General features: G+C 39.5%; 5 protein-coding genes across 7 annotated transcripts; 4 read left to right on the forward strand and 1 right to left on the reverse strand.

The window, feature by feature from the left end:
- The first annotated feature begins 264 nt into the window (after positions 1-264).
- LOC122671716 (disease resistance protein RPV1-like) lies at positions 265-23,395 on the forward strand. Its single transcript, XM_043869101.1, has 6 exons — positions 265-815; positions 3,412-4,504; positions 5,752-6,150; positions 7,256-8,857; positions 9,033-9,640; positions 23,284-23,395. Exons 1-5 carry the CDS (start codon positions 316-318, stop codon positions 9,534-9,536), a joined length of 4,098 nt encoding a protein of 1,365 aa, XP_043725036.1. The 5' UTR covers positions 265-315; the 3' UTR covers positions 9,537-9,640; positions 23,284-23,395.
- LOC122671717 (disease resistance protein RPV1-like) lies at positions 11,554-23,208 on the forward strand. Its single transcript, XM_043869102.1, has 5 exons — positions 11,554-12,082; positions 12,962-14,054; positions 15,252-15,650; positions 20,898-22,508; positions 22,687-23,208. The coding sequence occupies exons 1-5, from the start codon at positions 11,610-11,612 to the stop codon at positions 23,188-23,190; spliced, it is 4,080 nt and encodes a 1,359-aa protein (XP_043725037.1). The 5' UTR covers positions 11,554-11,609; the 3' UTR covers positions 23,191-23,208.
- A 2,883-nt stretch (positions 23,396-26,278) lies between the features above and the next one.
- LOC122672007 (disease resistance protein RPV1-like) lies at positions 26,279-36,669 on the forward strand. Its single transcript, XM_043869515.1, has 4 exons — positions 26,279-26,404; positions 26,436-26,908; positions 30,388-31,495; positions 36,199-36,669. Exons 2-4 carry the CDS (start codon positions 26,448-26,450, stop codon positions 36,667-36,669), a joined length of 2,040 nt encoding a protein of 679 aa, XP_043725450.1. The 5' UTR covers positions 26,279-26,404; positions 26,436-26,447.
- A 730-nt stretch (positions 36,670-37,399) lies between these two features.
- LOC122671718 (disease resistance protein RPV1-like) lies at positions 37,400-39,763 on the forward strand. The gene is made up of 2 exons (XM_043869103.1): positions 37,400-39,017; positions 39,189-39,763. The coding sequence occupies exons 1-2, from the start codon at positions 37,419-37,421 to the stop codon at positions 39,699-39,701; spliced, it is 2,112 nt and encodes a 703-aa protein (XP_043725038.1). The 5' UTR covers positions 37,400-37,418; the 3' UTR covers positions 39,702-39,763.
- Positions 39,764-41,778: 2,015 nt separating this feature from the next.
- Positions 41,779-47,596, reverse strand: LOC122638255 (5-formyltetrahydrofolate cyclo-ligase, mitochondrial). 3 transcript variants are annotated; one of them, XM_043831126.1, is made up of 7 exons: positions 47,296-47,596; positions 46,146-46,286; positions 44,694-44,858; positions 42,807-42,848; positions 42,621-42,666; positions 42,083-42,153; positions 41,779-42,013 (listed from the first exon to the last, which is right to left on the reverse strand). In XM_043831126.1, exons 1-7 carry the CDS (start codon positions 47,561-47,563, stop codon positions 41,880-41,882), a joined length of 867 nt encoding a protein of 288 aa, XP_043687061.1. In that variant the 5' UTR covers positions 47,564-47,596; the 3' UTR covers positions 41,779-41,879. The 3 variants fall into 3 exon arrangements, with proteins under 3 accessions (XP_043687061.1, XP_043687060.1, XP_043687062.1); XM_043831125.1 differs by having other exon boundaries at positions 44,694-44,870; XM_043831127.1 differs by lacking the exon at positions 44,694-44,858.
- Positions 47,597-60,876: the final 13,280 nt, after the last annotated feature.

A 60,876-nucleotide genomic window follows, 5' to 3' on the forward strand; every position in this document is an offset into this window, starting at 1 on the left:
AATCAATCGTGAGTCTCACGGAAAATTATCGCTCCTCACTTGGCGTCAATCGTACTACAATAGGGACGTGGCCTACCTACTCCTCAGTCACGGCCTTCGTCTCTTTCTTCAGATCGTCTTAGGCGTTCCTCTGAGGCAGCCGACCATTGCAAGGGAAAGAATCCATAGTATCCCAGATAGCCTTTGGCATTCCTCTGTGAGAACCGACTGCTGCACGGGAGAGAACCCATGGTGACTGCAATCCACAGTGGCTACATCAAATTCCCGTTCTAATTGATGTAAGCAGACTAAAGAGAGAAGTATCAGAGCGAGGAAATGGTGGAGGAGAGCCAAGAAGAATATCTACCATCACTTGTCTTTAGATGGGACGTTTTTCTGAGTTTCAGAGGCGCAGATACTCGCCATAACTTTACTGACAGCTTATACAAAGAGCTCGAACTCAACAATATACGGACCTTTATCGACGATGAGGGTTTGGAGGGAGGAGAGTCAGGAGACGATCTTTCCCCGAGCCTGTCGACGGCGATCAAGGAATCGGCGTCATACATCGCAGTTATTTCGGAGAACTATGCGTCATCGAGGGAGTCAGGCTCGTCGAGGTGGTGTCTGGAAGAACTCGCACAGATTTTGGAAACCAAGCGTCGGTTGCTTCCGGTGTTCTACAAAGTAGATCCTTCTGACGTTCGTAGGCAGAAGGGCCCCTTTGAAGATGACTTCTTATGCCACGAGCGACGTCATGGGGAGGAAAAGGTCCGGAGATGGAGATGCGCTATGGAAGAAGCTGGGGGCAAGAAGGGTTGGGATTCCAGTACCTGGTATTCTCCTTGCTTTCTTTCTCCCTCCCCAGTCCCCCCCCCCCCCCCAACCTCGCCTGTGCCTTTTTTTTGTTTTTGTTTTTGTTTTTGGTTTTTTATTTTTAATTTTTTTTTTTTTTTTTTTATCATTTTTGGCTCGTAGTTCTGTGGGATTACGCGCGCATTTTGTTTGTATCTGTAGTATCATCATCAAACATTTGTTACATTTAAATTTTAAATACAAACCTGTTATCATCATCATTGTATTTAAATGTAAAGATGATTGACTCACCTTATTCTGGATTAAAATCCTCTCCAAATCCTTGATCGCCGAGTGCGATGCAGTTCAGGGTTGAGAGGTTGACACGTGGATTGGGCTCCTCTCCTTGTAGGGCATTGCCCAATGAGTGTCCAATGAGACATCCAACGGCTGGGCTGTGCCACACACATCCCGGCGTGTGCCCAGTCAGCCATCGGGATCTTTGCACCACAACACAACCGTTGGATGCCTCATTGGGCATTCATTGGGTGATGCCCTCCAAGGAGAGAAGCTGAACCCTCGATACGTGACAGATGCAACATCCAACTGTCTGAATTTGATTGAGTCAGTTTTTTTTTTCCTCGTCTTCTCAAGCTCGGCACCATTGGATGTCACGCCTGCCAGGTGTCGAGCTCTTAGTCTCGAACTGCACCGCACTGCACTTTTAGGGAATTGGAGAGGATTTTTTCCCCCTTATTTAAGCAATGGCTATGTTATCAAGGCGGTTTCGTCCAACATTGTTTGTATTGCCAATATAGATGGGGCTTGAGAGCTAGCCATGGCATGGGGTGGTGCTTAATGACATTTTTTGAACTAAATTGTAACGAGTATGATTTTTCGGGGGTATCATGTCTCCTCCTGGGAATCCCTAAAGAGCATAAAAGTTACCTTGTAGGAGAGTGACAGGTTGTCAAAGAGTGTTGCCTTTGGTTGTCTGCCCCTACTTTAGTCCCCTAGGGCCCATTATCCTGCTACACACTTCCTTGGTGATCCCCTTTAGAGAGCTAGGCTGTAATGTTTTGCTTAAGTTAATGAAAGTGTTATGATTTCCTTCTATTTGCATGTCTTTGTTTTGCTTCCCTTCTTTCTCTTTTGTGGCATGTTTAGGCTTACTCCTAGCCACCGTGTGCTAGCGAGTGTCGCACAGACACCCAATTGAGTAATTCTGTGACAATGCGGGGCGCAAGGTCTGAGGAGAGCTGATGTAGTGAGCGCACTCCATGGCTTGGAATAGAGGTTTATTCCCACGTGAGTCCTTGGGGTTATAACTTGAAAGGGCCTCTCCACTTTGAAACTTAGGTCTCTATCACAACCATAAATATAGGTATTAGTAGTGGTGTCTGAATCGTTCTTGATTGATACCGATCCGACGTAATTTCAAAACTGATCCACTTTTTGGCCAAAGCACCTAATCCATATCGGGCTGGCAATACTGATACTTAGAACCATGACCATACCTTCCCCTTCCAACATTTTGTTTATACTTCATTCTTCTCTTCCCACTAGGTTCCCCTCCTGGTGTAAAATGCCTCAAGATTAGTATCCGTGATGTAGATCACAAGTCCATATGCACCCACAAGAAACAAGCCCCAAAACCAGCCCAACAAGGTTGTGGATTCGACTGTTGTGAGAGGCAGCCTGGTATGATGATGTGGCAAGTTTCTGTTGGTTCGATGGCGCATCACCTAAGGCAGCCTCAGCCCAGAGAGACGCATGAAGAAGAAAAGAGACCAAGATAGAAATTTAAAAAAAAGAAGGAAATATTGTTCACATGAACAGTATCCGAGTTATTGTTCACGTGAACAATGATTTGGAGCGGATATGGACAGACTAGTGGAGACTGGCTACAACTTGAAGACTTTATTTAGTTTTTATTTTTATTATGCCTAGTTTCTAATTCAGTCATTATTGTGTTTCTAATTTTGTTCCTTGCATGTTGGCTGAACTATAAAGCCTAGTTTTTATTTTCATTAGGTTTCAATTTTTTTTTAAAAGTTGCTATTTCTTTTAAGAGTTTTCATTTCTTAAGTTTCTAATTTTGTAAGCTGGCCTATTCCATTAAATAGGCAGCTCCTCTTGTAATAGAAACAGAATTGGAGAATAGAATTTGTGGCCTAGCTTGCCATCGATTATGGGAGAAATTTCATGTTTCAACAGTTGGGATAGCTGTGAGTGAGAGTCCCAGACTGAGAGAGCCATTCCCCTACCTCCTTTCTCTTCTATATCCGTTTCTTATTCTTCTTCTTATCCTTTTATGTTCTTCTTCATATGTAATAGAAAAGTAGCAATAAAAAAAAGAGTTGCAGTTTTTAATTTGTTCTTTTCGTTGTATCAATCCTGGCTGCAATAGATCTCCCGCTGGTTTCCCTGGTTCGAGGTCGACTTTTGCATTAATCCGTGTTTATAACTTTAAGAGTGTTAAATACTGATATTAAACCTTTCCTTTCTCCACAGTGAAGTGAGGAAGCATGTAAAACTGTACCATCACAGGGGCAGAAAACAACTGCACGATATTGTATTTAATTTCCTTTCATTTACTGTCATTTCCATTAACTACGTGCTGATGTTAATTGACAGGAAGGAGGACATACAGTTGATTCGAGACATTGTTAAGAAGGTATTGCCTAAAGTGAATAACAGCCCCCTGGGTGTGGCTAAATATCCGGTTGGTATCAATTTGCGTGTAGCAGAGATAGTGGGGCTGTTAGACATGAAATCCCATGATGTCCGAGTTGTTGGATTACATGGAATGGGTGGGGTTGGCAAGACCACCCTAGCTAAGGCTGTTTACAATCGGATTGCTGCTCACTTTAACTATCGCTACTTTGTTCCAAATATTAGAGATGCTTCGAGAACACATAATGGTTTGGTTTCCCTTAAACAGAAACTTAACCATGAACTTAATAAAGAGTACAGTGGAGGTGAGGTTGTTACAGGAGTGAATAATATTTCTGAGAAGCGAGTCCTTATTGTTCTTGATGATGTTGATGATGTAGAGCAACTTCATGCTCTAGTTGGTAACAGTGGTAGGGTTTATAGTGGATGTAGGATCATTATCACCACAAGAAATAAAAGAGTTCTAAGTGAAGACTTTGCGAACTTTGTCTATGAGGTGAAAGAATTAAGCTCCTCTGAGTCGCTTCAACTCTTCAGTTATCATGCATTTGGAAGAGGAAAACCGGCGGAAAATTTCTTGCATCTCTCTAATCAAATTGTATCCCTCACAGGAAGACTACCTTTGGCTTTAGAAGTATTTGGTGCTTCAATGTTCAATAAGAAAAAGGAGGAGGAGTGGGAAGCCGCACTGGAGAAGTTGAGAAATATTCAACCAGCTAATGTTCAAGAAGTGTTGAAGATAAGTTATGATGCGCTAGACGAAGAAGAGAGATGTATATTCCTTGACACTGCATGTTTCTTTGTCTCAAATGGTATGGAGATAGAAAGTGCTATTGATATATTTAAGGGTTGTGGTTTCAATGCCGAGGAGACAATCAAAGACCTCAAAGAAAAATCTCTTATTAAGATTTTGGATGACAATACCTTATGGATGCACGATCAACTTAGAGATATGGGACAGGCAATAGTTCGACAAGAAGACCTTACAAATCCCGGAAAGCGTAGTAGATTGTGGGATCATGATGATGTAATGGCTGTTCTGGATTCTGAAAAGGTATGCATGATAACACCTTTTTTTTCTTATCTTGTGTTGACAAAATCCTCTATTGAAACTTCAGTAAAGAAGCTGAACCAATCAGGGTCTGATTAAACTACCAAGCAAACATATGACAAGGGTATTTGGGCTGCTACATAAGCCAAAGGAGGATGGTTAGCAATCATGTGACAATCAAAATATACCCTTATTTCCTGGACTGGCTTCCTTATAGTTTGTATAGAGTTCATTCTCAACATGATAAATTTTTTATTAGCTTTCACCATTGCACTCCCAGTTTTTAAACTTTACCAAGACCTATAAAATTTCAAAGGGAAATCCACCATCATCCCTAGAAATTTCATTGAGCATTTTATACTGTTATGATTGCTGAGACCACTTATATAACTTTCCCAATATTGTTATCAAAGCATTCCGAGGAGAGTAACACTGTGCTATCAATTGGTTGAATTTGGAAACAAATCTCTCAAAAGATGTGTTTATCCTTGATCTAAGTCCTGATTCCATCATAACTAGTCTCAGAGGAAACATCCTCTGCTTCTGTAGCTGATCAATGAACTAATGCTGTTTATGTTAGGTGGGCGTTTATGTAAAAGATATGAACATAAAACAGTTCTTGCTAGTTATATAACCACTTGACATTTGTGAAGGTGGTTTAGCAGCTAACTCATGTGTCTCATAACTGTTTCAGAAGTAAGGACCCAGAATTCCTTTGTTTTTTATTTGAAAATACCCCTCAGAGGCAGATTTATCTAACACAGAGGTTAATATTTGACAGAAGTAATTGGACTATTAATATACAATGAAAAAAAGCAAGATGAACTTAGATGGTAAGTGGAAAACATGCAATTAGGTAGAAATTTTTGGGATCCTTCCTAACTCAAATAAATTAATTGTTGTCTTCTATTTTTGGTTGCTCAACTACCCTCCACCCTCAAATCCTTTCCCCTATTTCATTTGGACGTTGTTGCCAGTAGCTGACCCTAGCCATTACTTGTTACTGATAACAGTCTCTGTCCTCCTCGATAATTAGTTGACGGCGAGCATTCTAGTGCTTTCATTTAGCCAGGTGATGAGCCTTGTGGATGTGGTTGTAGATAAGCTTGCTGTACAAGCTGTAGATAGCCGATAGCATGCCTTTGATTGTGTGGACCCATCTAAGAGAATTTACTTTTTTTCATCTTCTCTTCCCATGGCCAATATTTCTGTTAAGTTTTCTGAAGCTTTTCTTATATGGTTGACTTTAGGGTACAGGAGTGATTCAAGGCATCATCCTTGACTTTGGAGATATTTCAGAATCTAAAAAACTTGCTAAGATCAGCAACCCAACATATTCCATTATTTCATGCTTGAAGGAAATCCTTGAGAACATTCTTGATTTTAATCGACAGAAAGAGAAAGAGACCAAGCTGTGCACTGTGCCATTTCAACCAATGGTTAATCTGAGACTGCTTCAAATCAATCATGCGAAATTGGAGGGAACCTTTAAACATTTTCCTCCTGATCTGAAATGGCTACAATGGAAAGGATGTCCTTTGGAAGTTCTTCCTTCTGACTTTTGTCTTTGGAAACTTGCTGTCCTCGATCTTTCCAAGAGCAAGATCAAACAAGTATGGAATCAAAGACCATGGTGGGGCCGGTACCAGGTAAGTTTCACTAATCAAATCAAACATTGGTTCTTAAATTTCATTGTTTATAGTGCTGTTATTAGAGTTTACTGCTTTTGAGGAGCATGGTTGCACTAGTGAACCTGATAGGTGAACACAAATGCTACAAAACATGCAAAAAAATAATAATAATAATAATGAGGTTGACAGCTCCTCTGTCGCCTCTTCTGATGAGATCCTGGTAACTATGCCTCGTGTAGTTAGTGTGGATTCAGGTTAGGAAATTCCAGCCTTCCTCTTCTCCCTACCTCAACATGGTTTCAACAGCAAGACAGAGGCACCATATTAGGTTCTCCCCGCATTATCTGCAATCAACAGATTGGAAACTTGATGTTGTGTTTCCCAGTTCATATTGTTAACTTTTTTTTTTTTGTGGTTGTTTTTGCATGTTTCATTGGGGTCATCCTCTTTTGCTAGCCTGTTTGGTTGTTGTGTTGTTCTTTTCTTCTTCTTCTAATATATTTTTTCATTCACAACCCAAAAAAAAAAAAAAAGTCTGTTCCCACTCAGAGTTGGGAAAATGCACAGTAATGTCTAGAGTATCGGTACACATGTATGGACATACACGGGGTGTGTGTGAATACAATCTGGAGTAGTTGATTGAATTAAATATTTTAAATTTGACATGTGGTTAATCTAGACCATGTCCTCTTTATCCAATGGTTGGAATGGACATGTCATCTATCGATATGGCAGCATAGATGCCTTGTGGCATTTGGAAAAATAGCAATAATTCACCTATTTTTTTAATATGCTGGGTTTTGCTTGGTGTAACCAAGCACCAGTTACCCTTACCATGTAATAAGGGAATTTTTTGGTATTCTAAATTGTGAGACTGATATCAGGTCATAATGAATTTTGTCTTTTCCTTGGTGACAATTTGGTGTACACCAGGATTCTGTTGCAGAGATTATTCTCTTTTTTTTTATTTGTTTCCTCTGGGAGCTACTTTATGTTGATCCGATTGCACTGTCTTGCTGGTTTGCTTGGTTTCCTTTGTCAATTCTTCCCACTGTACATATCTGTCTTGCGTCAAGCTTGTTATTTCTTCTCTTACAGCAGAAGATTTTGTTATATTGAACAGATGACTGAGGAGCTTCAGGTTCTGAATCTCTATGGTTGCTATAACTTAACTGCTACACCTGATTTCTCTGAGCACTCAAAATTGGTAAAACTTATTCTTGAAGGTTGTACTGAACTGAGACATATCCATAAATCGATTGGGTATCTTAGCAAGTTACGTCACTTTAACCTGAGGAGATGTGAGAATCTGGAGGTGTTTCCAAATGAAATTACCAGGTTGAGGAAGCTGGAAACCCTTATAGTCTCTAGTTGCTACAGGCTGACAAAATTACCCGATGACTGGAGGCCCATGAAGTCTTTAACTGAGCTTCTACTTGATAATACTGCCATAGTAAAACTACCTGATTCTATATTCCATCTTGAGAAAATTGAGAGGCTTGATCTCAAAGGATGCTTGTCATTGAAGCAACTACCCATCTCCATCGGAAAATTACCCTCTCTAAGAGAGCTTACTCTTGATGGTTCTGCTTTGGAAGAAATTCCTGAATCCATAGGATCATTGAAAAATCTCGAAATACTAAGTTTGGCGAGCTGTAAATCAATCACTGCAATTCCTGATTGCTTCCACAACCTGGCATCCCTACTGGAACTTTTTCTTAATGATATTTCAATCGAAGAACTGCCAGATTCCATTGGCTGTCTTTCCCATTTGGAGCACTTGTCAGTGAGTCGTTGCAGGTTCCTTAGCAAATTGCCTGCTTCCATTGGATTATTAGCATCTTTGGTTGAACTTCATCTGGATATGACACCAATCAAAGAACTGCCAAATCAGATTGGAGACTTGAACATGCTTCAGAAACTTATAATGATTGATTGTAAATTGCTTGCCTGTTTACCAAATTCAATTGGAAAGATGTCAAATCTAACCACTTTGATTCTACAAAATTGCATCTTAACAGAATTGCCAGAGTCCATATGTTTATTGGAGAAGCTTGAAGTTTTGAAAGTCAACAAGTGTAAACAACTCAGCCGACTTCCAGATTCAATTGGAAAACTAAGCAATCTGTGCCGGCTTCAAATGAAGGAAACTGCTGTAGCAGTACTCCCTGAAGATTTTGGGATGCTTTCAAACTTAAGGATGTTGAGAATGGCAAAAATGCCGTGTTATGAACGACCTCAAAATGTTGAAGCCCAAACAGAAGAAGGCCACCATAAGTCCATGGTTCTTCCTGCTTCTTTCTCAAATCTCTCTTTACTATATGAGTTTGATGCTTGTTACTGCAAAATATCTGGGGCAATTTCTGATGGCTTTGAGAATCTGTCATCATTACAGACCCTGAAACTAGGCCACAACAATATCTGCAGCCTTCCATCTAGCCTGATGGGGCTTTCTGTTCTCACAAAACTTTCTTTACCGTATTGTGCAGAGCTCAAATCTCTTCCTCCACTTCCTTCCAGTTTGGTTTGTGTGGATGTTACAAATTGCACTGCACTGGAAACTATTTCTGATCTATCAAACTTGGAGAGTTTAGAAGAGTTGTGCCTTGCAAATTGCCAGAAAGTAGTGGATATTCCAGGCGTTGAATGTTTGAAATCCTTAAGAAGGTTGTACATGAGTGGTTGCACCACATGTCATGCAGTCGTAAAGAGAAGTCTCTCCAAGGTAACTCTTTGTCATGGCTAACATTTCCAAATTATGTATTTCTGGCTGAGTCCAATCTTGTTCGACAACCTCAAAATAGTTAGGAATCATGTGTATGTTTGCGGGTCTCAAATGCATGTACATAAAAATCCATGGGCAAAAGGTTGTGCTTCTAATGAGATTTGTCCAATTGCAGGTTACTCTGAAGCAGATGCAATACTTGAGCACTCCAGGAAGTGAAATCCCAAGCTGGTTTGTTCCTGAAGTGCTGAGCTTTTCAAGCCTCAAGAACCGCAGGATCAAGGGTATAGTTATATGTGTTGTTATATCTCTTGACCAACAGATACAGAGACCGGATTCCCCTGGAATAGTGGACATTCGCGTAGAAATCCTTGATAACAGTCTCAGACAAAAGTTCTGTTCCACATTTTACTTGCCTGGAGTTCCAGAGACTAACGAAGATCAATTTTATTTCTGTCGGTATGCGGAATGGCATCCACTAGTTTTTTTCCTCCATGATGGCTATAAAATGCAGGTGACACGGCAGAACCCACCAATTTTTACAGGACTTGAACTGAAGAAGTATGGGATCCATCTAGTTTTTGAAGATGATGATGACTACAATGGTGATGAAGAATCATTGGATGAAACCCAACTCTCTCTTTCAGAGAAACTGGTGAAGTTTTTCAGCTCCTTGTAATTGGTTTAAAGCCTTGAGGTCGAATTCTTGTGAATTAGAGATGGAGCAATTGAAGCAGGAAATGGTACCCTCAAACCTTGGAAATCTTTCCTTCTCCTTCCCCTGTTCCTGTTGGCCATTGCTCTAATGTGCTTTCTATATTAGATTGTGTTGCTTTGTTTTCCCTCCACTATTCTTCTGAAAGGACCATACTGAATATTTAGTATTTAGCTAATGAGGCACATGGGGAATTAATGTTCTACCCTTTGGCTCGTACTAGGAATTTGACAACCAAACTTGCTGCAAATTTTCTAAGCGTCTCTAGTTCTTTAGAAGTTTAAAATTCTGCTTCATCTAATAAAATGTTTTACAATTATTATGAAAGACTAAAGTCCATCCAAAATTTCAACTGCTGACTTGGAAATTGATGAATGGGGATGTTACTACTAGGGGTGATTTGAAGCGTTTTCGGGGCTAGCATAGTCTAATATTTGGTATCCAACCGGTTTCGTGGTGTTGACTAAGAGTGGAGTGAGCTAGATCCAATGTTTGTAAGTGATTATTAGCGTAATATTGGATCATATTTAACACACCGTAATGGTGTAGACCTAAGGCATTAGAATTTGAAAAAATTTTAATTACAGAGAAAAAATACAGAAACTAATCATTATTTTTGCCATATTATGATGTTCTTTTCTTTATTTTTTTTTCACCTTCCAAACGTACTCTAAAGATGCAAACAAAGTTAAGTGAGGATGTAGAGACGTAAAGGAAGCCTGTCGATTTATGATGGACTGGATAGGGAATTGCAGGAGATGATTTTTCAGAAAAAGAGCCACTGAAAGAGAAACCATTCGATTTTGGATTCGGCAATATTGCCCACACTACACCCAATCTCAAATGTTCTCACATTTTAGTGTTCTAATAGGGGGTGGAAATGACCACCCTACCCCTACCCGAACACACTACCCAGGTGGGGTCCACCCCCTATTAGAGGGATTGGGGGAAATGGACTGGGTAGGGAATTGTAGGGGATAATTTTCTTGAAAACCAATGCGCTGGCTTGATTCTGGGAAATTTATCTGCTCCATTCCTGCCTGATCCATTTACCCAAGTCACTCTAATGGGGGATGGACCCCACCCAAGCTGTGTGTTTAGGCAGGGGGAGGGTGGTCATTTCTACCCTCTATTAGAACACTAAAATGTGAACATTTGAGATTGGGTGTAGTGTGGGTAATATTGCCGAATCCATCACAAATCGAATGTTTTCGCTTTCAGTGGCTCTTTTTTCTGAAAAATTATCTGTTGCAATTCCCAGCCCGATCCAAATTCCTAGTGCCTATAATAAGAGGGGGTGGATCCCAACCGGGCAAGAGTGGAATGGTTATTGTGCCCCATTGTTAGGAGAACTGGACCGGGTAGGGAATTGGAGAATGGATCAACTACACGTACCAACAGGTGAAATTACACCTCAAAGCTAATCACATTTTAATTTTGTTTCCATAAAAACCCCTCCTCCCCTTGTAAAATGGAATTTTTATCCTATGTAGTTACTGCACGGTGCAGTAACAGGAGTGGATAACGATTCTGTAAAACGTACATCTAAAAGCTAATCACTGCACATGGCATCTGTAGCCGCTGCCTGATGCAGCACTACACCGTGCAGTAACAAGAGAGGATAACGATTCTATAAAACGTACTTCTAAAAACTAATCACATTTTTATTTTGTTTCCATAAAAACCTTTCCTCCCCTTGTAAATGGCAAAATTACGTCAGGTAATTGGCTCACACATGTACGCTCACCTATTGGTACGTGGAGGAGAACCGAACTCGGGAATTGCAGGGGATAAAGATTTCCCTTTCTCTAGTTTCAATTTTCACTTCCTTTATGAGAGTCCATGAGTCTTCATGAGTCATAACTCCTCAGTCACGGCTATCGTGTCTTTCTTCAGAGCGTCTTTGGCTTTTCTCTGTGAAGCAACCGTCTACTGCAGGGGAGAGAATCCATAGTGTCTTTACTGTCTTTGAGCCAGACTAAATTCCCATTTTATTTGATGTAAGCAGAGTGAAGGGAGAAGTATCAGAGCGGGGAAATGGTGGAGGAGATCCAAGAAGAATATTTTCCATCACTCGTCTTCCGATGGGACGTGTTTCTGAGTTTCAGAGGCTTCGATACTCGCCATAACTTTACTAACAGCTTATACAAAGAGCTCGTACGGAACAACATCCGGACCTTTCTCGACGATGAGGGTATGGATGGAGGAGACGATCTTGCCCCGAGCCTGTCGGCGGCGATCAAGGAATCAGCGGCATACATCGCAATCATTTCGGTGAACTACGCGTCGTCGAGGTGGTGTCTGGAAGAACTCGCACAGATTTTGGAAAGCAAGCGTCGGTTGTTTCCGGTGTTCTACAAGGTGAATCGTTCTGACGTCCGCAGGCAGAAGGGCCCCTTTGAAGATCACTTCCTACACCACGAGCAACGTTATGGGAAAGAAAAGGTCCGTAAATGGAGAAGAGCTATGGAAGAAGCTGGGGGCAAGAAGGGTTGGGATTCCAGTACCTGGTATTCTCCTTACTTTCCTTTATCCTGCTTTCCGTTATCCTTCTCCAGTCTCCCCCACCCTTTCGTGTGCCTTTCATGTAATACTGTAATTGAGTAATCAAAACAGTACCACACATAATCGAAAGGATAGCCGTACACGTACATAATCCACCTCAAAGCTTATTTCCAATAAAATAAGCCCATTCTGGTGATTTAACTGCATCAACGTTTTTTCTTTTCATTTTTGGCTCGTGGTTTTGTGTGATTACGCGAGCATTAGACAATGTCAACCTGTTATATCATTAAAGCCGAGAGGGGGGGGGGGGGGAGGAGGAGTTGATGCAGTGAGCTTGCTCCATGGCCTAGAATGGTGAGTGCATGTGGTTGTTGAACACATAACCTTAGAAGGGCTTTCTTATATCTATGGCATCAGTGTCTGTATCGTTCTTGGCTGATACCGATTGAATGTAATTCAAAACTGATTCACTTTTTGGTTGATACACCCAATCCGGATTGGATGTAATTCAAAACTGGTTCACTTTTTGGTTGATGCACCCAATCCGTATCTGTATTGATTACACCTTCCCCTTCCAAGTTCATAATTCAGTATCCTCTTGCCACAGGGTTCCTCTCCTATTATAAAGTGCCCCAGGATTAATATCCATGCTTAGAAGAAACACATCTCCATTTGCAATTAAGACCGCTCGTTATTGGTTTGAATGCTGAACTACTTTTAAGAGTGTTATATACTGATATAAAATCTTTCCTTTCTCCACAGGAAGTTAGGATGCATGTAAAATTGTAACATCACATGGGCAGAATACCACTGCACCAAATTGTATTTGATTTCCTGTCATTTAATTTTATTTACATTAACTATGTGCTGATGTTAACTGACAGGAAGGAGGACTTACAGTTGATTCGAGACATAGTTAAGAAGATTTTGCCTAAAGTGAATAACAGTCCCCTGGGTGTGGCTAAATATCCTGTTGGTATCAATTTGCATGTATCAGAGCTAGTGGAGCTGTTAGACATGAAATCCAATGATGTCCGAGTTGTTGGATTTCATGGGATGGGCGGGGTTGGCAAGACCACCCTGGCTAAGGCTGTTTACAATCGGATTACTGTTCACTTTAACTGTCGCTGCTTCATTCCAAATGTTAGAGACGCTTCGAGAAAACATAATGGTTTGGTTTCCCTTAAAGAGAAACTTAATCATGAACTTAATAAAGAGCACAGTGGAGGTGAGGTTATTACAGCTATCAATAATATTTTTGAGAAGCGAGTTCTTATTGTTCTTGATGATGTAGATGATGTAGAGCAACTTCATGCTCTAGTTGGTAATAGTGGTTGGCTTTATAAAGGAAGTAGGATCATTATCACAACAAGAAATAAAGAAGTTCTAAGGGAGGAGTTTGTGAACTTTGTCTATGAGGTGAAAGAATTAAGTTCCTCTGAGTCACTTCAACTCTTCAGTTATCATGCATTTGGAAGAGGAACACCGGTGGAAAATTTCTTGCATCTCTCTGAGCAAATTGTATCCCTCACAGGAAGACTACCTTTGGCTTTAGAAGTATTTGGTGCTTCAATGTTCAATAGGAAAAAGGAGAAGGAGTGGGAAGCTGCACTGGAAAAGTTGAGAAATATTCAACCAGCTAATATTCAAGAAGTGTTAAAGATAAGTTACGATGGGCTAGATGAAGAAGCGAGATGTATATTCCTTGACATTGCATGTTTCTTTGTCTCAAAAGGTATGGAGATAGAAAGTGCTATTGATATATTTAAGGGCTGTGGTTTCAATGCTGAGGAGACAATCAAAGACCTCACAGAAAAATCTCTTATCAAGATTTTGGATGACAATACCTTGTGGATGCACGATCAACTTAGAGATATGGGACAGACAATAGCTCGACAAGAAGACTTTACAAATCCTGGTAAACGTAGTAGATTGTGGGATCGTGATGATGTAATGGCTGTTTTGGATTCTAAAAAGGTATGCATGATAACAATTTTTTTTTCTTAACTTGTGTTGACAAAATTCTCTATTGAAACTTCAGTAACAAAGATGAACCAATCAGGGTCTGATTAAACTACTAAGCAAAAATATGGCAAGGATATTTGGGCTGCCACAGTACTACAGAAGCCAAAGGAGGATGGTTAGCAATTATGTGATAATCAAAATATACACTTATCTCCTGGACGGGCTTCCCGATGGTTTTGTAAATAGTTCATTCTCAACATGATAAATTTTTAACTTAGCTTTCACCATCACCCCTAGAAACTTCATTGAGCATTCCAAACTGATATGATTGCTGAGACCACTTACGCAACTTTCCCAATATCGTTATTAGTGCATTCCGAGGGAGAGTAACACTGTGCCATCAATTGGCTGAATTTGGAACTACAAATCTCTCAAAGATGTGTCTTTCCTTGATCTAATTCCTGATTCCATCGTAAATATTGTCTCCGAGGAAACATCATCTGCTTCTGTAGCTGATCAATGAACCAATGATGTTTATGTTAGACGGGTGTTTATGTAAACAATATGAACATAAAACAGTCCTTGCTACTTATATAACCACTTGACATTTGTGTAGGTGGTTTAGCAGCTAACTCATGTGTCTCATACTGTTTCAGAAGTAACGACTGCAGAATTCCTTCTTTTTTTATTAGAAAATCCCTCAGAGGCGGATATTTGACAAAAGTAATTGGACTATTAATGTAAAATAATAATAATAAAAAAAAAAGCATAATGAGCTTAGAAGGTAACTGGAAAACATGCAAGCAGGTAGAAATTTTTGGGATCCCTCCTAACTCAAATAAATTAAATTGATGCCTTCTTCTATTTTTGGTTGCTCGGCTGCCCTCCACCCTCGAATCCTTCCCCCTATTTCATTACGACGTTGTTGCCACTTGGTGACCATAGCCATTACTTGTTATACTGATAACAATCTCTGTCCTCCATGATAATTAGTTGAAGGCAACATTCTAGTGCTTTCATTTAGCTAGGTGATGAGCCTTGTGGATGTGATTGTGCATAAGCTGGCTGTACAAGCTGAAGATAGGCGATAGCATGCATTTGATTGTGTGGACCCATCTAAAAGGATTTACTGTTTTTTAATCTTCTCTTACCATGGCCAATACTTCTGTTCTCAGTTTTCTGAAGTTTTTCTTGTATGATTGGTTTTAGGGTACAGGAGTTACTCAAGGCATCATCCTTGACTTTGGAGGTATTTCAGAATCTAGAGAACTTGCTAAGATCAGCAACCCAACATATTCCATTATTACATGCTTGAAGGCAATCCTTGAGAACATTCTTGATTTTAAACGACAGAAAGATAAAGAGGTCAAGCTGTGCACTGTACCATTTCAACCAATGGTTAACCTTAGACTGCTTCAGATCAATCATGTGAAATTGGAGGGATCCTTGAAACATTTCCCTCCTGATCTGAAATGGCTACAATGGAAAGGATGTCCTTTGGAAGTTCTTCCTTCTGACTTTTGTCCACGGAAACTTGCTGTCCTCGATCTCTCGGAGAGCAAGATCAAACAATTATGGAGCCAAAGACAGTGGTGGGGCCAGTACAAGGTAAGGTTCACTGATCAAGTCAAGCCTTTTTTCTTATATTTCGTTGTTTATGGTGCTGTGATTATAGTTTACTGCTTTGAGGAGCATGATTGCACTTGTTAACCTGATAGTTGAACACAAATGCTACCCCCCAAAAAAAAAATGATTCAAGCGGCTAACTTGATTTCTTTCCATCAGTGCTTGAGGTTTTCGATTGCTGGTAAGATTTCTAACATCAAATGACCTAAACTTTGTCTATTGACCTGATAATCTGTGATGTAGACAGGAACCTTGTTCTTATCCTGTTATCCATTATCGTTTATTAACCATTTGGTCTGATCCATGTGGTTCTCAATCCCACAAACATTTGCAAATCCATTGGTAAAGTTCTCAAATCTGATTATACAGCACTAAACTTGGTTTTAGTTTTATGACATTTTAGGATTGAATGAATTAGATTACCAGCATATCATCAGTCATTACTTTTTATTGTAAAACCAGAGGTTCACAACAAGATGATACTGTGAAGAATGAATTAAATCTCCAAATAGACCTGGAATGGTTATTGGTTAGGGTATTACAAGAGATAGAATAGTTGTTGTTTGGGTCTACATAAGAGTAAAAGAGTGAAAACTGAGGTGGTAAATAGATGGTGAAACCATGGGTTGAGTCTTAATTTATTGATGATAGACGGGAGTTCCCCTCATCACAATCCTATCTAGTCGAACATGGTTACAATTTGCTACAGTTTTAGGGAATTAAGGAGCTAGAATCTCATTGCAACACTTTCATGCTGTTAGCAAGGGCACAGGACTAACTTCCACTCAATATTGTTGAGATCAAGAGGTTGGCAATAAATACACATGGTGCCCTGGCCACTGAAACAATGACAGGTTGGCTTTTCATGATTTTGTTCAGGTGCTTAGATAGTCCAACTCCAGAGCGATAGGGAAACACGCATTTTATGTGCTCAACAGCTACATACAAATGGACACCCACCTATTCCCAATCTTGTCTAGAGTAGCTATGATGCAACCAGATCTTATCAAAATACTTAAATTCCTTTCAGTGTTTTCAAGCAAAGGAAGAGAAGTCAATTGCAATCTGATTTATAGAGCAGTGATCAGTAAATTTGTGGAGACCTATGGGTCTAATCAATAGGAGAAAATCAGAAAAGGAGTTCAGTGACATTGATGGAATATTAAGGCCAAAAGAAATATGTCTAGGTAATCAGTAACAGAGCAGTCTGTCTCTTTTCTTTACAGTTAATTATGGGTGGCCAAAACTTGTCCATTTTGTGTAATTTTGATGATGTTTGAAAGGTTATTATATTTTAAATTTGTACTCGTAAAGTTGTGAATGATTTATTGAAATGGTATTTGTCTATGAAAGAGGTTTTCATTTTTTATATTTATTTTGTTTGAGAGTGTTAGAATATTGTACACCAGAATACCGTGGGGGTATTCTGGTCCTTTTGGGGTTATTTTTATGTTATTAAGTGTTATTAGCTTATGTCGGCTATGTGGGTTTTAGTCCCACATCGCCTAGCTTCTATTATTTGTAACTTCTCCTCTATTATAAATAGAGGGGCCTTTCTATCATTTATACAAGCCATTCTATTATTTTATTTCCTCTCTCTGACCCACGGTTCAACCAACATGGTATCAGAGCTGGTCTGATCTAGGTTAGAGAGAGAAAAAATCCTATTTCTCCCTTCTTTTCCTCCAATCGATCTCTCCCTTCTTCTCCCTTTTCTCGGTTTTCTCCTGCTCCTGTTCTTCTTTTCAGCCCAACAAAAGGGGCAGCACTAATGAGGTAAACATAATATCGATGATTTAGTTGTTGCCCCCCTTCTCTTCTATCGTTTTTATTATAAAAAAAACCTCTTGGAGCCTCATCTGCGATTTGGAGTTTCCCTTCTTTGAGATCAGATCTCTATGAACCTGATCCTCTAATTTAGGAACACCCTATGCAGCCTTTTTCCAGCCATATTCTACCCTATTCCTAAACCTAACTTCCCTTTTTCTTTATCTCCATCTTTTATTATTTGTTTTCCAGCCTAAATCCCCAAATCGATTTCACCTTGTCAGGGTTTTTCAAAACCCTGACTCCAATCGATTTTGGGGTTTCCCTTGTCAGATGTAGCCAATATTTCAGGGATAATTCCCAACTAATCCAAGCCCTAATCAACCTCAGTTTGAACACAATCTGATGGCTGGATCTGTCCCTACAACAAAAACTTCTCATCTTGCCTTTTATGGTTCCTTGTTAAAACCCTAACTCAAATCGACATTAGGGTTACAAGTTTGAATTCTTGCAGCCTTTTTTTTAGGGATGATTACTCCACCTACAGAGACCACTCGACCTCAGTATTTGTCTCTTTCCAAGTGTTTGAAGACCCCTAACCCCAATCGATCCTTCTTTTCAGGGTTTTTTTCAAAACCCTGACCCATATCGATTTTAGGGTTAGGGTTGTTTGTTGCTATTGGAGTTTTTGTTGGTGTTTCTACCATCAAGAAGGATATTCTACTTCAACTATTCTTGGCTTAAAGAAGGTCTATTGCACATGATACCTGCTGCCCTATTTTTCTGCAATTTTTTGGTGTTTCTCCCACGTGAAGATCAAGTCTCAATTACCAAGGAGGTTGCTTATTCGAATTGGAGATCCATTCCAGCAGTGGTGGTCAACATCTATTACCAGAAGACATCACCTTTGACAAGTCATCATTACTTTGTTGAAGCCCCCTTCCCTACAATCGATCTTCCCTTTCAGGGTTTTTTACAAAACCCTGCCTATAATCGATCTAAGGGTTAGGGCAGTCCACTATTGCTGATTTTTTTAGGAGAGTTTTATAAACATCAGAGGAGTATTCAGCCCCTATTTCAGCATCATTCATCAGGTTTTTTTTTGCAAAATTTACAGTTCATTCTGTTGGCTTGGTTTCTCCAATTATCAACCTGTTTTTCTTGTTCCTATATGGCTGGCTGCTTCAACTACCTATGGATTTGTCTGGTTATTTATCTTATATTTGCTGGTTGTTTTGAGCTTCACTACCTACCTGGCTGGTGTTCTTGATTGGCTTCTGTAAGCATGACTGGTTGATGTGTTACTGTTGCCTTCATGTGGAATACTGCTGCCCTATGATTATGACTGAGTTTCCTATTATTGGAGATCGAATTTCTTTCGTTATGGAAGACTCGAATCTGCTACCTTGGAGATCAGCCTATTTGGGATTACTACAGTGTATTCCACGATTATTGGTTGCACCTACGAACCTATTCAGTTATGTGGAGTTTTTCTGGTTCATATCCGGCACACTTTGGAGCTTATCCTAGCATTGTTCCCTAATTCCGATCTGATCCAATTTTTTGTTGAAGCTTCTTCAATCTATTGCTGTCCAGATGTCTTCGTTAGTACTGTTTAGCATGTGGGAGTTTATACCTTGAGGTTTTTTGCACAATTGTTCCTCCTTGTTTGAAGATTAATCAAGCCTTGAAAAATGGAGCCTTTCCTTTCATCACATCAAATCTGAATATTGGAGTTAGGAGTTTCTCCCCTGCAGGAGTTTCCATCAAAAGTGTTTGTTTGATCGATGGAAGATGGTTGGAACTTTATATGTTGCATTATTTACTCCTACTTCATTATCCCAATGCTGTTTTTCCTTCACCACCTCCCAAAACATACCTTTGGCATTCCCCATAACCACCTTGGAAGTTAATGGTATTCTCTTCTTTACCATTTCTTCTTTTTACCATTACACTTGGCAGCCATTGAAACATTCTGGAATGTTATGTTTAGCCCTATCTCTAAAATCATCTCTCTTATGTCCACGTGCACTACACGTGAGGGGGGGATTATATACAGTATACCTGCAGCCATTGCAGAGAGCAGAACATGCAGGGACACTTGGTTTAAAACATAGAAGGTCAGAGGTTTCACCATTGCCAATGGGTATCTACTTTGTTATTGGGTTAAAGTTTGTCATAAGGGGGAGGTTGGCCTTAAAGTTTTGAAGATGTTTGGTTATTGCCTGCCCATATGAGATCCTACAGGTTGGTTGTTTTTCCGCTGCTTGATCTTTACTGTTGCTTGACTCATTTGCCGGCTACCCTAGTTACTTATCTTCAAGATTATAATTCAGAGATTCATTATTGGACAAAGATTGGTGAGAGATGCCTTTTTGCTGATCAAGTCTGTCCAAGTTTGAAGGTCTATTTTTTCAAGTTCTTGAATGTCTATTTGCGAGCTGCATTCATTTTGGAGCTGGGTTCTACTACAACTTATTTTTCCCATTTTATTCAAGTTGGGCATTAGTACCTTGTATGCGCCAACTTGAGGGGGAGTGTTAGCATTGTTATGGAAAGAGTTTTTTTTCTTTAGTCCAAGCTGGTCCTTTTGGGATTATTTTTATGTTATTAAGTGTTATTAGCTTATGTCGGCTATGTGGGTTTTATTCCCACTTCGCTTAGCTTCTATTATTTATAACTTCTCCTCTATTATAAATAGAGGGGCCTTTCTATCATTAATACAAGCCATTCTATTATTTTATTTCCTCTCTCTGACCCACGGTTCAACCAACAGAGAGTTTTAGCAAGATTAATTTATCCTTTTATTTTATTTATTGTAGGGATTAAAACCAGCCATTAGATTACTTTAGATTAAAGGGTAATAGTTGGGTTTTTCCAGAATCCTGGATTGTTATTGTTATTTTTTAATATGCTGAGTTTTGCTTTGTGTAAACAAGCACTGGTTACATTTACACTGAACCTTCACCAAGAAATCAGGATGACCTTGATTTGCATACAATAAGGGGTATTTTTTATATTCTTAATTATGAAGCTGACATTGTTATTGTTATTTTTTAATATGCTGAGTTTTGCTTTGTGTAAACAAGCACTGGTTACATTTACACTGAGCCTTCACCAAGAAATCAGGATGACCTTGATTTGCATACAATAAGGGGTATTTTTTATATTCTTAATTATGAAGCTGACATTAGTTGATGTCAGGTCATAATGATTTCTCTCTTCCCGGGTGACAACTTGGTGTACACCAAGAGTAACTGTTGCAGAGATTATTCTCTCTTTCTTATTTTTTCCCCATACCTTTTGGGTTTTTCGGAGCTGGGTGCTACTTTATGTTGATCCAATTGCACTGTTTTTCTGGTTTGCTTGGTTTCCTTCGTCAATTCTTCCTACCATACTTATCCGTCTTTCGTCAAGCTTGTTATTTCTTCTCTTACAGCTGAAGATTTTGTTATTGAACAGATGACAGAGGAGCTGCAGGTTCTGAATCTCTATGGTTGCTATAACCTAACTGCTACACCTGATTTCTCTGCGCACCCTAAATTGGTAAAACTGATTCTTGAAGGTTGTAATGAACTGAAAGAGATCCATAAATCAATTGGGGATCTTAGCAAGTTACGTCACTTGAACCTGAGGAGATGCGAGAATCTTGAGGTGTTTCCAGATGAAATTACCGGGTTGAGGAAGCTGGAAACCCTTATACTCTCTTGTTGCTACAAGCTGACAAAATTACCCGAGGACTTGAGGTCTATGAAGTCTTTAACAGAGCTTCTGCTTGATGAAACTGCTATAGTGAAACTACCTGATTCTATATTCTATCTTGAGAAACTTGAGAGGCTTGATCTAAAAGGATGTTTGTCACTGAAGCAACTACCCATCTCCACTGGAAAATTACTGTGTCTAAGAGAGCTTACTCTTGATGGTTCTGCTTTGGAAGAAATTCCAGGAACCATAGGATCATTAAAAAATCTCGAAAGACTAAGTTTGGTGGGGTGCAAATCAATCAATGCAATTCCTGATTCCTTCCACAACCTGACATCATTATTGGAACTTTTTCTTGATGGTAGTTCAATTGAAGAACTGCCGGATTCCATTGGCTGTCTTTCCCATTTGGAGCGCTTGTCAGTGAGTTGTTGCAGGTCTCTTAGCAAATTGCCTGCTTCCATTGGATTATTAGCATCTTTGGTTGAACTTCATTTGGATACAACACCAATCACAGAACTGCCAGATCAGATTGGAGAGTTGGACATGCTTGAGAAGCTTGAGATGATTGATTGTAAATTGCTTACCTGTTTACCAAATTCAATTGGAAAAATGTCAAATCTAACCACTTTGATGCTACAAAATTGCGTCATAACGGAATTGCCTGAGTCCATATGTTTATTGGAGAAGCTCGAGGTTTTGAAAGTCAGCAAATGTAAGCAACTCAGCCGACTTCCAGATTCAATTGGAAAACTAAGCAATCTGTGCCGGCTCCAAATGGAGGAAACTGCTGTAGCGGTACTCCCTGAAGATTTTGGAAAGCTTTCAAACTTAAGGATGTTGAAAATGGCAAAAAGGCCACATTCTGAACAGTCCCAAAATGTTGAAGAATGTACCGCTCAAACAGAAGAAGGCCACCCTAAATCCATGGTTCTTCCTGCTTCTTTCTCGAATCTCTCTTTACTATATGAGTTTGATGCTCGTTACTGCAAAATATCTGGGGCAATTTCTGATGGCTTTGAGAAGCTGTCATCATTACAGACTCTGGAACTAGGCCACAACAATATCTGCAGCCTTCCATCTAGCCTGAGGGGGCTTTCTGTTCTCACAAAACTTCTTTTACCACATTGTGTAGAGCTCAAGTCTCTTCCTCCGCTACCCTCCAGTTTGGTTAGTGTGGATGTTACAAATTGCACTGCACTGGAAACTATGTCTGACCTGTCAAACTTGGAGAATTTAGAAGAGTTGTGCCTTGCAAATTGCCAGAAAGTAGCGGATATTCCAGGCGTTGAATGTTTGAAGTCCTTAAAAAAGTTGTACATGAGTGGTTGCACCACATGCCATGCAGTCGTAAAGAGAAGACTCTCCAAGGTAACTCTTTGTCATAGCTAGCATTTCCAAATTATAGATTTCTGGCAGAGTCCAATCTTGTTCTACAACTTCAAAATAGTTAGGAATCCTGTGTATGTTTGTTGGTCTCAAATGCTTGTACACAAACATGCATGGGAAAAAAGGTTCTGTGCTTCTAATGAGATTTGTCCAATTGCAGGATACTCTGAAGCATATGCACTACTTGAGCGCTCCAGGAAGTGAAATCCCAAGCTGGTTTGTTCCTGAAGTGCCGAGCTTTTCAAACCCCAAGAACCGCAGGATCAAGGGTGTAGTTATATGTGTTGTTATATCTCTTGACCAACAGATACAGAGACCGGAAACCCCTTTAATAATGGACCTTGGAGTGAAAATCCTTGATAACAGACTCAGGCAAAAGTACAGTTCCACGTTTTACTTGCTTGGAGTTCCAGAGACCAACGAAGATCAATTTTATTTCTGTCGGTATGCAGAATGGCATCCACTAGTTCATTTCTTTCATGATGGCTATAAAATGCAGGTGACACTGCGCAACCCACCAATTTTGGTTGGACTTGAACTGAAGAAGTATGGGATCCACCTGGTTTTTGAAGATGACGACGACTACGATGGTGATGAAGAATCATTGGATGAAACCGGACTATCTCTTTCGGAGAAACTGGCTAAGTTTTTCAGCTCCATGTAATTGGGTTAAAGCCTTCGGGTCAAATTCCAAATTCATGTGAATTAGGGAAAGACATCAAGAAGCAGGAAATAGTACGACCAAACCTAGGGAAACTTTCCTTCTGCTTCCTCTGTTCCTGTTGGCTATTGATGTTCTGTGCTTTCTGTGTATATTTTAGGCACTGTTTCTTTAAGAAACTGTATAAGATTGTGTTGCTTTGTTTCCCCCTCCACTAAACTTTCTGAACTATTAACAAAGACTACCACTTGCAAATACACACAAGCCCAAACAGAAGCTGATTCTCTAAAACCCTAATCGCTATGCTCTCGGCAACTTACCCACCGCTTGCACCATCTCTACCTGTGTCATTTGCTCTCTCTGCCCCTGTGGCGTGTAGTTTCTCCGCCCTAGTGGCGTGTCTCCAACCATGACTTCGGGTGTCGTCGACAACGACGACGACGATCCGCCACACCCACCTTACCACCACCCCTACCCACTCCTTCGCCACCTCCATCACCCTCAGCGATGCCCCCTGCTCACTGCCTCCATCCTCCATGATTTAGCCCTAGATGTACCCATGCCCATTTCACATTTTTTCACCTCCACGACCCCCTCCTCTCCCATCGCCACTGCCCCCTCCTCTCTCATAGCCACTAACCCCTCCCCCTCCCCTTTTTCAGGCCAATGTTCCCTCTACCTCCCCTTTTTTCCGGTAATCTCCTCTCCCCTTTTCTTTTTCTTTTTTTTGTTTGTTGTTTTGCAGGTCACGCCGGTTCTGGCGTTGGTGTTGCCATGGATATGGCCGACTCCGTTGCCCCTTCCGCCGTGCAAATCTAGTGGCATTGTCACCGTTCACCGAAGCTCCTTTCGGCGCGATAGTGTGCCGGCTCGTGTGGGCATGATGGCACTGATCTTTTCGGCACTTGTGGGGTCTTTTCGATTGGCATGAAAGTGCAAGCGCTTATCAGTTGCTGTGTCGACAGCTCTATTCATGGGGAAATGGCTTTCAGCCATCCCCTTCTCTGGATGGCTCAGTCTTTGGCATGCAAGACCGGGTCGATTTCCGCTCTATGGTTCTGGGTTTTGTCTACCCATATTACCTGTTTGTCATGCTACCTATCCTTTTTTCGTTTCTTTTTATGTATCGTGTTTTTTCTATTGGCGTTGGGCACGCGTGAATGAATAGCCATATTATCTACCCAAAAAAAATAAATAAATAAAGACTACCACTTGCTTTGGGATTTTTCTATTTTTGGTATTTGGTTCATTGTGGACACCTGAATTCTATTTTCCTCTGGTTTTTTTCAATCTCCAGAAAGGACCATACTGAATATTTAGTCCTAAGTTCAGAGCACATGGTTAATGTTCAAATGCATTCTAGTTTTCTTTCCTTCTAGATATATCTTCTAGAACATACTTTTTTGCTTAAACTTTGTGGTGGGGAATGGGGATGTTACATAAGTCCATGTGGATCGCATGTACCACAATGTCCTGCAGTCCTAAAGAACCTCAAACATTATTTCCTTCATGTCCCCTTTCGATGACTTTTGAATTGCAATCCAAAAGGAACTTGACGATGCTTAATCGGCCGGTGGTTGCGGCGACATGAAGAGGGGTGTTTCCATTTCAGTTTGGCTTCAAGAGAAGAGTAGGGCATCGCTGTAACAGAAGTTACAAGATGGAATAGTGTCATAAGCTCGCTGCCATGTGAGCCACTGTCTTCCCTTGAAGATGAGTTGCAGGTGCGCAAAGGAAAGGATTTGGGAGTTTTCCCCAATTTTAAACCCTAAACGACTGAAAGGGTTTTGAAACCCAATTGCCCTTGGCAATTTTGTCGGTTCATCTCATATTTTTAATTGTTAGTTATAAACTGATGGAATGGGTGTATGCGATAACGTTTGTAAACCTCAGGGGGTACGCAAAATATTCAAAACTGGGGGTATGATTATACTTTTGTGATACCTTAGGGGTGGTATGTGTAAATTTCCTTTTTTGTTTTTTGATAGAATTTTTTTGTTCATCTTTGATATATCAAAATAATAAATAGAGAAAAAAAAATTACCTTTTTTTTTTTTAACCTGAATATTATTTGAGACCCGGGGAAACCCCTAAAGCTTTATTAAAAGTAGGGAAAAAATAATCATAATCACAATACAAGGGGGGGGGGGACTTAACCCGCCTTATCCCAGCCCAAAGAGAATAAAATAGACCACTCTCACACTCAAGCCTTTCTAAAGAAAACAGAAAACCAAACCCCATATAGAACACCAACTAAACTCAAAATACTGGCTAACCAGCCTTATCTTCTCTGATGATATGTGAAAGATCAGTAGGAAACTCCCTTTGCAACCGGTAAAATGTACTACATTTTGACTTACAGGCCATGTTAGCCAAAAAATCAGCAACATAGTTACTTTCTCTATAAGAAAAAAACACATTCGCTTCCAAATTATCGATCAACTGAGTAACTTCATGGAACTAATACCCGCATTTCCATAAAGGGTACACTCTCGTTGAGTAAACCAAACTATTGTTTTGAAATTCGAGTTAACATGACGTATGGCCCATGTTAGCACACATTTGAAGGCCATCCAGGAGAACCCTCAATTCTACTTCAGTATTGGAACATATGCCATAGAGGCTTGCAAAGGCCATAAGAAAATTACCGTTCTGATCACAGATGTTGCCACCACCTCCCACCTCTATTTAAGCCTAGATTTCTTTTAGTCCTCCCATCAATATTAATTTTAATCCTATTGAATGGAGGACACCTAATAACCGAGGAGAGACAACAAATAGAGAAAATAACTTGATACCCCCTTTTTTTTATTAAAAGCTACAATCTGAACTTTTACTTTTTTGGTAGCATTGGAACATTTTTTATTTTTGAAAACACTTTTTGTTACTTTGCAATCAAGTATATATTCCATACAACTAATAGTGCCACGTAGAGAAGTGATGTGGTTTCTAGCGCTGGACCGTCCAGCTTCCACCACGGTTGGACAGAATCTTTTTGTCATTCTCATGCTATGGTACGTACGAAGTTGCAAAGGCCTAATGACGGGCGTGGCACTCCAATTTCTCCGAACCCCCACTTCACTGTACATCACGCTGGAAGCAAATTTCTACTTTTCCCTTCTTAAAATCGTCTATGGCGTTTCTCAGTGACAGTTGCAGGAGGTAGCATACACAGTGCCTGCTGTGCATCATCAAAAGGGTCTTAGAATCGGCCAGTGTCCCTTTCATCCGACGAGAGGGAGGGAGAGAGAGAGGGAGGAATGGAGGAGCGCCGGAAAGATCTGCCCTCGCTCGTGTTCAGATGGGACATGTTTCTGAGTTTCGGCAAAGACACTCGAGACAACTTCACCCGCCGTTTATACGAGGAGCTTTTGCGGAACAACGTCCGGACGTTTCTGGACGATGAGGGTTTGAAGGGAGGAGACGAACTCGCCCCGGGCCTGTCGGCGGCGATCGACGAATCGGCAGCATACGTTGCAGTTATTTCGGAAAACTACGCGTGCTCGAGGTGTCTGGAAGAATTGGCCCAGATCTTGGAACGCAAGCGCCGGTTGCTTCCGGTGTTCTACAACGTGGATCCTTCTAACGTCCGCCGGCAGGAGGGTCCCTTCGAAAATCCCTTCAGATACCTTGAGACACGTCATGGCGTAGACAAGGTCCAGAGATGGAGAAAAGCTTTGGAAAAATCTGGTGGCAAGAAGGGTTGGGATTCCATGAACTGGTACTTCCTTGCTCTTTGATTTCTCTTCCTTTTTCGTTCTTTGGTACTTCTTGTCATTTTCAGATAGTATGTGCGTGTTTTTGTGTCGTCCGATTGGTTTTGTTTTTCTGAGAGTTGATAAAGTAGCCATACACTGTATCGAGTGTGGAATCTGGAATTGTCTAATGTTAAATATCAATGGATGAAAATATGAGAAAATTACTTGGACACCCCCTTAGGCTATTGCCCGTTTTCTTACTATCCCCTTTTTTTCAAACAATTACTTGAACTCCCCGTACATTTTACCATTTCATTCAAGTAGGTCATGTTCGTTAGTTTAGTGATGATGTCATCGGTTAAATTTTTTGTAATGCCTAAACTACTCTTAAAGGGTTTCGAAGTGACAAATTTACCTCCCTTCTTCTTCTTCTTGCAACCCCACCACCCCTACCCCCTATTGCATTGCATCTGCAACACGACTGTTCAGTGCCAATAAGATATATGGGTCAAGCCCACATTGAATCTCATCCTAAATGTTCCGCTTATATTATACCAAATCTGATTCCTGTACAACTGATTTCTGAACTCTAATGCCAGATTTGGGGGCGCATTTGTTAACATATGAACCGAATCCAACCTCACCTCTCCGGGTCTCAAAGAGAAGGCTTGAGGGCTTGAGGGCTTGAGTTGCAATAAGCCTATCGAAGAAGTAGAGCTCGATTTCCAAGTATTCAAACCTCACATCAATCTTGGGATTTGGGTTGGAGAAGTTAGCGAGAAATATGAAATCACCATTTACATAGTCTGGGTGATGCAGATTCATTATCGAAATGGGCTTATTTCTTTAGAAATAAGTCTAGGGTTGGAATATATATATGTTGGGCCTTTGATCCCAAGGGTTTTTTATGTAATAGGCCATTTTTATGGGCCTAAAGTTGGGTTACATGAGTTGCATACGGGAATAGCCCTATACATAGTTTATTTTCATGTTTTTAATGTTTTAAATTGAACCGGTTCAAAGCTGGTTTGAACTAGTAGTTCAATTTAAGTGATTTTATTAGTTTTTCTTTTAGTTGTTTAGTTGGGCTGGATTATGACTCTATTTTGAATCTATTTCAGTTTCCTAGTCAGTTTAAGTTAGCTAATAGGTTAAGGATTGGATTAGGCCTTTCCTTTTTAGTATCTAAGTCTATTTTTGAGTCTTCTATATAAGTTTGTAAGGGAGGCCAGCATTGAAAACGAATTTGATTAATGAAAAAACTTTTGCTTGCTACCATAGTTGCTGCTGCTCTGAGAGTATTGCATCCTTGTGGGTTTATCAAGGTGCAAAAGGTAGGTGGATCTCCTACGACTCCTTACGCCGTGATGCACTGATGGCTGGGAGAGTCTCCATTGAAGTGGTTCTATCCTTCTCCAGTGCTCAATCCAGTAAAGTTAGTTTAATTTTCTGCAATTATCCTTCTCTCCTAATCCTCTACAGCCTTCATCCTTCATTAGATTCAGCCCAAATTCCCATTAGAACCCTAAAACTTGCAACTATTCTTCTTCCCTTCTAGAAGGTCACATGCAACGTGATTTTAGCTAGAATTCTGCCCAGCCAAATCTAACCGTTAGAATCATCTCAAGTTTTGACCTACTGTTCTTGAACCTAATTCATTAACTTGATTTCAGTTTGGTGTAATTCTGACATGCAGATCTGTTTCTGCTGTGAATTTCCAATTCTGCCCTTATTGTTATATTGTTCTTTTGAGGTCACAATTAATACCTATTCTGCTGATCTGTTATTGCTGATTCTTATAGGCTAAATTTGCATTCGATTACTGAACATAACCCTAATTTCTGATCTCTGAATTTCCTGGTTAAATTACTGTTTTGCCCTTTTCCTAGTTGTACTAGGATTCCCCCATATTAGCTGATCTAACGACTGGATCAATTCCAAATTTCAACAATTGTTTCAGCCCCTATTTGGTAAGCTCTTATGGAATTTGGGATCATTCTAACCATCTGATTTTTTGTTATCAAGATTTTCCTTAATCTGAACTATCCTTTGATGAGAAGATCCTGGTTTGGTTCCTAGTTTGATTATTCGAATCTAGGACTACATTACTGGGGAATCTAAGTAAACACTATTGAGGGTCGCACTGGTAGTTTCGAGTAATGGGTACTTGGGTTTGTAGACGAGGTAGATGATCAAGGTGGAAATTCCGGCAATGATGAGAAGAAGGCTGAAGATGAGACAAATGATAGCGTAACACCAAACGAAGGGGTTAGTCCGGCGAGGCTTCCGGAGTAGGGTGGCATTCCTTGGTTTGCCGACGATGAAGTCTGTCACCGGAGACTGTTGATTCAAGTTCAAGGTTTGCTTTGATAAGACAATTTGATTGTGAGGTGTGGGATTGTAGCGCTTCTGAGGTGGTGGTGGAAGCGGTGGAAGTGGTGGTGGTGGAAGTAGTGCTGGAGTTTTTGAGGGAAGTATCTTTGGGTTTGGGGACTGGGGAGGGAGGGGTTTTGGTTTTCAGAGGAAACCCTTGAAAACAAAGAAAAATGGAGGATTTGTGGAAAAAAAAATCTGGTTACAGCAGCTTTGCCTGGAATTTCAGATTGATTGAGCCTCCAACAAAGAATCCTTGAAAGATCTGGTGAGAACACCAGCTCTGATGAAGAAATTTCATTAACAGCTGAGACTGAAAAAACGAGGAAGAAGAAGGAGGAGGAGGGTAAGTTGGCCATTTAACTTCATAAGTTTCAGTTGAATAACTAATTAGGGTAAAATAGACATTTCCATTTAAAACACTAACAGCAAACTAACACCGTCAGGTTTCAAGGGGTGTCACGTAATTGTTTGAAAAGTTGGGGATAGTAAGAAAACGGGCAATAGTCTAGGGGGTGTCCAAGTAATTTTCTCTAAAAATATTTAATCTCCATTGACAAAAATAGCTGCATGTCAATGTCAATGTCAAATGCTGGTTTCGGTCAAGTTTATTTGTTCATGTAGAAATGAAAAGAGTAGGAGTAAATTACTGCCCTCTCCCCTCGATTATGCCTGATGACAAGGCCCACCCCTGCATATTGAGTGATAGCTCTCCCCTCCCCTGAAATCAAAAGATTCTATCAAAAGTGATGCTTGCCTTGGCTCTTCCAATACCCCCGCTTAGTTGACGCTATGAGAACTATGCTGACATTGTCCCAGAAGACTGCTAATGCCCAAAGCCCCCGGGTTTCTTGTGCTACTTCAATCCACATTGAGTTAAATTATAGTAAAAGGAAAAGTGTTTCCATCATCCTGAATGTTATCCTTGTGAGGCTTTGGTAAACCAAGTGGATTAATTTGTGTCTATTTAATTTTTTTAATCTTTGTTTGAGACCCCAAAAAAGAAAAAATTGGTGGCTTTCTATTCTCTGTCCAGACAATATTCCTTTTCATTTCAACTAGAATAATGAACTTGTTATGTGTTCAGAGTTTTGTTTCCATTATCTATGTCTGTCAATGCTTTTGACAGGAAGGACAACTCGCAGTTGATACAAGATATAATTAAGAATATTTTGCGTGAAGTGAATAACACTCCCTTAGGTGTGGCTAAACATCCTGTGGGAATCAAATTTCGTGTTGAAGAGCTGATGAAATTGTTAGATGTTAAATCCAATGAGGTTCAAGTCATAGGATTTCAAGGGATGGGGGGTATTGGCAAGACCACCCTTGCTAAGGCTGTTTACAATAAGATTGCTTCTGAATTTGAACACCGAAGCTTTATTTTTGATATCAGGGAAACTTCGAGCCAACATAAAGGTTTAATTTCCCTTCAAAAGCAACTTATCCATGATCTTTTCAGTGAAAAATTCCTTGCAAATGAGGTTAGTGAAGGTATCATTAAGATCAGAGAAAGAGTTAACGAAAAGCGAGTTCTTATTGTTTTAGATGATGTCGATGATGCAAGCCAACTTGATGCGGTAGCTGGTGCAAGGGATTGGTTTTTTGATGGAAGTATAATCATTATCACCACAAGAGACAAGAAAGTTTTAAGGAAACCATTTGTTAATGAAATCTATGAGGTGAAAGAGCTTAGTTCCATTGAATCGCTTCAACTCTTCAGTCATCATGCATTTGGTAAGGGAAAACCTGCAGATAATTTCTTGCATCTCTCTGAGCAAGTTGTGTCCCTCACAGGAGGACTACCTTTGGCTCTAGAAGTATTTGGAGCTTTGCTGTTCAATAAGAAAAAGGAAATGGAGTGGGTAGAAGCACTGGAGAAGTTGAGAAAGATTCAGCCCGGTAATCTTCAAGAAGTTTTGATGATAAGTTACAATGTTCTAGATGAAGAAGAGAAGTGTGTATTTCTTGACATCGCTTGTCTCTTTGTCAAAATAAGGATGGATAGAGAAAGCGCCATTGATATATTTAAGGGCTGTGGTTTCAATGCGGAGATGGTGATCAAAGACCTTACAGAAAAATCTCTCATTAAGATTGGGTATGACAATACCTTATGGATGCATGATCAACTTAGAGACATGGGACAGATGATTGTTCGAAAAGAAAACCTTATAGATCCCAGCAAGCATAGTAGATTGTGGGATCAACATGAAATAATGGATGTTCTGAATTTTAGGAAGGTATGAACTAAATTCTTGATAGCACTTCTTTTTCTCCTCTCTTATTCTGACAGCGTCCTCTACAGAATTTTTATAGAGAAGCTGAGCCAATCAGAGAATAATTAAAGTGACTTGACAAGTGTTCCCCCCCCCCCCCCTCCTTCCAATGAATCAATAATTTGTTTAGACATCCTTTGGGGACTGACAAGGACACAACTTCTTTTGTTTATTGGAAAATATACCCTTAACTCTTGGGCAGGCTTCTGTAAACTTCTGTATAGGTTTCATGCTCAACATAATAGCATAACAAAGAAGCTGAATGGAGAGTGGGACTTCATGGCACCCACTAATGAAGGGGAGCCATGATTTTGAACCTCTTGTCTTCAGTCATGTGCCCCACATAGATTTGAAGCTTTAAATTTTATTTTTTCTTTTTGACTTGGGAAAATTTCTAGAAAATCATCACAGAAAGAACTATTCTCTAATTTTTTGTGTCAAAACCTAAATTTACCCCTCACTATCTTTTGCCTTTTGTCTGTTTGAATGTTCAAAATGGCAACACCACCACTAAAAATCATGTTGTAAGTGTTTAAAAATACATTTAAAGGGTTAGCAAGCCTTCTTATATGAAGGACAAAATACTGCAAAAAAAACACATTTTAGGATACTTCTCTCTTTTCCCCATGCTTTGATTGTTAGAGAGCTATTAGAGGGGTAAGATGACGCCCTTAGTTTTGATGGATACACAAATTAAACAATCGACTTTTGGTTGGGATGCTACTTGTAGATATTCCTGTCTGGTGTTTCCTCTCTTTTTCCCCCTACTTTTTTGAGATCCTCCAAATTAAGAAATAGACGATGATTTGGCAGGCCGGTGGCCTATTTCAACTGTATGGTTCACCATCTATGGGCTTTACCCTTGAATTTTGTTGAAATATTGATCCGGTTCATAATTGGTTCTCTACAATTGGTTCTTTTCTATGTAATGTCTAGATTCAATGTACCTGCATGCTAGATAAGGCCTATGAGTCAGCCCTAGCTAGCATCCCTTATTTGTAATTCCTTTTCATCATTATAAATAGAGTAGTGGCCTCTATCACTCTGACAAGCCATTATTCTCTCAACTCTCTTCTCTTCTTCTCTAAATTCTTCTTGGTATCAGAGCCCAATTCTTTTGGGATTTTTTTTTCTTGATCTCTTGTGAAGGTCAGCCCCGTAACAGAGGCTTCGGCCTCCCAAGGCTAAGCATGGTTACCTAAATGTCATGCTGCCTCCTTTGCTGACCACTAACACCACCACCGCCACCATTTCTGCCGTTGCCACCACCATCTGAGGGTTTACCGACCATATGACCAGGGGCCTCAACCCTAACCTCTGACGCCGTCCGCTGCACTAGGGGCCTCTGCCCCTTTGATCAACCCCGCCAAGTACCAACAGGGGTCTTTGCCCCTCCGTTTGACGTTACCAGGCCCCGCCAGGGCTTTCCGCCCCCTGTTCGATGCCGCCTGGCCTCTGCCCCCTGTTTCAACACCGCTAGGCTCCATATGGGGGATAAGTAAGAGAAGAGGGGAAATCTGAGAAGGGAAACCTGAGAAGAATCAGAGTTGCAGGGGAAAAGAGAAGAAACCGTGAAGAAGAAGAAATAGAGGCGGGGGGGAAGAAGAGAGAGCAAACGCACACAATTCAAACTCAATTCATTCTTTCATTATCTCAATGATGGGGGATTACATCATATATAAAGAAAAATAAAACTCACTGATGCAAGAGAATTTTGGACCGGCCTGGCCCAACTGGTGCACTACCTTGGACTGACCCAACTCAATTGAACCGGGTCTAGTTTGAATTTTTGGATCTAGTAGTATTTTTGGAATTTATCTTATTTGGGGAAATAATGTGTTTCATTCTTTCATCATCTCAATGATGGAGGATTCCATCATATATAAAGAAAGATAAAATACTCCTAAAAAAAAAAAACTCATTGATGCAGGAGAATTTTGGACCGGACCGGCCCAACTGGTGCACTACCTTGGACCGACCCAACTCAATTGAACCGGGTCCAATTTGAATTTTTGGATCTAGTAGTATTTTAGGAATTTATCTTATTTGGGGAAATAATGTGTTTTAGTTTATTTTATTCTCTCTTTATTTTAGAAGTTAGTTACGTAGGATATTTGGTTTCCAATTGTTTTTGTTTCCCTCTTTGGATAAGTTTTAGTTAGAGGGTGAGTTTTATTTTTTCAGGAGTCTTTTATTTTTCTTTATATATGATGTAATCCCCCATCATTGAGATTATGAAAGAATGGATTGAGTTTCTGTTTCTGGTTGTGTGCGTGTGCACTCTCCTTCCCCCCCCCCCCCTCCTTCTCACGACCTCTTCTCTTTTCTCCAAGCAACTCTGATGCTTCTTAGATTTCCCCTCTTCTCCTTCCCGGTCCCCCATTACTCACCCTCTAACTAAAACTTATCCAAAGAGGGAAACTAAAACAATTCGAAACCAAATATCCTACGTAACTAACTTCTAAAATAAAGAGAGAATAAAATAAACTAAAACACATTATTTCCCCAAATAAGATAAATTCCTAAAATCCTACTAGATCAAAAAATCCAAATTGGACCCGGTTCAATTGAGTTTGAGTTGATCCAAGGTAGTGCACCAATTGGGCCAGCCCGGTCCATGATTCTTCTGCATCACTCTGCCCCTTGTTTCGTCGCCGTCCAGCACTGCTAGGGGCTTCCACCCCCTCTCGCTGCACCTGAGGCCCTCTCGCCCCTTGCTCCAACACCGACAGAGGCTCTCGCCTCCTCTTTTCTTTCGATCGACTTTACAAGGGCCGCTGCCCCCTTATAGTTGCTGCTGCATGTTGTTTACTCCACTTTGCCGCTGGACTGCTTACATGCCAGGTTCTTTTTTCGCTTCTCATTGATTGATTATTGCCCTTCTATGCTTCCACTTTCGAGTTGATTGTTCTCTACATGTTTGTGAGTACTTTTTTGGCCCCCTCTACTATTACTTTTTCTCCTTAAATGGAGGACAGTTCAACTACATCTACAAGGAGAGTTGAGGGTAGTGTGGAGGGTCGTCTTGGAACCCATGACCATAACCCTACTCTCCCAATTGGGCCTACTAAGTTGAATGGGGCTAACTACCTGACTTGATCTCGAGCTTGTATGCTCACGATACGTGCTAATAATCTCCAAGGTACTAAAACTCAGAACTCGACCCCAACTCGAGTTAGAAACTAAATGGAGGTTGATTCTAATGGAGGAACAAGGTCTAATAGCAAGAGGAAGAGAAGGAGAAGTGAAGAAGGAAGAAGAAGATAAGAGTTGAGAGAAATCATTAGAAGAGGAAAAACTATTCCTCTCCCCTATATTGTTTCATTAAACACTCATGGAAATTATGTATACCTCCCTAGGGAGGTAGAAGGTAAAAAAGTAATAAAGATAAAATTACAACTTAACATAACATTCCAGTAAATAAGAGACTAAAGTACCCCTAATCTCTAACACTCCCCCTCAAGCTGGAGAATAAATGTCATGCATTCCCAGCTTGCATAATAGAGTACCAAACTGAAGAGAAGTAAGCCCTTTGGTGAATATGTCCGCCAATTGATCACCAGTCTTCACAAAAGGAGTGCAAATGTAGCCAGAGTCTATCTTCTCCTTGATGAAGTGTCGGTCCACTTTGATGTGCTTTGTTCTGTCATGTTGCACAGGATTGTGGGCTACACTTATGGCAGCCTTGTTATCACAATAAAACCTCATAGATGCTTCAGTATCGAACCCCAACTCTTGGACTAACCTCTTCAACCATAGGAGTTCACAAACTCCATGAGCCATAGCCCTAAAATCAGCGTCTGCACTAGATCTGGCCACCACATGTTGCTTCTTACTCCTCCAAGGGACTAAATTACCACCCACAAATGTACAATAGCCTGATGTAGATTGTCTATCTGAAATTGAACCAGCCCAATCAGCATCAGTGTAGCCTTCTATCCTCAAATGGTTTTGCCTGGTATAGAGAAGACCTTTTACTGGAGAAGATTTCAAATATCTGATGATGCGATATACAGCATCCAAGTGCTCACTCTTGGGGGCATGCATAAATTGGCTCACCACTTCAACTGCATAAGTGACATCTGGGCGAGTCAAAGAGAGATAAATCAACTTCCTTACAAGCCTTTGGTATTTTCTTGCATCAACAAGGGGAGGTCCACAGTCTTCTCCAAGCTTATGATTCTGCCCATTCTTGATCTCTTCTCTCATAACTAATTGGCTGTATTCTTTTATCTCAATCCATCATCATCTACGTTCCACCATCAACCTCTTCCTGTATTCCAGTTGGAAGTCCTACCAATATTTTTCCAATGCAGTTATTTATGACATCTTTGCTCCATGTTAATTTGGTAAAAGGGAGCCTTGTGTACTTGCACTTACATTTATTTGGGCATGAGCTTTATGGTTGGTAGAGAAGCTTGTTGTCCTAGTTAGATCGTAGATAAGCTGCAAATCCAGGTTCAAACGCAGCACATAGACGGGTAAAGCCCATGTTATTGTATGTGCTGTTACATGCAAGATTTTATATTCTGCTAACATCAAAAAAGGTGGAAAAACTTTGTGTTGTGCCCCCATCAAAAAAGTTATACATCTTTGTATTTTATTGTTCTACCGTTGACTGTTCAGTTCCAGTCTTGTGAAGTTCTCTTTATATGTTTTGGCTTTAGGGAACAGGTGAGACTCAAGCTATAATCCTTGATTTTGAAGATCATAAGAGGATTTTAGAGTCAAAGGTTTTAGAGTCAAAAAGACCATCTACAATCAGCAACTGGAGTCCCATTTCATACTTGAATGAAAATTTCAAGAATGCATTTTATTTTAAAGCTGAAGAAGATAACGATCAGGTCAAATTGTGCACCAAAATGTTTCAGCCAATGATCAATTTGAGACTACTTCAAATCAATCATGTGAACTTGGAGGGAGACTTTAAGCATATGCCTGCTAATCTGAAATGGCTACAATGGAAAGGGTGCCCTTTGGAAGCTCTTCCTTCTGATTTTTGCCCGTGGAAACTTGCTGTCATTGATCTCTCAGAGAGTAAGATTAAACAAGTATGGAAGCAAAGATCGTGGAAAGGTCAGTTCAAGGTGAGTTCTCACCGACCCCAGTTAGCTACATTGATCAACTTGTCAACTTGAGAACATGCCCCTAATGTCTTGATCCCAAGTGGTCACCTAATTCATCTTTTCCCATCAGTCCTTTAGTTTTTCTTGTACTGGTTGGTTCTTCACCTTAAAATGACTTTAACATTGTGTAACCTTGAATGAGCTGTGTCTATGATGCGGCATTGACTGCAAGGCATTTGTTCTCATCCATGGGTACGAAACATATTTGCATGCACATATTAAATGGATATATTTGGGTTGTATAGGAGGAAATCAAGAACATAGCTTTTTGTACATGCACCACCAAACACTGCCTTCACCATTTTTGCCTGAATTCCAATTTGATGATGTAAAATATAAAAGTGAAATTTTTGTTAAAAAACCGTGTTAATCAATTGAATCATGATGAGCACCAGTAGAAAAACAAAACAAATGAACTAGTTTGTGTGTATGGATGAGAGAGAGAGGAGTTCACTCTAATAGTGTAACCTTTTTGATTGATAAGTTCGTAAATATTTGAGATGATGGAGCTTGTTAAGGTGGAGCTCTGGAGCAATATCTTAGTAAGATTGGTATTAGAGGAGGGGACATGTATTGCCAACTTTATCTAATCCATCCTTAACTATAAAGTGGGATCATTACCATATATTTCCATCTGTGTGTCAATATAGTAGTCCTCTTCCTGTTTCGTTTTGAGTGAGTTCATGTCTCCATGATTGGTTATTTATTCTGTTGCAGCTGACAGCCTTGTTCTTGAACAGATGGCTAAGGATTTGCAGGTCATGAATCTCCGTGGTTGTTGTAATCTAACTGCTACACCTGATTTCTGTGGGCATCCAAAATTGGAAAAACTGATTCTTGAGCGTTGTTTAAAGCTGAAAGAGATTCATAAATCAGTTGGGGATCTTAGCATGTTACGCCTTTTAAACCTGAAAGACTGCTGGAGTCTTGAGAATTTGCCAAATGATATCTCTGGGTTGAGAAAGCTTGAAACCCTTATCCTCTCTGAATGCTTGGAGCTGAAACAATTACCAGAAGATTTGAGGCCCATGAGGTCTTTGACAGAGCTTTTGGTTGATCAAACTGCCATAGTAAAGCTACCTGATTCTGTATTCCATCTCGAGAAACTTGAGAGGTTGAGTCTCAGAAAATGTTTGTCACTGAAGCAACTACCACTTTCAACAGGAAAATTGGTTTCTTTAAGAGAACTTCATCTTGATGGTTCTGCTTTGGAAGAACTACCTGATTCCATTGGATCGTTGGAAAACCTGGAAATTCTAAGTTTAACGAGTTGCAAATCAGTCACTGCAATTCCTGATTCCATTGGCAATTTGACATCATTGTTGGAACTTTTTCTTAATGGTAGTGCAATCAAAGAACTGCCAGATTCTGTTGGCTTTCTATCTAATTTGAAGCTCTTATATTTGAGTGGTTGTCAGTCTCTTTGCGAATTGCCTGCTTCTATCGGAGGATTAATGTCTATGATTGAACTTCATCTGGACTTCACACCAATCAGAGAACTACCAATTCAGATTGGAAAATTGAACATGCTTGGGAAGCTTCTGATGATTAACTGTACGGCACTTGCCTGTTTACCAGTTTCAATTGGATACATGTCAAATCTAACTACTTTGGTCCTAGAAAATGGCATTATAATGGAGTTGCCAGAGTCTATCTGTTTATTGCAGAAGCTTGAGGTATTGAGGGTCGCAAAATGTAGACAGCTTAGCCGACTTCCAGAATCAATCGGAAAACTAAAGAATCTGCGCTGGCTCCAGATGGAAGAAACTGGTGTAGCAGTACTACCTGAAGAATTTGGGAGGCTTTCAAGTTTAATGGTATTGAAAATGGGAAAAAAAAACCCGCATCCTGAACTGTCCGAAAGCACTGAATGTACCGAGTTGACTGCTCTCAATCCAAAGGATGGCTCCCATAAGCTCCTTGTTCTTCCTACTTCTTTCTCAAATCTCTCTTTATTACGTGAACTTTATGCTTCTTCCTGCAAAATATCTTGGATTCCTGATGATTTTGAGAAGTTGGCATCATTAGAGATCTTAAATCTGGGTCACAATAATCTCTGCAGCCTTCCATCCAGCCTAAGTGGTCTTTCTGTTCTCAAGAAACTGTATTTATCACATTGTACAGAGCTCAAGTCTCTCCCTCTGCTTCCCTCAAGTTTGGTTCTTCTAGATGTTACGAATTGCACTTCACTGGAAAGTATATTTGGTCTGTCAAATTTGGAGAAACTAGAGGAGCTGCACTTCACAAATTGCAAGAAAGTAGTGGATGTTCCAGGCCTTGAATGCTTGAAGTCTTTAAGAAATTTGTATATGAGTGGTTGTAGCAAATGTCATCCGGTCATAAAGAGAAGATTCTCGAAGGTACTCTCTCTCTCTCTCATGCTCATAATGGGGCTAGTAACTTCAGATTTTGATATTGTTGGTGAATCCATGCTCTGACAACATTGCTAGGTATCTGTGTAAGCTAATGCATGCTGAGTCCTGCACACAAACGGCCATATTCAAAGGTTTAATGACATGTTTTGACTACAGGTTGCTTTAAAGCATATGCAATCTTTAAGTTTCCCTGGAAGTGAAATACCAGACTGGTTGGTTAAGGAGACACTCAGGTTTTCAAGCCGAAAGAACCATAAGGTCAAAGCTGTGATTATAGCTGTTGTCATCTCTCTTGACCAACAATTACAAGATGACAATAGAAATAAGTTTCCTGCTATTGTAGACATTCAAGCGAATCTCCTTACAGATGACGCGCATGCGCCAAAACAGAGACACACGATGAAATTGCTAGGAGTTCCAATGACTGATGAGGATCAAGTATATTTCTTCCGCTATCAAAATCATCAACTAATTTTGGGCCTGCATGACGGCGATAAAATTCAGGTAACAGTGCGAAACACACCATGGTTTAGAGGACTTGAATTGAAGAAGTATGGGATCCATCTGGTTTTTGAAGATGATGATGACTATGATGGTGATGAAGAATCATTGACTGAAATCCAACAATCCGTCTCTGAAAAACTGGCAAGGTTTTTCAGTTCCTTGTGATAACTTTGCCAAACCTTTTGTTATAATGAATTAGGAGTGGTGCAACAATTGCAGCTTGAAATGACAATCTCAAGCAGTAGAAATCTTATTCTCTCATTTTGGTCTTCCTTTCTCCAACCCCTTATCAATGTGGGAAAAATCATTCTCACGAGGCCATGCTTGCCAAATAACTGACATAGGTTGGTCAGTGTGTGATAGTTTAAGCTAAGGGTGTCAATCGAGTGGTTTGGTTCGGTTTTTTTTTCAGTTTTGGTCGGTTTGAGTTTCAGGGAAATCGAAACCGAATCAATAAAGACTCTTCGGCTGGGTTTCGGTTTGGTTTGGATTCGGGTTCATTTAGGTTTGTGTTAGTTTCAGTTTGGTTCGGTTTGAAAATTGGGTATAGATTGGTTTTGGGTAGGGTTTTTAGGGTTTGGGTTGGTTTTAGTGTTTGGCCTCATTGGTGGTCTGTCGGTTTAGTCCGAACTGATACCGAAATGTGTTCTAACCTGCAAACCGAAGGCAAACCGATAAGGCCTTGTTTCGGTTTGTATTGAGTCAATCAAGCTTGGCCGGTTTTGCCACCTTTAGTTTAAGCTATACCCATTACTAATAGGGTGGATCAGTTTCTAATTTTAACGGGTTGGTTCTAGAATGGTCCGATTTCAGCCCCAAATTGTAATTTTAATTCCAAATATGTTGGGTTGTATGCAGGTTTTGAGTGGAAGAGAAGTGGGCACAATCGTGGGGCTAAAATTTTCCCCCAATATCAGTATCATTTTTTCACTTTTTTCCCCTCCCTTTGGTGGCATTTCTTACTTTGAATTTTTTTTTTGAAAAATGAAGGAATAAAAGGGTAGTTGAAACTTGAATGTGCCGAGGAAAATGCCAATGCTGGGAGGCTTCATATGATTGAATTGGCTTTGAAATTGCTACATCACCTTCCCATATAACAAAAGTAAGTGGGCCAAGTTAAGAAGCTTTGCCTTGAGTTTTATAAAAAATAAAAAATAAAAAAATTTGATAATAAAAAGAAAATGGTAATCAAAGGAAAGATAGACCTTGAATTTCATAAAATTACAATAATGCATTTCATATTAATCGATTTACTGGTTTTTCTTTTAGATTTTGTTGTTTAGTTTTTCTTGTAGGTGAAGGGGGTTGGAATTTGTTTAAACAAAATTCAATTTTTCCTATGAAATTATTTGAAGATCAAGGGAAAAACCCATATATGGTGAAGAGTTATAAGATTAAGATGAAACACCAAATTTGACGGAAAATTTGACAAATTATCAATCTACAGTTCTACACAGCAAAAAACACAGTACACGACTGGTAAACCTTTATACTTTTTTTTTTTTTTTTTTTTTTTTTGGAGGGAGGGGATGTTATGTACAATAGTCCCACATCAGTCCTATAAGGGCTTGGATGTTGCATATATAATATTGGGTTCCCTCCTCTTGTAGACCAGTTTATGAGGGTCAAGTCTTCCAATCGTAACATTGGTGCTTTCATTGACCCGTCTTTTACGATTGACTACTTAGGAGGGGCAACCTGGTGCCAGAACGAGTCCCTAGGAAAGGGCTACCTGTCACCGAACAAAATCCTGGAGCAAGGTGGTGCCGCCTTGAAAGGGCTACCTGATCCGAAGTGGACCGACAAGGATGGTGCCGCCCAGGTTTTATGTTCCAAAACTTAGATTTTATATAGGACGCAACTACAAAGTAAATCAAGTCAGGCAAGAATGTTCAAGGTGTACGTAGTTCATAGCTGCCAAAGGTTAGAATCAAATTCCACACCACTGATTTTAGATGATGCTCATCTTATACTTAATTTCACAATTGAAAGCATCATTTGTAGTTTGGCACTGCATCATCTTAACCAAGTTTCATAACATTGCTCATCCTGGCAACACAACCATATAGAATATAAAAGTGATGTCATTTTGTTCAACAATCAGCAATCAGGCTTTCTAAGAATTCTATTTTGGGAGAGAAAACTCATCCTTCAACCCCATCTGCCGGATGCATGTGTGCGCTTCAATGGTCTGATCATGGTGGGTTTTCACTCATCCTTGTGTGCGCTTCAATGCTTTTGAATGCTGCTAAAGTAGTAATCTAGGTTCACTTCTAAATTTTATGCATTGGATTCAAATGTATCATTTCATGTTGCCATCCTTCAACCCCATTAGCCGTTTAGTCACATCCTCTCAAATGCTGCGGGAGTAATTGGAATCACACCAGCCGGGGAAACAATTGCATCCACAGGAATATCATTAGGAGTGACAGCGATGACGCCCTCATCCATTATCTGCAAAGAATATGACAGTGCAACTGCAGACAAACAAGAGCTAAGCAAGCATCAAAAGAGAAGGTTCAGAAGACTTCCAGAATTAGATTTACCAAAGAGAGGTTGATTCCATTTCCGCTCTGCAGCAAGCTTTTGGTATTTATTCAGGAGCATATCATAATAACTTTTTCGAGTGTGCATCATATAAGGTCACGAACCATGGAAAAGCAAAAACAGACTTCATAAATAACGTGCATGAAAGCATAGTAACCATAATTAAAGGAAGAACTAAAATGAACGAGAAGAAGAAAAAAAGGAGGAATAATTCCATTTTCCTGAAACATGACCCAATAGGATACCATGTGATATTCATTTGTGCTATATTCACACATCAGAGATATGACTAGTTGGCACAACAGACAGGCTAAGGAAGTGAATCACCAAAAGTAACTGATGTGGTGTAATGGGATTTATGAAGCCAACACAGATAGTTGGATAAGGTAGGATGATGATGATGAAGATGGTATAATTATTTGTTTGGTGAAGGGACACTAATAACAGATTGAATGAATCATTTTCCGTTCTGCTACACTGGTCTCTCATTAGGCAAACAATATGAAAAAAAGTACAAGCAAATATAGATCAACTTACCCTCCGCCACGGCCCAGGCGTCTTCCAGATCTGTCAAAGGCGAGCCCTGGTAATAAAAGAATAAAGATCAGAAAGCAGGGATTCAACTACAGCTTTTGGTGTAGTATGGAATAATGCAGTGAATTATTTCCACCACCCCCCACCCTCCCCCAAAAAAAAAGTGAGGAGATGGAAAGGAAGGATTACCTGGTAGAAGGAACAAGTCCACTGGGTCAGTAGCCTGCATAACTGCACCACAAGAACTATTTTAGATGTACAATTGAATTCAGTTTCACCAGCCATCACCAACGGTACCCCAAATCCATGGAGATCCCAAAGGTAAATATAAAACCAAGTCTTATGAAAAAGAACAAGACATCAGAAGAATGTTATCATCAATTAGACAGAAGTGGGTTCAAGTGAAGAGGCAAGGAAATAGTCCCAAAGCTTCAGAAAAGTGGGAAATCTTAATAAGGGGCTAAAAGAATAAAAATATAAAAATGACATTATTATATCTCACTTAATTTTATTTGCAAGATTATTATATCTCATTTACTTTTCTTTGCAAGATCTCTCTCTCTCTCTCTCTCTCTCTCTCTGCAATATATCCTTAAACCTTTTGGGTAAAGGATCGCTGCATTAGAAAAAGGCAAAAACTAAATACTACATTTTTTTTTTTTGATAAAATACAATACTACATGATGGTTTGATTTTATTTTATTTTAAAAAAAAATCAGCAACTGAAGTATGGTTTCACTATATGTAAGCCTATGAGAGATGTACAAGGTAAGCATCAAGAACAGGGACCAATGCAAATAACAGAAGACAGCTATATCACCCACAGTCTCATTAATTAAAATTTTTTTATCTCAACAAAAAAATTTATTTTTACTATATGAGCAAACCACCAACTTGTGGACAATCATGAATGGGAAGCCAATGCAACAACATAAATTCTAAAGGAAGCAACAGCTGTCATGACCATATTTGCTATTCCACCGCCTCAACTCTCGATAACCTATTGGTTGCAGGTTCAAAACTAGGAAACAGACTCTCCTGTGAAGGAGGCAAGGCTGCGTACATTTAGTAGCTGGAGCCTCGTGCACTGGGTAGCTCGTCTCAGAATCTCAATGTCCCCCCCCCCTCCACCCCAACAAACAAAATATGGCAGATCTGAACTCTCCACACCCCCAACCCAAAAATAAAAAACAAAAATAGAGAAAAACAGAAATCGCTCCATTACCTACCGGGCCCTTCCCAAAACAACCTAAGCTTCTTGACTAAAAGTATGGAAGTCGGTGATTATCTTGACTTCTTTTTCCTCCTCTTTTTTTTTTGGGTTGGAGGGGAGGGGGGGGGGAGGGGAGGGAGGGGGTGAGTGGGTTGGAGAGATTAAAAGTATGGAAGTCGGTGATTCCAGGCAGAAACCACTACTAAAAATTGAAAATTCCAGGCTAACAACAAAAGAAGCACATACAAATTATCTGTTGAATTATCCAACCCAAAAGCTTAAACTGTTAGATGGAAAGGCCCAACTGGTATATAAAGTTATTTCAAGGTCTCAAACTTAATTGAAGTGGGAATATTCCCAAACACTCCTCCTCAAATGGTACATGAGGCACATGTGATTCCTCATAACTAGATCGTACACGTGGATGTATTATTGAAGTATTGTAGGAGATCTACATCATCAACTATAAAACAACCTAAGCTTCTCCCTTCATGAACAATGATTCTATTAGGGAAGCATACAATATACAAGGAGAGGTTACGTGCTGTTATGATGGAAGGCTTAATAATTTCTCAGCTAACACTTTCATTGCATCCCCTCTGTTTTTATTTCTCTTATTTTTTTTTCCATGATATGTAATCAAGTTCTCCAAACAAGAATTTACTACATATTAGATACATCAAATGTTCAAATTCCTTGACAATGAATATCTTTGAAAGACGAGGTACCATGTCATGGTACCAAGCGAAAAAAGTAAGCTTATTTGAGAACATCCATGATGCAGAAATAACTCATAATACAGCAATTCAGATCAGGAAAAAAAGTCATGACTTAACATATAAGAAACAAAAGAAAAGGGATACCATCTTCACGTTGATTTCCATCACTGTCTACTGGGGCTGGCTCCAAAATGTTCATTGAATTTGGAATTAGATCAGAGGTATTTGAGATATTGAGCATTCGCATGTAGCTATTCCTATCCTCAACCCGCGGGACATAAAGCTTTTTCCTCTTCTGCTTCTGACCCTCTTGATTGAAAACAAATGATAAGAAATCCGAGACAAACTTAACTATACACTTCACAAAATTCACCATAACAACACAAAAGAAAAATGTAATCTCTTAAGAGAACTGAGGCAGTGTTTGCTTTTGCTTTTGCTTTCAGAAAGCATCCAACATCTAGTTGATTTGCTTGATGAAACAATTGTGCTTCTCCCCTCCCCCCCCCCCCCCCCAACCCCCCACCAACAACGTGCATATGCACATGTCATGGCCAATGCAAACACATGTGTGCACAGATAAAAAAGAAACCTAAAAACAACACATACTGTAAAAACACCTTATAATTCATCTATCAAATGAGCTTTCAATGATGAGAAATTTTGACTCGCATAAAAAGAAAAAATGCAATCCCATAAAACAAACAAAACTGCATATTGACTGTAACCTTAATGGACACTTCACCACCTCCTCAGCCAGCCGTATATTAAAGTTGTGGGACTGGGAATTCACCCCTCCCCATTAGATGAATTCCTTAATACTTATTTGGAAAAAAGGGAAAATGTACTGGTACATCACCATTTTTTTAGAATTGATCTCAATCATCTGATCCATCCATTTATTTCCTAAACCACTCACCATATTTCTTTCATGTGAAATTGTGTATACATGATCATGTGTTTGTGTCTGTCTGTCTGCAAAGTAATGACAACAACTTTCATTGATATCAGCAAAAATGAATTACAAGAAGAGGTACACTATGGTTTATGAGCTGCACATGAATGAACATAAATAAACTTAATCATCCATTTAGAACATTATGGGATATATTTTGATTACAATCATCCAAACAAGTTGAATATTACCCCAAATGATGTATTAAGTGGAACCAACAAGATTATTGTCCTGAAACCTCTTCCCCAACCAGTGAGAAGAATGTGTTCAATCACACACTACCCATATAACAGCTGGCAGTAAGAGTTCTTTTGTAAAACATCAATGCAGTATTTGGAAGGTATCCCAGACATCCAAAATTTCCATAAGCGAAAGGGGTATAAAAAACATAAGATACATAAAGAAGGGGAAGAAGGCCACATTCATTAGTGATCCCACTGACATGCTAATGTACTAGCAGCCTAATCACATTATCGGAAAAATGGCTTTTGAAAGAATGGTCAAAAATATGTCAATTACCTTCTACAAAAAGTCAGGTAGAAAATTCAACTGCCAATCAAGGTATTATATCACTTTGTGCAAATAAAAAGTTGCGACACAACCTAGGCACATCAACAGTCAAGGTGGAATAGAAAATGCACCTTCAGCTGTATTGCACAATATTGCTGATAAAATTTTTGATGTGTTGACTTCCCGCAAGGAATCACAGCTTACATAAGCACATAAACTCTTACTGGACTTAAACCATGAAGCTTCCAAAACAATATCCTGAATTGCAATATCTGAAAGGAGCCAATTTTCGAAATAGGTGGTCACCGAATAAATAGTGTATCTAAGAAATGAAAAGTAAATATATTAAATAAGATTTCTTCCTACGAAGTGTCATCTGTGAGCTATAAAATTTTAATACCATTCCTCTCTCAAGAATTGAGCACAAAAGAACTAAGAAAAAAAAAAATTTACAACACATAAGAAACAACAAAGAGATATAACATAATGACTATGTTGAAATCAGAGTAGGGCATTGAAAAATCTTTTGTTACCTAATAAATACTCTTGAACATAATAATGCATTGATGAAAAAAATCCAAAATTTAGTTCTAGTTTACAGACAACTAATCCAAAACATAGCTCTAGGCTAGGTAAAACAACATTATGTTATACAAATTTTGGAATTATGAAGCATCACAGATTTAGATTTATTATAAAGACCACAGGTTTTAATAAGAAGTTTACCTCTTAAGTATCTGAGAGTTTCTTTCACCAAGAAGAAAGATAAAAATATAACCAGCAATGTTTCATAACTAAATCAAAGCCTAAAAAGAGGTTCAAATTCAAACTTTACCATGTCCATATCTTCTCAAAAATTTGAACTTCCACATTATTTATGTCCCAGTGTATTAATTGAATTGCCCAAGAGTCTTATAAGCAATCAGAAAATACCACTCTGCACCAACCTAACAATAGAAATCGGGTAGGTTCCTTGCCAGTATTTGGATTTGTTCTGAAGGTATTGAAAAAAGGGTAACTAATTGCAGAGTGAAGCAAAATGAATTAATAAGAAATAGGTTCAACGCGGCCGTGACTAGTTGTCACTTGGAATGAAAGGAATCCAGCATGTTTTCCCTTAGCACTAAGTACTCCTACTCCATACAGATAACTAATTTACCTATAGTAGCAACTCCAACGATAATCAGCATTCTCTGCACAGACCAGTTTTGGTCTCTCTCAGACTAAGAACATGAGCTTTCAATTGAACAAAAATTGAATCAAAAAAGAAGAAGAAAAAACCTTCAAGGGATCTCTGTGCGCGAGTCATGAGCTTGAGCTCCTTGCGCACATTTGATCGAAGGGCTTTCTTCTGCTTAGCAATGGCGTCGAGACTAGCGTCTTCATTCATTTTGACGAAGGAGCGGTGAGAGTTACCGGGTGGGGGATGAGTAACAGAACGGACGGACCTGATGGGGAAGTAGATTTGAGACGCTGCGGATGCAAATGGAGAAGCTTGGATCATCAGCAGCACCTCCTTTGTCTTCTGGATTAACCCATCTTTTCTCATATTCTGCACTCGATAAACAAATACCAATCCATCTCCATAGCCATGGAACCTTCCACTTTGGGTTTTTAAAATCGGGAATCGAATCAATGAATCAGTAGTTTCATATCGGAATAGACTTTGACTGATCCAACAGATTTGTGACAATCCCGGCCGATTCCGACCAATTTCAATCCTTTCGGACCTTTGGTATAATTGGTTTTCCTTTACCTTTTTTTAGAAAGCACGCTACCTAGGAATTATTATCCTATGCACTAACTGCACGGTGTTGTACTGCATCGGGCAGCTGCAGAGGCCATGTGCATCATGTGGGGCCCACTGAGTCACATGGCATCTGCTGCACCACACGATGCAATACTGCATCGTGTAGTTACAGTACTGCATCGTGCAGTTACAGGAGAGGATAACGATTCCGCTACCTAGTCACATGGGGTGTCCGGCCCCTGCACCCAGACATAGGGCTACGTAAAATGACCGTCGAGTCCTCAAGAATTTTCACCTTTCCATGAGGGCATGATGATCATTTCACGCAGCCTATGCTGGACACAGGGACCACACACTGCACGCAATCAAGTAATTTCTTGTTTTTTTAACAACTAGGTATCGTTCTCTTTCCCCTTTTTATTTTTGGTTGTTGTTGAAGGGGGTGGAGAGGGGGGGAGGGGAGGGGGTATTAAAATCCTCTGCAATACCAGCGGGGCGGCCGTGCACATCCGGTGGCACAGCAAAGGCCATGTGTGCCATGTGTGCCACCTGGCCTCTGCTTGTGCTGTTAGATGTGCACTGCTGCCCCGCCGGTACTGCAGAGGATCCTGGTCCGGCGAGGGGATGGGGGTGGGTGGGGAGGGATGTGTTTAGTTACACCTTCCAAGAAAATGACATGCTTGGAGTTGAGCTCAGCTCCGCATACGAGGTCGTTCCTCAGGAGCCGACCTCTATTTAGAGGAATCCACTGCCATCAAGTGGGTCCAGTGGATTCCATCTAAGTGGAGGTCAGCTCCTGTTGCGTGTGGAATTCTCCGATGCTTGGTTCGCCTACGGATGAGCCTGCAGAGACCAAGTGATGAGCACAAGAGGCCCGGTGTGGCTCCGGCCTAGGACTCTTTGATGCTCAAGTTAGATCACCAGTGCAACAGCTTAACAACTAGGAAAAGTGAGATGAGGAATGGTGCTCCGTACCTGGGTCTTTATTGAGTGAAGATGAGATGAGGCGGTTGGAAGCGTCCTAGTATGGTAAGAGTCCTTCTTTTGGAAGGCTCTCTCGCGTAGAGCAGAGTGGAGAGCTATTTTCGGGGTTGGGCTCTTATTAAGGTAAGAGTCCATATAAAGTATGATTTTGTATTACGCCGAGATCGTGGCTCAACCCTTATCCCGTGATTCCTGGGATGTGCTGACGTGGCCCCACGATCCCTAGTGGGACATTATGGTAGCTTCTATGGAGGAGGGCTCGGCCTGGGAGGTCGGCCTCAGAGCTCGGCTTAGGAGCTCGGCCCCGGCCTGTATGACCTGAGGGTCATCACTAGTTGTGTGAGCTTGGCCGCGCTATGGTGCTCCAATCAAGACCGACTTGAGTAGGCTCGGACCGTGGGGTCGGCGAGCTTGCTACTCAATCGTGATGGGGGATCTCTGGGTTGGTACTGGTCTGTCGTGTCGTGCGGCCAGAGATCGTCCGAAGAGCTCTGCCCACTGGGTCGGCCTCGTCTGACCCGTACTAGTTCGGCTCAGCATCCGGTTGACTTGGATGTGTCCAACGAGCTCGGCCAAGCAGTAAGGTTCGTCGAAGATCGGGTCGGCCCGGTCTTCCACTGAGCTCAGTTCGGCCATGTGGTAACTTTTGATTGGTGGGGTGTTTTATGCCTTACCAGCTTCCAAGGAGCGAGCTTGTGCGAGAAGGTGAGCCAGACTCGCTTGAATAAAGGATCTAGCAATTTCTTTTAAAAAAAAATAAAGGGCAGCAGTTTTTTGTCTGGAAATGTGGCCTACCCCAGCACTTCCATATGTCTATCTCTCCCCTCCTCAAAATAAGGGGTAGAGGTGTCTTTTCATATGGGGAGGAGAGAAATGGATTCATAGGAGCGTTGGTGTAGGCCACACTCCCAGATAGAGTTTGTTTTCCAAAAAAAAAAAATAGGATTGAGTTTCTTGGCTACATAACGTACATTAGCACTTTCCTTAGTTTATATCTTCCCATAATAAGGGCAGATATGTAATTTTATAAGAAGAGTATGCTACGCAGCCTGACAGCATTTTTTCCCCCAAAAATATTTATACCAACCAGTAATTTTTATTTAACTTCACCAGAAAATCTACTATGTTAACAAAAAATATTAACTCTAATGGCAAATTAATGCAAGGAGTTAAAATTTCTACCAAAAAGAATTGGAGTGTTGATTTCGATAGAATCGGATTAGAATCGGTTGGAATCAACCAATTGTATTGGATTTCTAGGTTCATGCTGATTCTAATTGAATCGGAGTGTCAGACTCAATAAAGGCCAATCGCATTGCCGATTCCATTTACTTGAACCTTGATGCCATGTTACAGTCCCTAGATGCATTTCACCAACCTGAATTTGATAATGATATATTAATAGACCACTTTAAATTAATTTTTTAAAACCATTTATTATCCTTAACCTAAAGGAATTTTAGGAATAAAATAAGGGCAATCTAAAGTAGGTGTCAAATTCTAAATACACATAGAGAGGTGTCATTCGGACAACGAAAAAAAAAGCTATGAGAGAAAAAACGATATCTGGGTGCGTGTAGTGCAGTGCCTCTGTACCCAAACAAAGAGGTGGGCGAAATGACAAACATGCACCCATGGAAAGATGGAATTTCCTAGGATTGCAACGATCATTTCGCACACCCTTGTGTCCCTGGGCACAGCGACACCGTACCACACACACCCAGGAAACGTTATCTTTCCCTTAAATATAAGACCCAACCAGTGGTCGGGGGTAGGAGGATGTCTAATAATTGAATGGCACATCTCTTGATGCACAAAAAAAAATAACTTAGATGGTATTGTTGCTTGTCCGGATTCTGTTGGAATCAACTAGTCATTTTCAACACTGAGTATTTATGGTGGGAAAAGCTTTTTTAAGCCCCTAAAGTAGAGTGTGGTGGCATTTCTGTGTCTATCTTTTTGGCTCTTTCTTATTCACATGAAATGACATTATTGCCAATACGGGTGCAAGCGTGTCCCTGACGGCCCGAGCTTGCCTTGAGCCTGAATAAGCTCTGGGTTGAGATATTTTACCCCTGAGGGCGGGTTAGGGGTGAAAATTTCTGACCCTGAATCAGGACCAAGTCAGACCAGGGTTGAGGCCTCGGGCTGAGCTTGGCCCTGCCCAAATCGACCTTATCTTTTTCTTCCTCATGTTCTTTCTTCTTTTTTTCTTTTCCTTCTTCTTCTTCCCAACCCGGCCAGGTCATGCTCCCATCCCTCCCATGGTCAGGGCCAATTAGGGTCGGCCAACCCAACCTTGTTGCAGCCCTATTTGCCATTCAATGCACAGTATCATTTTGCCACACTTCATTGGTGCACTCCTCTATGCCGCTTGCTTAGAAAATCCTCTCCTATTTATGATATATCAGTATATGCTGTTTTAGTTTTGGCATTGCATAAGGAACTCCTTCAAAGTGAGAATGTAATACAATGGACTACACAAGTACTTTCATTAGCAAAATCCTCTTTCAATACTATTGATTCTCTTGGGGCAAATTTTATTGAGCATAACATCCGGCTAGAGATAATCCCAAGAGAGGATTAGATTTTCATATTGGTGTCAAATAATTGGTAAATTTATTTTTTTACCCATTAAGTATGGCATACTTTTTTCTTTTGAGAGTAAAATCTTATTTCATATATGTACTCAAATAAAAAGTATGATAATAGTTCTTGAAAATGACATAATGATAAATCATTTTCAAATGATTTTGAAAACCTTATATTACCCTTATTTTAAAGAATTTTTGAGAATAAGACAAGGGATAATTTAAAAAAAAAAAAAAGATTACATGTTCTAAACACGTATATAAATCTATCATTTAGATAAAACCTTATAAATTAGCATATACATATATCTCATGATACATCGATACTCCCCAATAAAATACTCTTGTCCTATTGGTAGAAATGATTTCTACACTCATATAGGAATCTTTCCTACATGTTCATTTAAAATATTTCCACGTCGATAGATGATATGGCTATTCTAATGATTGGATAGAAAGTTCATGATCTGGATTAATCATATGCCAAATTTTGGAGCCTAATTCAATCAAAAAGCTTCCTATGCTTGGCCATGGTACTCCAACCACTAATGAGTAGTCTCCCATAGCCTCCTAGATTTTAAAAGTTTTGTTTCTCCATGTGGAAAAACTTCGATATGTATGAAATTCGACATGTGAGTAGAAGGCCTAGGATCTACAAGTCCACAAAATTTAAGTATATTTTACTTGCCACATGGTGTTTTTTGTCATTTAAAATGAGCATATGAGAAATGTTCCTATCATGGACATGTAGGTGTTAGATTCCCATCTAATTGTTTTTTAATTTTTAAACATGCACAACACTCAATGGACCCAGTTTTCTCTCATCCAAGCTTTTTGCACCTATCATTTTTGATGGATGAATGAGTCTTCAGAAACAATGTCAAGAGCATTTCAGACATTCGTACAATGAATGGAGTTATTATCAAAATAAAGTGGTGGATAGAGTAAAACATTCTCCATACATTTTCTCTTACTTTAATTCAAATTCTTGCATTGCCTCTTCTAACTTTCACTTTTCAACCTAAAAAGATATGTTTCTCTTAAACCACTTATTAAATAGAATAACATCTTTATATGGATATTGTACCTGCTTTTGCCCCACTCTGACTGAACTAGAATGGAGCCAATATCAATCAGTTCTAAGTTGGTGTAGATATTGTTTAGTATTTCTAGCTGTTTAGTCACATCCTATTTTGACCATGTACGCTACCATGATTTCATAAATAGTCTTTTATTGTTGCTTCAAAAATCTTAACCAAAAAAAAATAGGGTTTTTTTCAAATGCCTCCCTGAAAATGTCCATTGATCCAAATGTCCCTTTGCAATTTTTCTAATCTTAAAGTCTCCCTTATTTTTAACAAATTGTAGTATTTTGGTCTAGTCCGTTAATTTGGGACGTTAGATGTTAGTTTTAGGGAGTGTAATGACCAAAATGCGCTTATGACTAAAACCAACAAAAATTAAAAAATAAAATGACCAAATTGCCCTCATCTTCCCCAAATGGATTAGGGTTTGAAACTGAAAATCAACCATTTGGGGAAGATGAATCCCAAAACGGTTAGGGTTTGAACCCATCTGGAAAGCAAGGGATCAGAAGAACAAAATGGTGGATTCCGAGACCACACCACTGCTTGTAAGTTATTGTTGATTTGAAGATCAAACCAGACCTTGCAGCTGGTTATTTTCTCTGTTCCTACTGCTAGTCCGAGTGTACTGATCTCTGCAAACTGAAGGCCTTTGCTGCTGATATTTTGGGATTGAAATATCCCCCTAAGGAGTCACACTCGACCAGCATTTGAAGGAGATCTGACCTCTGGGAGATATTAAGATCTCCCATCACTGCCTGCGGCTGACTTGTCCCCAAGTTTTCCTCTGCTGCAACTTTGAAGAGCTATATCTTAGCAATCACCTATTGGAATTGGGTGATATTTGGAGCCTAGGACCTTCACATAGAAACCAACACTCTAACTGAATTAGGTTGTCTTTGGATCACTGCAAGGGCTGATGCCAGATTTCTCCTTTGGTGATCTAAATTAGGGAAGTTTTGCAACTGCAGTTCCAGCCATCAATTGAACCTGATTTTTGAAGAGCTGATTCACCATATCATTCTTTCCATTTGTTGGTAACTTCCTCCCTAATCCATTGACTGATACTGTGGTATTTAATTCCAAGTTTAAATCTGAAAATAGACTCTGTTCTGAGCATGCGATAGTTGAATGGAAAATGTCGAGTGAAATATGCTTCATAAACGAAAGTGTTTTCTCCATTTACAGTGAAATTTATTCATTTTTCATGGTTTATCTTTATGCATTTGGGAGGAGAGCCAGATCCTACAAAGCTTACAAATTTTGTTAGATGACATCTGTTGGTTACTTGGTTGCCTCCATGGATTTAAAAGTTCCCAATTTTGAGCGCCCAGTATCGTATCCAATTTCATGTGTTGATATTATAAATCCCAACTCTCTTGTGATGTTTGCATTTATCAAACTTTGAAACTGTGTCTTCAATTTCGTTGAGCGCCCAGTATCGTATCCAATTTTTTCTTCTGATCCTTTGCTTTCCAGATGGGTTCAAACCCTATCTGATTTGGGGAAAAAAATTTCAGTTTCAAACCCATTTGGGGAAGATGAGGGCAATTTGGTCTATTTATTCTTGAATTTTGATGAGTTTTTATTAGAGGGGCATTTTGGTCATTACACTCCCTAAAACTAACGGCTAACGTCCCAAACTAACGGACTAGACCAAAATGCTACAATTTGTTGAAAATAAAGGGGAGTTTAGGATTAGAAAAGTTGAAAGGGGGCATTTGGACAAATGGACATTTTCAGGGGGGGCATTTGGACAAATGGGCATTTTCAAGGGGGGCATTTGACAAAAACCCAAAAAAATATTGCTTGAGAAAAATTTAGGTTAAAAAAAAAAAATGAAAGGATTCCTAACATTATAAAGGTTTTCCTTCACCCTGATGAAGAGATTCATTCGTGATGTAACGCTACGATTGAACTTTGGGTTCATCATTAACTCTCGGGCAAGATTCAGATCCTCTACTATCCAGCTGCCTCGTCCTGTCGTGTTGGGCAAACACAGCAAGGTGAGAAATGATTGCCCTACCCTCACTTGGGCAAGGCATTCGGGCAGGGGTAAGGCAATTCTTTCCCACCTTACTGTGTCTGTGCAACACGGCAGGACAGGGCAGCTCGGTAGTAAAGGATCCAATTTTGTTAAGTCTCACTTATATGCGATTGAAAATATTCTTTCCTAGTTCATTCATAGGATTAGATCCTATTGTTGAAGAGATTCTCTCTTCTCTTTTCAACATAAATGAAGACAAATTGGATCCCATTAATATAAGTGAAGATTTACAGAAGGAAAAAACTTACTCATCGTGTAGTAATTTTTATAGGTCTTCTTCATCCTACATTGCAGAGTTTCGCGTTTTGAAGCACCAGTAGCATAAGGTAACTAGGTCGCTTTTATTAAAAGCTATACCAGTAGCATATTTGTGGATTCTTCCTCCACTCACCTCCACATGTGAATGGAGTCTACTACATTCTCATAAACAAATATATTAGGAAGGGTCGTGTTGGATTTCAAATAAAGCAATGGAGAAAGTGTTGTGTAACCTTCGAAGGTTCATGCATGGAAGCAAAATTAGCAATAGGATTTCAATTCTGATTCTGTCAATATCAATCAGAATCAGCTAATCCTAAGGGGTAGCTCAGTTGGCAAAGATCAACACCTCATACTTAAGAAATCATGAGTTCAGATCTCCTTGTAGCCGATCTATCCCAACAAAAAAATCAGAATCAGATGAAAATTGGCTTAAATCAGTTGATTCGATTCGAAATCTAATAGAATATAATTTGATTGAATGAATTTTTCTTGATTGATTGTATGGATGATTACAGAATATATAGATGAATAGTTCCAATATTTGGTCAATAAAATCAATCGGGATGGATTCCAATATCTTGATTTTACATATATGAGTCTAACTAAGTCCAGCTGAGTTAAGACCGATTCCCAATGAAATATAAACTGATTGTCATTTGCTTCATACATTGTTTTTGTTGGGATTTCATGTTTTTCACACCTTCTCTTTAATGACTAGCTTTTAAGAATGAATTTAATTTGAGTCCCAACAAATGATATCTGTGTTAGGTATGATAACTTTAGTGTACTTCTAAGGATGGAGAAAATCCTTTAACGAAGATATCGATTATTCCACATAGAAAATTATCAAGGTTTCACGTAGAAACAATGATCCCACATCGAATGTGAATAACCCTCCAAGCTTTTTATGATGAGTTCTATTCGAATCCCAACAGTTTGTAATTCAGTATCCAAAGGCTTGGGATAACACTTTTTTACCCACAAAAGATTAATAATGAAGCCTATAGGAAAGTTATTCGCATCAGCTAACATCATTTTACTATTAAAACTGATCTGTCCATGTCTCCATGACAAGATCATGCTCTCTCTCTCTCTCTCTCTCTCTCTCTCTCTCTCTCTTCATGGATGGATACACGTGTCGATCTAAAACACAATATTCGTGCGAATAACTAACAAATAACCTCTAATCCTCTTTATTATTCCAAGGTAAAAGTTTTCATGCATAACCGTGTATGTACACGACTTACATTAAATGCCATCAAATTTGGCATTTATGTCAATCAAAAATGACATAAAAGCCCCTACACCCCTTATTTGATGGAGTTGATGGGAAAATTTCCAGTGTACGAATACCTTCCCCTTAAATGAAATAAAACCAGAAGGAGGGAGAGAGGGAGGAATTAGAAGATAGCTAGGGATTGTTTCTTTTTTGGACCCCAAGACAAGAAAGTGTAATAGAGATCAAATAAATTAGGCTTCACCACCATACAACAAAAGAGCACTCCCATGCAAAATTAATATTTGCATAAAGAAGCTTGTACAAGAAAAAGGGCCATAGGAGAACCCACTAGTACTAGTGATGCTTCTTCATTATTGCCAAGGAAAGGGATATGGTTAAGCATAAAAGTGAATGCTTTTTGGCCTCCAAATCTATTGGTTTCTGTGGCATGGAATCAAAACTTGGAACTAACCTTTAAGATTAATACAATACAAGACCAATTTATATAAATTTGTGGGGCTTGCAGGGATAAATGTGCAAAAGTGTAATGAACAACAAATCCCATAAAGAAGAAGAGATTTTGATTAAATAGTGGGAGCTGAGGTGGGGTCCTTATCAATACTGAGCTACTGTAAACTGTAAGTAGTGTCCATGAAAGGGTGTACATCAAGAGTACAGAAGAACATTAGAGTCATACTTTGTTTGGGTCCTTTATTGTGATTCAAGGAATTGAAGCCCATCCACATAATGGTCACATTGAATATTCATTTGAATGTGCAAAAGAAAGGATTCATGTCAGTATAATGTCGGGTATGGCCGTATGGGTATTAAAGTAGATTCAATTTGGGAGTAGTACTGGAACCTCCATGACATTTCTAATCAGTCTCTCCATGCAGTTCTAGTGAGAAACCAAGAACAGGCTTTTTCATCTTCATCATTTCATTTAATCAGGTTCATCTTTATCCTTAGGAAACAGATATTGGGAGTATTTGAATGACACCTTTTGTAGGTGTATTTAGAACTTGTAATAGTCTTGATTGCCTCTTATTTTATTCTCAAAATTTTTTTGAAATATTTTCAAAATAATTTGAAACTATACATACAATAATATCATTATCAAGAATTGAAAATTTACTGTCACTAATAGAAGAAGTGTGTGTGTTATACTAAGATGACAAAAAGTAAGATTATAATTAGTCGACACCCTAAGGGGCGTCAATAAGAAAATTCCTTTTTTGAATTCATATTGTTCTTATTGTAGTAGAGGATTTATCTACCACGGTAGGTCATTTGAATGTTGTAAAACAAGCAATTCTCCGCCTAAAGGGTCTGCCCAGGGATTTTCGAGCCTCATATTGTTGTATTGGGCATCTTGCATCATATTTTTGGTGTTATGTTTTATGGTTTACGGAATTTGGATACCAAAAGAAAAAAGAATTTACCTTCAAGTGTTTCATATAATCATATGGGAAAAAGAACGTTGTTTGGTCGGATGGCTCTTGTGCTTAGACATAGGAGCATGAGAAATTACCGCCCAAACCCTCCTGTAATAGAAAACCTCATCTATGTTGATGCCCTTAATTGCATGCGCTCCCATTGCCCCCCCCCACTAGTGTAGTGGCTACACGTCCAAGCAACGATCTGACGCAATAAGAAGTATGGGGGATAGATTTCGTTCTAGCGCTCATGACCCTTCAATCTTCAAGGTAACGAAAATTCTAATTCCAATGAGGAAGAAAAGCAAACAAAGCAATTAAACTCAAGATGATCTTATTTTGTCTTAAACGACCTTAATATAAGATGGTCGGATTACAAAGGAAAAATAAACCTAAATATAACAGGAAACGAAATGATATAGGAAAATGAACTAGGAAATTAATATTCCTAAATCGCGCACAAAATTTTGGAGGTTGTGTATACCCCTTAAGCATGTGAATTTGGCTCTGAAACCTCGGTCCAATGAATGAATTTTATTAAACAACCCGTAGAGTACTACCTTCCATTTCCGAAAAGATATTACGGTTCTCGTAACTCCATCCTAGTGAAAAGTTATGACCCTTGGAAGTTGAGCTAGCAAATTAATACTTTCGACCCGATCAAGTGGACTTCTACCGATCCAACTGATTCAGGAATTCTTTGGAAATCTTCTCTACATAACGATCTCTTGCCCTTAATCATATAAACTACATTGTACGGACAATGAGTTCTACATGGACATACAACTTGGAGAAGAAAAAAAATGTACAATTCCTAACTACCTCAATGTTCTAAAGAGAACTATGCTTTATGTGAATGCTTCCTTTTGACACAAGCTCCCTAAAATTATGAGACCTCACATCACTCTATTTTGTTCTTACATGGAACACTTGATTCTTTGCAAGATGTATGACACCCTGATTGTCACAATACAATACCGTACCTTCTTCCTTTATACCCAACTCACAAACCAAGCCTATCAATCAGATCCCCTCCTTGCCAGCCTCAACTGCAGTCATGCACTCTGCCTTAGCTTTGTAGTAGACAAGGCAACTATAGACTAAATGAGCATTGGCCTACGGCCTTATAACGACCCTTCATTCAGAGAAAGCCTACAATCTAAACTATAGAATACATGATATCATCCCTTAACATAAAGTTCAATTTCATGGCCCACTTTCTTATTATTCTCCAATGTCGAATATCGGTAAATATTCCTTTTAAGAAGCTAGTTTCAATTAATATTGGGATTGTTAAGGTCCATAGTGTCTTCATATACTTGAGAAGCTCTTTCCACCTAATGCCCTAAGGTTTTGTGTGTTGAAACCTCCAAAAATTAAGCTTGCTTTTGGCAAGGATATATAATTTTCTTTATTAATTAAGACCTACCAATGGTGGTGTAGTGTTCTTATTGATTGTTTATTGCTAGAATCATCTCTATCTAGGCTTGAAAAGTGAAGCAGTTCCTGATGCTGTTTGTCCCTTCTTCCATAGCTACAGATCGAGAGAATTTCTTGGGCCTCTTTAGTGGAAGAAGATAGCTTTTAATTAGTGGATTGCCTAGGATGCTAGTTCACTTGATATTGGAACTGATTTTATAGGACCATATCAAAGACAGATTCCATATCCCAAATCATTAATTTGTGAAAGCCTAAAAGAATTATCACCTTTTCGTATATGTTCCATGTCCTGTGAGCTTGGTTGTGAGCAGCAATTTGAAGGCACAAACAACCATTTCAAGGGCCCTTGTGAATACTAAATTATCATCCTTGTCTGAGAAGCCATTAACATGTGAAGCTTTTTGATTCTTATAACATAAAACTTTTTGTGGAGTACTTAATATTGTTTGGTTCATTTGTGTGGATAAGACTGGACCAGATTAATAATGTGCCATATGCTATACTATAGCAAGAATATAGAATAAGGTGTTTCATCAAATATTCCCTAGTCAAGGCTAGCTTCTTTATCAAGGAACAAGCTTTCTCCTCATTCTACTCTTGTCTCATTCAAATCTCAACATATATATCTCTCTTTGTTATGCAGTTCTAGCTTCATGATCTGTGTAATATCATATTCTCCAAGATATAATCTTCTAAGAGACTTTGATATGCAATCTAGCTAATAAACCCACTTAATTCAGAGTGGTTCGACAGATGGAAAGGGGAGGAGGAATCATATCCATATGTGCCGCGTTTAATTAAAATAAAATAGGAGATCAGTGTCGTCCCTATTGGAGTATTTAGAAATTGCATTAAATGTTGCATTTAATCCTCTTCAACTTTTTGAAAAACTCTTTTTAATTCTTACATTAAGTGCTGCATTAAGTAACTTTTGAAAATAAAATAAAAGGTAAAAAAATAAGGTTACAAATGTATCGACACTAAGAAAATCCCAATAATTCTAACAAAAAAAAAAATCCCAATAAAGAAACACGGTGAGGGGTTAGTATTGCTAAACCTTGATTAATTATGTGATTGTCATTAATCATTTACAGTCGACATTTAAACGAGTGTAATTTTAGATGCTTTATCATTGTAAGATGATGACATATTATTTTCGGAAAAGGATGGCGTGTATATCGCTCTAACACTCCCCCTTCTCCTGAAACTTTCTCTCCTTTTTGATCATGTGGGTCTCTTTATATATACTCCTATTTACCCATTGAAGGGAGATACCATTACGTACATACATTCGAATCGGGTATAGATCTCCCCCACGACCCCCCTTTCCCTTTTTTAGCTAACAATTATCTCAATCTATTGATACAGTAAAATAGTACTAGTACTAAATCTGTACCATGTTAAAAACATAATATTCTAGATGATATGAGAGAGAAAATCATTAGATCCGTAAGAACAATAATTTGAATTCGTACTCTGAAAAGCAAAAGACAAAATTTGATCTCATCATCCAAGGCCTCTGAATGTGTTCAACTGTCGCATAGTAGAACAACAAATAAAAAAGTTTTTCATTGTCATAATTGCTAAAATAAAGACTGGTTCATGTCTTCCGATCCTTTGGATGGACAACTTGGTGACCTACCATGGAAGTACCTTTGTTCTACCACATCAGACCAAAGGTGTTTGGCTATAGGTTTTTCTTCGAAATTTATCCTCTCAAGTGCGGTGTGTTGGGCAACGCACCACACTTAAGAATCCAATCGTAAAAACATGGGCAGTGACATATTTTTATCCTCTCAAATATTGGGTGGACGATTGGATTCTTAAATGTGGTGCACTTATCACATTCCTATGGATGCTCTCACGCTTGCTCTGGTTGGCCTCTATGTTGGTGTAGTAGCCATGCAGCCTAACAGCGAACCCTTACCCAGAATATTATATAGGAAAACGATCCTTGCGAGCCTATGCCCAGACATAGGAGCATGTGAAATTATTGTCTGGCTCCTATAAAATAAAAAAAGGGCAAGAGATCTCTACTTGGTTGCATGG

This window comes from Telopea speciosissima, chromosome 8 (genome assembly GCF_018873765.1).
Source record: "Telopea speciosissima isolate NSW1024214 ecotype Mountain lineage chromosome 8, Tspe_v1, whole genome shotgun sequence".
Taxonomy (NCBI): Eukaryota; Viridiplantae; Streptophyta; class Magnoliopsida; order Proteales; family Proteaceae; genus Telopea; species Telopea speciosissima.

Excerpts from the sequence above, each read along its gene's own strand:
- LOC122671718 (XM_043869103.1), top strand. The coding sequence starts at position 37,419 with ATGAATCTCCGTGGTTGTTGTAATCTAACTGCTACACCTGATTTCTGT. Across the intron at positions 39,018-39,188 it reads TAAAGAGAAGATTCTCGAAG|GTTGCTTTAAAGCATATGCA; the intron begins GTACTCTCTCTC and ends TTTTGACTACAG.
- LOC122638255 (XM_043831125.1), bottom strand. The coding sequence starts at position 47,563 with ATGAGAAAAGATGGGTTAATCCAGAAGACAAAGGAGGTGCTGCTGATG. Across the intron at positions 42,667-42,806 it reads GGACTTGTTCCTTCTACCAG|GGCTCGCCTTTGACAGATCT; the intron begins GTAATCCTTCCT and ends TTTTATTACCAG. Across the intron at positions 42,154-42,620 it reads CGCCTGGGCCGTGGCGGAGG|TTATTATGATATGCTCCTGA; the intron begins GTAAGTTGATCT and ends CACTCGAAAAAG.
- LOC122672007 (XM_043869515.1), top strand. The coding sequence starts at position 26,448 with ATGGAGGAGCGCCGGAAAGATCTGCCCTCGCTCGTGTTCAGATGGGAC. Across the intron at positions 26,909-30,387 it reads GGTTGGGATTCCATGAACTG|GAAGGACAACTCGCAGTTGA; the intron begins GTACTTCCTTGC and ends TGCTTTTGACAG. Across the intron at positions 31,496-36,198 it reads ATGTTCTGAATTTTAGGAAG|GGAACAGGTGAGACTCAAGC; the intron begins GTATGAACTAAA and ends TTTTGGCTTTAG.
- LOC122671717 (XM_043869102.1), top strand. The coding sequence starts at position 11,610 with ATGGTGGAGGAGATCCAAGAAGAATATTTTCCATCACTCGTCTTCCGA. Across the intron at positions 14,055-15,251 it reads CTGTTTTGGATTCTAAAAAG|GGTACAGGAGTTACTCAAGG; the intron begins GTATGCATGATA and ends GATTGGTTTTAG. Across the intron at positions 15,651-20,897 it reads AGTGGTGGGGCCAGTACAAG|ATGACAGAGGAGCTGCAGGT; the intron begins GTAAGGTTCACT and ends GTTATTGAACAG.
- LOC122671716 (XM_043869101.1), top strand. The coding sequence starts at position 316 with ATGGTGGAGGAGAGCCAAGAAGAATATCTACCATCACTTGTCTTTAGA. Across the intron at positions 816-3,411 it reads GGTTGGGATTCCAGTACCTG|GAAGGAGGACATACAGTTGA; the intron begins GTATTCTCCTTG and ends GTTAATTGACAG. Across the intron at positions 6,151-7,255 it reads CATGGTGGGGCCGGTACCAG|ATGACTGAGGAGCTTCAGGT; the intron begins GTAAGTTTCACT and ends TATATTGAACAG.